This window comes from Carya illinoinensis, chromosome 8, assembly GCF_018687715.1.
Source record: "Carya illinoinensis cultivar Pawnee chromosome 8, C.illinoinensisPawnee_v1, whole genome shotgun sequence".
Classification (NCBI taxonomy): Eukaryota; Viridiplantae; Streptophyta; class Magnoliopsida; order Fagales; family Juglandaceae; genus Carya; species Carya illinoinensis.
Window position 1 is genome coordinate 18,338,426 of NC_056759.1, and position 72,089 is coordinate 18,410,514.

Consider the following 72,089-nt stretch of genomic DNA (forward strand, 5'->3'; position numbering starts at 1 on the left):
ACTTCTGTTCTAGGGGTGGAGAATCAGAGCAAAAACCCTAAGGGCCTCCAAGAACTTCTTACCCTCATTTGTTTGATTCTCTCTTGGATAAACATTTCTCCACCACAACACATTCAAAATCAACTCTTACTTGAGTCCATTGAAGTGGACATTTTTGTTGGCCGGAAGAGTCTGGAGCTGCCGTTGATGCAGAGATCGAGAGGTTCTCATGGGAAGCTATAGGAAGGTCGGAGTTCCGACACTACATGCGTGTAAAGATCGAGTGGGTCACTCGTGGTGTTGCAAGCCAAGTTTAGTTACTACAAAGGTTTTGTGAGTGTCTCTAAATTGGTTGTAACAAACTAAAATTTCTATAGTGGATTTGAGGTGGTGCCTTACACCTGGAGTGGTTTTAGATTTTGAAGATGTTCTTTAAATGAGTTTCCACTCCGTGATCAAAATCATGTGTTGATTATTTGTGTTATTTAATTCATTTATTAACTGCTTATTTGTTTAATTTTTCAAAAGGCCATAAAAATTAGATTACACCTATTCACCCCCTCTAGGTGTAGTGTTGGGTAGAACCACTGCTTTTTCATGTGTTTTCACTAATTCTTTAAATTCTTGGTGTTGCCATTCCCATGAATTTGTTATATTCTTCTCTGTTTCTTTTTTTCCTATGATCTGTAATAGATTTATTGTTGCTATTATATATATATATAATATATATATATATATATATATATATATATATATATAGACACGCACAAACAATCAATACACATAATTAAAAAAACATATATCTGCCAAACCTCCTCTCCCTTTGTGACATGATAATCTATATTGCTTTTCTATGACTATATTGATAACTTTTGTGTTGAGGGAAAAAAGAGCATATTGACATATTCTTGTGAAAACCTGTCTACAATAGTGTTGTAACAAGTGTTGCTGGGAAAGGGTTGAAGTGTGCTCGTTATTGGTCAAAATAGATGACTTCGCTCGAGCCTCGCTCAACAGGATTCGTCTTTTGTAGTTTAGATCTACTCTAGTAGACTTCGTAATCAACTATAAAAGTTAGATCTGAATGATCTGATAGTGAAAGAGGCTGCCGAAAGGGGTGATCGGCTTAGGAAGCATCCGGTAATCTGGAGGATTGTAGATCCGTCTTTTCAGTTTGAAAGAAATAAAATAACTTAAGAAAAGAAGAGAAATGAGAGAATGAGAGGAAGAATAGGAGGTAAGGAGGGAGGGAGAGGATGAGGGAAGGAGGGTGTTGAGGAATAATCTCACATTGCCTTGGATAAGGTTTTAGACATGTTTATATGAAATGAGCAACTTTCTCTTGTTGAACCAGTTTTATGAAATGAGTTAGACCCATAAATTTTTTCATGGTATCAAAGTCTCGTGAGATCAAGAAAGTCTTACTCCACCAATGGCTTCCATCTCACTCTCGGTAAGCAACTTCGTAACACTACTTATCCCGTAACAAGAATAAGAAAAAATCATGGCCTCCAAGTGAGAGAGAGTGTTGAGGAATAATCTCACATTGTATGTGGATAAGATCTTGGGCATGTTGATTAGGAATGAACATCCCTCTCTTATTGAATCGGTTTTATGAGATGAGTTAAGTTTATGAATTTCTTCAGAGAGATGGAGAGAGGAGGGAATGAGAGGGGAAAATGAAGAGAAAAATAGATGGAGAAAGAAGAGAATGAGAGAGACGAAGGAGAAAGGAGAAGAAGGCCTCCTCCTTGTCCATCAATTTGGAATATTGAAGCCTTTGGAAATGAGGTGGGTTCAACCGTTGGATTTCTTACCTTTGCCAAAACCTTAATGGAACTATTTGGCACAATTATGGCCATTTAGACTTGCTGACTGCACTAAAGGCAATGTTGCAATTTTGGAAGTGTATATAAAGATATTATCAGAACCATAGGATTCAGTTTCTTATCTTCTCTGTTTGATAAATGTTTGTCCCACTAAAATTTTTTAGAAAATTAAACTTATGAATTGATGTATTTTCACGTGATATGTAAAGATTGTAACGCTATTTTTACTATAAACTAGATTTGATATTTCACATCAAATTACGCCAATTTATAAGTTTACTTTATAAGATCTCTTTGTAGACCTAAAATTCATTTGTTTGTTTTGACCCAAGGGTGCGAATAGGTGTGAAAGACAGCCATACTTAATTTTTAAAAGAATCTAGTATCTAAATAATTTTCGAAGCATTTCTTTAGTCATATTAAGTTTAGTCAATAATTATCCCAATTAATTTTATTATAAACATTTAAACAAATTTTATTTCATACAAGCTTTTTCTTACTCATTTAATTTTTTTAAAATCTTAAATGACATTTTTTCAAAAGGCCATTTGATTTCTACTTATTAACATAAACTGTCATAAATTTAGAATAATCTCAAAAGCCATGGAGTTTAAAAACTTTCTTCTTTTATCATATAGCATTTCGTCTTCTTTCGACTCAGCCATTTTATTTGTTCATGTGTTAAATAGCTATAAATTTAAAATAATTTGGAAGTATAAGACTTTAAAGGCTGGTACCCTTTGTTTTCTTTAATTTATAATATTTTTTCGTCACCAAGGGGTAGTGGCTCAATAGTTACTCCTGTGCATTTTGGTATATTCAAATCTGAATTTGAACGCATCTTAAACTATTAGTATTAGCCGCCCAAAGATTCATTTAATTTCTTAGTGGAGCTGAAGTCTAGAGTATGACTCAAAAGGACGTGCTATGCCCACCGCTGGGGCAACGCTAGGCATTTTCTAATTTTTATTTTTTACATCATTTTTTTTAAATACTTTTAAATATTTTTAAAAATAAAAAATTATAATATTATTAAATAATATTTTCTTAACCACTAAAAATTAAAAAAAATAAAAAAAATAAAAGAGGAGCGGTATACTCCAGCGGGATGCCAACATTTTCCATAACTTAAATTAAATTAACGGGAGCAATTGCAACCTCCAATTGTCTAGACCTCTCTTTATAACAATCCGGCCCAATAGCATCAGGAACTGAATAAAAATAATTTTGTTGGGTTCAAATTAACTTTATTGGTCTATATTGGATGATCCCACGGGCTTTAAATCCATTAAGGTTATCTTAGTATTCGGTCCAAAGTCGTTGAGGTTTACTAAATATTGTGGAAGGTTAATAACTTAGGGAAGATTAGTTGAGTTTATTGATAGGCCTATTAAAAGTATTTAAGGAGGATATTGCTGGGTCCTATAATTCAGTTAAAGTCATTTAATATTTAGAAAACAAATGGGCCCTCATTTATAGAGTAATACGCCTAAGAAATTATTTATAAGCTTGTAAATGTTTATGCGACGTGTTGAGGTTACTTTGTATATAAACCATTACTGCTTGACAAGTGATTCTAGGCCTATGAAAACATAGCCCAAGGGTCCTTGTTAGACCACTACGTAGCCCCAGAGAGTGGCCCAAAGCCCATAAAAAGGCCCAGTAAATTTTACTACCATACCTGAAATTAATAAAATCGAAATTATTTTTTGTTAGATTGGTTGATTTGAAAATAGTTGTATGAGTATCGTAGATATATCAGACAAGTTTTATTGTACTGATCTTTGTTGAATGCTTCCTTTAATGTCTGTTGCCGCAAGTGAAAGCCAACCTTGAAACAAGATTACTTCAGTACTCCACGGGTTACCCTCTATTATCATCGCAGTTGCCAACTTCTAATGGTCAATTTCATTGAAACAGCGAGTTCTGTCATTTCTCTGTAGGCAATCTCAACCTGAAATCGTTCTAATGATCAAGGTTTTTGTAGAATAACAGAACATTGATACTTTCAAATGCCTTTTATCATGTACAACACCACTTGAGAACTTGCAAGATCGACTTGACTGCAATAGCAAGCAGAACACAAATAAAGCCAAGCATTGTGCACAATGTCATGGCCCCAAGCCTTCCAACACCCCACAAAAAAAAAAAAAAAAAAAGCCACCTTCGATACCATCTTTACCTCTTTCCTGGAACTTCATCTGTGTCCTGACTTAAAGGGACCTCTATATAGATTTTGTGTTCAAGCATGAACAATTCAGAAGCTACAGAAGTGCCAGCATTTATTGAATGTCTGTAAGATGGTAGACAGAGCTATCTATGCTGTCTTCTTTTTCCCAAAGAGTAGGCCCAATGAATATGTGTTTCCCTTATGTGCAGCAGCTTCTACTCGATTCGCACCAATCTAGAAATATTTTAAGGAAAAAAAAAAAAAAAAAAAAAAATCGTGGTAAACAGTACTAAAAATAAATATAAATTCAAAAGCAGTTCATAGCATCAATTTTAAGCAGTATTAGATAACAAAGAGTCACTTTGCATTGATTTATTTGGTCCAAGATGCTGTACTAGGAATTTATAGATGGTTAACCCCTTTCGTGTCACAAGAATTTTATGAAATGCGATGACCATTGTTACCTTGTCCATGAGCCAATAGCCAACAGTTGGCATGTACTGCACCATATACATAACAGCAAGCACAGGCTGCATGAAATTATGAAAGCTTCAGATTTTTACCTAACAAGAGTTGTGCAATGATTAAAAAATGTTGAATATCCTGACCAAGAAGAGCGTGCACCCCAACATTTCTCATAAAAATTACAAAGACCAGGAAATGTGGAGTATCAAAAGAAGCCAGCCTTGAGGCTGCAATCGATACAATTTTCTTGCATGCCTTGATCAATTTTCAAAATTTTGAAATCTGCATGATCATATTCAAAATGCAGCCAATCGGCACAATCATATTAAATAAAATCAGGACCTATAGAGAGGGGAAAAAAAAAATTGAAGAAACCGAACCGATAGAAAAAATAAATAAATTTAAGGTGGCATGCTAAGTTATCCGCTAGAATGAATACACTCTAAATTAGCTCCAGCCCCAGTGCAGTTCAGACACTACCTACTGGTCAATACTAACTATACCAAGAAGGTTTTATTTTTTCATTATTTTATAACCCTCCCTAACATTACTCTAAGACATCTTCAATGACCCTTTGCATAGAACTGTCAATGACAGTTGCCTGCTTGGTATCAGCTCAGTCAGAACTTGGTGAATAGCTTAGCTTGGCTAATTTATTAAGAAAAGCAACTTCGTTGAAGCCCACTTTTAAGCTCATTTGAATAAAGGTTAGCTTACAATCTCACAACACGATCATTATGATTTGAACTTCACACAGATCTGGGAGGGCATTGTCTAGTCTCCTCTCAACTACCCCCTTAAAATCCACAAGGAATAAAAGTTAGATCTAAGGAGAGCCATTAGCTGGCAACTGGCAACTGAAACTCCAGCGATTAGATTGTACTAATTTTGGCCTAACTTGCTTCCCAGAAATGTTTTCTGCATTTTCTGGAATTTTGAAGTAGGCAGACAATATTGGTCAAAAGAAAATAGTTCCAGGTCTACAGAAATTTGTAAAAATAATTTCAGAAAATTGCTTATGTTTTTCATTTGCCTCAATAAAACACTCACCGTTTAAGTTTTTTGTTTGCCTTGGTAAAACACTCACCTCCGTCCCCCTTCCCTGCCCCGACCCTGAGCAAAGAAACCACGGGACCTCAATGACCATGGCACACAAGCACTGTCTCTATTGCTGCAGGCTGCTAACCCCCTACCCCTAGCTGACCCACCACAAGCAAAGAAGCCAGCTATGAGACCCTGACACTTGCAGCACCCAGAATGCCACATCACTTCTCACAACTACCTCTTCTTGGCCTCTAGACTGAGCTAGACACACTACATCACTGCCATGATGGCTCCCAGAGCATGCCTTGCCACCTAAAAGTTGCTGTTTTTGAATGTCTAAGATCAACGATCTCTAAAAACGCATCAAAATCAAAAAATTATAAGTATCTTTTGATGTTTTTTCTTATGCTCTTTTTCTTTCTCCCTTGTATTGCCTTATCTTGTAGAATTGGAGCTTGTTATTAAGTATAATTGATACAAGGTGTTACTTGGTTGGAATTAGGTATCTAGATTCTCTAAAAAAAAAAGTATATTCCGTTTTACAAAATTTGAGCCTATGACATCTATGGTTGAAAATCGAGGCTTAAAATTTGTATCATCACCATGTCTCAACCCACCCCCCAGTCACCTGCAGTGCTCAACTGTTCATACTCAGGCTACAGTAGCCAATCCCTATGATAGTCAAGCTCTTCTTTGGGCTTAAGAAAGATGCCATAGAAACGAGAAGTACTTTCACCAGCCATAACCCAGATGAGTGACCAATCCAAAACACAGAGGAAGATCCATATTCTGACGTTGAGGGAATGCATTGACAACTTCAAAATCATGTCTGGTCTCTCTTGACCCAAGCAAGATCAGTTTTTTCATGTATGGTGTGGACCGCAGAACTAGATAACTCTTTGCCCTAGTTGAGAAAACTACTTCAAGAGTTGGCCATGCAGATTTCTTTTTTATGTGGATAAGCTCAGCTGTTCAAGATTATCTTGTTAGCTATTTGCTCTTTTTTCGCCTTTCCTTTTGAAATCAATATCAAAACTGTCATCAATACAAGAATAACCAGCCTGACAATCGGTCACTACAGTAGACTGTAAACAGAAAGATGTTTCCTCAATGTCCACTATTTGTTGATCGCAATTTAAAGCATCACTGGCTAGTCAATGAGCCAAATTAAGTCCTTCTAACGCGATGAATTTCCCATGTACGATCTCTCAACATCATCATTCTTGCTCCTTTAATAAGGTGAACAAAGTAGCTCAAATTCCCCTCATTCTCCTATAACTCCTGCACAGCTAATAGCATCACCCTCCAAGATCATCCACTGGAAACCAAGCTTAGAACCAACCTTTTTTTTTTTTTTATAGGTAAATGGTAATATTAATACGAATAGGCAAAGCCCAAGTATACAAGATGTAATATAAGAGATAAGACCTATCTAGTTCGCTAAAGAAGAAAGAAGAAAATCGTGTACATGTTGGCCATTAAAGTCTAAAGCAATGGCCCAAAGAAATAAAGTAGTGAAAAAGAGAGAGCAAAGCTCCTCTAGTGTCCGCTCCTTATCTTCGAAGGTCATTTCATTGCTCTCTCGCTAAATGCACCACATGATGCGGATAGGAACCATCCTCCACATAGCTTTAATCTGTGGGAGTCCTCCCAGTATCCCCCAACAAGCCAAAACATCAACTACCATAGCAGGCATCACCCAGTTTAACCCAATTCTACTGAACACTTCACACCACAAAGCTCTAGTTGTCTCACAATGTAACAAGAGATGTTCCACTGACTCACCGGCATTCTTACACATACAATACCTGTAACAGCCTGCTAGAAATTCAATGGTGAAATTTCTATTGATTTTAGGAATCTCGTGAAGACTCCATAAGTTTTCACGAATCTATTAATCGAATAGGTTTTAGTCCAACCACATAGTGTTATTACTCATTATAGTATCAGAAGTGTGTTTTTGATTATTAGAGATAGTTAGAAGTGTCAAAATGTGTTATAGTTTGTGCCATTAGACTCAGTGGATTATCTAAGGTCTTATGGCGCAATAACTCTTTTTTATATTTTTGGATGAAACGCCTGTTCGAAACTGTGATTTTTTTTTTTAGGGTCACTTTGGGGCTTTTTTCTTTTTTCTTTTTTATAAACGATTTTCATTGTAATTTCATATGAATATTTAGGATTTTTCGATACCAAGTTTATCATGCACTTTTTCGGAGTGATTAGTAACATCAATAAGCGCATCAAGTGAAATAGTTTCAAAATCACAGTGTGAAATGTCCAAATTAAGTTAGAAAAGTTTTAATTGGACACATGGAAAGATCTTAGCCATACATGCTATATATTAATAGACACTTGGATAAAGAGAAATTGGATTTGCAGTTGATAGCAACCCAAACCCTCTTAAAACTCCGAATTGAGGCCCATTCGGTTTAGGCCCACGAAATTGAGCACCTTAGCAATGATTTTGACTAAGTAATTTCATCCCCTACATCGTTGATCAAATGTCTTCAAGAGGGCTTAGAAGGTTCTAGAAGGGAAAAGTCAAAGAGCCACCTCACTCTTTCAAGTCTACACTCCACCTTTAGAAAATATTTTGAACTGATTTTTGTGGATATTATTGGGTAAGAAAAGCCAACACTCACTTCAGCCTCATTCTCTTCCATATCTTGTGCATAAATATCTCCAGCCCATTCCCCACGAAATCATCTTCCTTTACACTTTTCATTGAAAGAACATCAAACACTCTCTTGGACAGCTTTTAGGTGTCCTTTTGCACGCCCATTTTGAAACTTTTGTAAGTATTTTATCATAAAGTCTCATTTATAAAAGTTGTTCCCTTTTTAGTCTAATTTACATGAATAGCTTATTTGTTCTATTTGAAGATCATTTAGTCAGTAAAATGTTGTTTAAACGCTAGAAAGGTTATTCTGGGAGATAAACTGGAGAATATGTTGTATTTTGGAGTTTTTGACTAAGTTAATGGATAGATCTTGGTCCGAAATTTTTATGATGTATTGTTAACTTGTGTTTATGATTATTTATTGAGAATTTATTGCATGATTAAGGGTTTTGATGAAAGATTTTCTTAGATCTAGAAAATTAGGAACTGGAAGAGAAAAAACAGATTCTGTTTTGAGAAAGTTTAAATCTTTGGTTGTTTAAACCTATTCCAATAGCTTTGATAATTTTATTAGAGGATCCTAAGCCGCTTATATACATGTTAGAATATTATTTTGAAGATATTTGATATTAGTTTCAAAGATATGAAATATTATGCAAAAAGATGTTCGAATAGGCCAAAGTGTAGATGTTCTTGGCTCAATTTATGTTTTGGTTAATGTTTAACCATGTGATCATGAATTAGAAGCTTATATATGTTTTAGGACATCTTTTTAAATCATGTGATGGTTTGTTTTGAAGATCACATCTTTATAAGTTATAGATCAAAAGGTTAATCAAAACAAGTAAGAAACAAAAATCAATGGAAATAGCATATGGGAATTTCAGCGCTATGCAATTTTAATAGTTGTGATTAGTTTTAAAATTTTCTAAATTGATATTTGAGTTTAGGATAAAATTTACATGAGGCATGTAAATTTTGGTGACTTTTGGAGTTAGCATGCAAACTTCTTAAGCTAGGGGTAAAATGGTCATTTTCCCACATGTAGAAAGTAAAATAGAACTTTTACTCTTAAGTTAGTATTTTTTCATATTTCAAATTATTAGTGATTTAGTTCTAACTTTTAGAATCACTAATTACAGTTCCTCGTGATTGCGCTTGAGCTTTCATAAGAAATGCGGAGATCGAGGTAAGTTTGCTTTTAATTTACTAGTAGTTTACTGTGTATGTGTGCTAATTAAAGGAACTACAGTATATGTATGTGTGTTATCATAGATGCCATGCCATGCCAAGTTATCATATATTTGTTTGTTACACAAAATTTATTATGTCATGAGTTTTTATCTGTTACACAAGATATTCTGTCACTTATTAGTATATATTGTAAGTACATCATGTTAACTATGTCATCTATTACATGTATGTCATGTCATGTTCATCGTTACAAGTATGTCATTTTAAGTGTGTTTTCCATTACATGTGATACCATGTTATAAAATATTGTGTTACATGTTTATGTCATGTTACGAAATATTCTATATCAAGTTAGTCATGTCTTTTAAGTTATATTCAAGTCACGTTATGTTACGTCAGGTCTTATTTCCTTTCGTATCCCAGTTACGTCTCGTCTTGAGTAAAATGTTTGTATTTCGAGAACAGTCAAGTTATTCATGTCAATCACGACCCTAAGTACTAGGATGGGATAATATCCTAGTGAAACTCCTTTGTTCACGTTGGAATGTTTAAATCAGTGTAAAATCCCCTGAGTTGACGAAATACTGTCAACGGATAGCGGACCAGGACCTAACTAGTTGGTCACCAGAGCGCACCAGGCACTAACACAGATAGAGACACATTCAGTTTCGTGGGGTCCACAACAACTATGGCACACGAAGTATGGTCACAGGAATTGTGACGCATACACTGCGTGAAACACAACAATTATGACACGTAAAATACAAGGGACCACAATATCTTTGGAGTATGTATTAACACATTTACAGCTAGTTCAGATACCTGTATTGTGATGCGGTAATCGGCAGGGACGCATGGCTCTAGGGGACCCATGTAGCATCCAAAAAGTTGAGTTACATACAGTTTCGTGGGGTCCACAACAATTGTGGCACACAAAGTATGGAGTCACAGCAATTCTTATGTATACACTACGTGAGACAGCAATTGTGACACGTAAAATATATGGGGCCACAACAACTGTGGAGTATGTATTTAAGCAGTTAAAAAATAAGTTTCAGATCACGTTTATGTTAAGTCAAGTTTCAGAGCAAGTTCATGTTAAGTCAAGTTTCAGATCAAGTTCATGTCAAGTCAAATTCAGGTCACGTTTCAATTTAAGTTATGTCAGTTATGCTATGTTGTACGTCAAGTTATGTTTTAATTACTTATGAATTTGATTATGCATTCATGATTTTATTGTCATCCATGCATCATTAGCCTGTGTGGAGATTTTTTGTTAACTTACTGAGATTTGTAATCAAATCTCACTGTGGTAGTCCTAACTACCATTCCCCTCGAATGGTAGATCTTGTTACAGGACCTGAAGGAGAATTAGGAGCTAACCAACTAGACACAGTTGACTGAGCGACGATGCAACATCAATGTTAATATAGTAGTTAACGTAAATTACTACTTGTACGATAAAGTTACATCTCCAGTACTTTTTTGAATCATAACCATTTTGGACTAATGTTGTAATCTTAGTTGTTCAATGGGTCTTTATGTATGAAATATGTTTTAAGCATTTTGGATATTTTCAATTTGGTGCATAGTATTGCTAAATAAAAAAAATTTATCCGCTGCAAATATTGCATAATGTTAGATGCATGTCAGGAACATTGCATCTTATATGTCATGAACGGGGGCAGGCAACCTTGTGTTGCATGTCTCGACGCTTCAAATGTCCGTTCGATCCCAAACGGAATTTTGGGGCATCACAGGTGGTATCAAAACAATACGTCTCTGGATTAAAAATCCACATCTCCTTAGAAAATGTACCAAACATTTGGCTTGAAATTTTAGTCGTCATTAGGCTTAAATTTCTTAACGTATAAAAGGTAGCATGTAGTTGTAATACGTGTACTTGTGTGTTTCAAGAAAGGACACGTGACTCGCAATAGAATACCTCGAAACCCTAAGGGAGATTTCAATCAGGAGAATCAAAATCTCTCAATCGATGGCGAATTAGCTGAAGCTATACGTATGCTGACTGATGTGCTTAGACATTAGCAACAGCAGCAAGTACACGTACCTAGACCCGAAGTTAAGGGTTGTCCATATGAGAAGTTTTTTATTCACTGTTACCCGAATTTTTCTTGTAATGAATGGCCACTAAAAGCTGAAAAATGGATTATGGATCTTGAGAGGACTTACGAGATTTGTGGGTGTACTGAGAACCAGAAGGTCCTATATTGCTGGATACCTATTCCAAGGGGAAGCTGGAATATGGTGGGATACACATAGGCAGCTTCTAGTTAGGGAACTAGGAAGTATGGCCGCATTTTCATGGGAGAGGTTTAAGAAAAAGTTTGACAACAGATTCTTCCCAGACTCTGTCAAACAACTGAAGGCCCAGAAGTTCGCGTCCTTAACACAAGGTAGTTCGACTGTAGAGCAGTATGCCGCTAAGTTCATGGCATTAGGAAGGTTTGCACCCCACTTGATTTCAACTCAAAAGATGCAGGCATAAAAGTTTCAAGCAAGACTTCTGCCTAGGATCCAAAGTCAAGTAGCTTGCCTCAGAATAGAGAATTACCAAGAGTTGGTAAATGTGGCCGCGATAGTAGAGGCTAAGTAGAGGGATTTGGCGATCCAGAACATTACCGATCGAAAGAGGGCCATGCCGTTTGCTGCAAGCGGTAGTGCTGAGAAAAAGAAGTCTTTTTCTAACCTGGAGAAAAGCAAGGGAATAATGACAGGAGGGCAAAAGTCGTCCTTTTATTCATCATGCCCTAAGTGTGGTAAGTGTCATCTTGGAGAATGTCATAGGAGATATGGAGTCTGTTACCGATGCGGGAAACCTGGACATATGATTAGAGATTGTCCCAACGCCATGCAAGGCAAAGAAGCTGGTGATCACAAGCCAAGGTCCCACATCCCGGCACGCGTGTATGCAGTAACACCAGGTGATTTTGATGTTGACACACCTGAAACTTTGATAGCTGACCAGTTAATAACTTAAACTTGAGACTTTCTCACTTATGATTGTCGTAACTCTTCTATCCATCATGAGCTATCACTTATTCAAACTCCAAATAAAAAGATTTGTTCCTACTGTTCACATAACTCCTCAAGACCAAGATTTTACTCCCCATATAATAGTCTTCAAAAGAAGATCGATCTACGTATCCGTAAAGATAGTGCTTCGCCAAAAACCATTTACTGGCGGCATGGTTAAACTAATATTATAAATGAATCCTACTAAGGCCAAAGCTTCTCCTAATCAATTTACTCTTCCAAACACAAATTCTATCATATACTCATAATCAAAACAATTCTCCAAATATGTGGGATTCCCTTCAACAACCTTAAATATCCTTTCTCATATCACTAAAAAGTATTCTATATCTACATTGGTATGAATAATAATACTTCTAATGAGAATTGTTACTTTTACCACTAGGGTAACAATTCAGCTTCCAAACTGAATTCTCATATTCTACCACAATTACTAAAAACAGGGACTCGTTTGAATTAAACAGTGTACAAGTTACAAATCTCAATGACCTAACATTCCCCAAGACAACAATAATGCACTCATACCAACAATCGCAATCCAATCAATCTTAACTAAGCTTAACAATATAGAGGTCTTAGAAATATACCAGGGATGACGCTAGCTCCTTATATTTCTGGGACGTCAGCATCGATATCACCTTGGGTTATAGCATACACTCGCGTTGGAATGTGGGGCATTGGCTTGTGATCACCAGCACCACTGCCTTGCATGGCATTGGGACAATCTCTAATCACATGTCCAGGTTTCCCGCATCGATAACAGACTCCATATCCCCTATGACATTCTCCAAGATGACGCTTACCACACTTAGGGCATGGTGAATAAAAAGACGGCATCTGCCCTCCTGTCATTGTTCCCTTGCCTTTCTCCAGGCTAGAAAAAGACCTCTTCTTCTCGACACTATCGCTTGCAACAAACGGCATGACCCTCTTTAGATCGGTAATGTTCTGGATCCCCAGATCCCTCTGCTCAGCCTTTACTATCGCGGCCACATTTACCAACTCTTGGTAATTCTCAATTCTGAGGTAAGCTACTTGACTTCGGATCCTAAGTAGAAGTCCTGCTTGAAACTTCTGTGCCTGCATCTTTTGAGTTGAAATCAAGTGGGGTGCAAACCTTCCTAATGCCATGAACTTAGCGGCATACTGCTCTACAGTTGAAATGCCTTGTGTTAAGGATGCGAACTCCTGAGCCTTCAGTTGTTTAACAGAGTCTGGGAAGAATCTGTTGTCAAACTCTTTCTTGAACCTCTCTCATGACAATGCAGCCATACTTCCTAGTTCCTTAACTAGAAGCTGCTTACGTGTATTCCACCATATTCCGGCTTCTCCTTGGAATAGGTATCCAGCATATAAGACCTTCTGGTCTTCAGTACACCCACAAATCTCATAAGTGCTCTCAAGATCCATAATCCATTTTTCAGCTTTCAGTGGCCCTTCATTACCAGAAAAATTTGGGTAACAATGAATTAAAAACTTCTCATATGGATAACCCCTAACTTTAGGTCTAGGTACGTGTACTTACTAATGTTGCTGATGTCTAAGCACGTTAGTCATCATACGTACAGTTTCGGCTAATCCTCCATCCATCGGGGGATTTTGATTCTCCTGATTGAAGTCTCTCTCAAGGTTTCGAGGTATTCTACCGCGAGTCATGTGTCCTTTCTTAAAATACACGAGTACACGTATTACAACCACATACCAGCTTTCATACTTTAAGAAATTTAAACCTAATGACAATTAAAATTTCAAGCCTAATATTTGGTACATTTTTTAAGGACATGTGGATTTACAACCCAGAGACATATTGCTTTGATACTATCCTGTGACGCTCCCAAATTCCGTTTGAGATTAAACGGACATTTGAAAAGTTGAAATATACAACACAAGGTTATCTGCTCTCGTTCATGACATATAAGATGCAATATTCCGAACATGCATTTAATATTATACAATATTCGCAGCAGGAATTTTTTTTTATTTAGCAATACTATGCACCAAACTGAAATATCCAAAATGCTTAAAATATACTTCATACATAAATTCTAATTGAACAATTAAGATCACAACACTAATTCAAAATGGCTACGATCAAAAAAAGTATTGGAGATGTAACTCCATAGTATAAGTAATAATTTAAGTTAACTACTATATTAACATTGACGTCGCACCGTCGCTCAGTCGACTGTGTCTAGTTAGTCAGTTCACGATTTTCTTTCAGGTCCTGTAACAAGATCTACCATTCGGAGGGAATGGTAGTTGAGACTATCACAGTGAGATTTGATTACAAATATCAGTAAGTTAACAAAAAACCTCCACACAAGCTAATGATGCATGCATGACAGTAAAAACATGAATGCATAATCAAATTCATAAGTAATTAAAGCATAACTTGACGTACAACATAGCATAACTGACATAACTTAAATTGAAACGTGAACTGAATTTGACTTGACATGAACTTGCTCTGAAACTTGACTTAACATGAACGTGATCTGAAATTTATTTTTTAACAGCTTAAATACATACTTCACAGTTGTTGTAGCCACATGTATTCTACATGTCACAATTGCTGTATCTCAACTAGTGTATGCATCACAATTGCTGTGACCCCATACTTCATGTGCCACAATTGTTGTAGACTCTACGAAACTGAATGTAACTCAACTTCTTGGGTGCTATATGGGTCCCCTAAAACCATGTGTCCCTGCCGATTATCGCATCACAATACAGATATCTGAACCAGCTGTAAGTGCGTTAATACATACTCCATAGTTATTGTGTTCCCATGTATTTTACGTGTCACAATTGTTGTATCTCACGTAGTGTATGCGTCACAATTGTTGTGACCCCATACTTCGTGTGCCACAGTTGTATAGACCCCACAAAACTGAATGTCTCTTTGGCCTATCCAACTATCTTTTTACATAATATTTCATATCTTTGAAACGAACATCAAATATTTTCAAAATAATATTCTAACATGTACATAAGAGACTTACGATCCTCCAATAAAATTATCAAAGTCATTGGAATAGGTTTAAACTACCAAAAATTTAAATTTTCTCAAAACAGAAACTGTTTTTCCTCTTCCTGTTTCTAAGTTTCTAGATCTAAGAAAATGTTTTATCAAAACCTTTTATCGTGCAATAAATTCTCAACAAATAATCATATACACATGTTAACAATACTTCATAAAAACTTTTGGACCAAGATCTATCCATTAGCTTGGCCAAAAACTTCAAAATACAATATATTCTCCAGTTCATCACCCAGAATGACCTTTCTAGAATTTAAACAATATTTGACTGACCAAATGATCTTCAAATTGAACAAATAAGCTATCCACGTAAATTAGACTAAAAAAGGAATAACTTGTATAAAGAAAACTTCATAATAAAACACTTATAAAAGTTTCAAAATGAGCGTGCAAAAAAACACCTAAAAGCTGTCTGAAAGAGTGTTTGGTGTTTCTTTCAATAAAAAGTGTAAAGGAATATCATTTCGTGGGGAGTGGGCTGGAGATATTTTTGCACAAGATATGGAAGAGGATGAGGCTGAAGTGAGGATTATGTGTTGGCCTTTCTTACCCAATAATATCCACAAAAATCAACTCAAGATATTTTCTAAAAGTGGAGTGTAAACTTGGAAGAGTGAGATAGCTCTTTGACTTTTCCCTTATCCTCTTGAAGACATCTGATTAGCCATATAGGAGGATGAAATTATTTGGCCAAAATCAATGCTAAGGTGTCCAATTTCGTGGGCCTTAGTAGACATAAACCGAATGAGCCTCAATTTGGGGTTTTAAGAGAGTTTGGATTGCTATCAAGACCAAATCCAATTTCTCTTTATCCAAGTGTCTAATACTATTGATCTTCCATATGTCCAAATAAAACTTCTCTAACTTAATTTGGACATTTCACATTGTGAATTTTAAAACTATTGCACTTAGTGCGCTTATCGATGTTACTATTCACTCCGAAAAGGTGCATGATAAACTTAGTATCGAAAAATTCTAAATATTCATATGAAGCTATATAGTGAAAATCATTTACCGAAATTCAGCCCCGAAGTGCTCTTAAAAATAAATTCACAGTTTCAAACAAGCGTTTCGTCCGAAAATATGAAATGACTTATTGTACCATAAAATCTTAAATAATCCACCGAGTCTAATGGAACAAACCATAACTCATTTTGACACTTCTAACTATCTCCAATAATTAAAAATACACTTCTGATACCATAATGAGTAATAACATTAACTATGTGGTTAGACTAAAACCTATATGATTAATAGATTCGTGAAAACTTATGGGATCTTCACAAGGTTCCTAAAGCCAATAGAATTTCCACCATTGAATATATAGCGGGCTGTTACAGTTAACATCCTACTCAGAGCCAATCCCAAGGGGTTGGCCCAAGTGGTGAAGGCCTTGGTCTTGGGGTCTCATTCCCTTCAAGGTCCAAGGTTTAACACCTCATGGGTGCAAACAATCCTTTGGGGCTACACCCCCTAGTGAAAAGCCAGCGATTTAACCAATTCCGTGTAGGGAAACTTCTGAGAGTGCGGTGCACGAGACCGGAGTTTATTCTGCAGGGGTGGGTCCAAAGTGCCCTACCTTGGAGAGGTTCCCCAACATAAAAATAAAAAATAAAAAAATAAAAAATAAATAAAAATAAAAAATAAAAAAAATCCTACTTAGAGCCTCCATGAGGATAACAAAAAAAAGTGGGGACAAAGGATCTCCTTGTCTTAAACCTCGGGAACTGTCGAAGAAACCCTCTGGGCAGCCATTGATCAAAACTGAGAATCTTGCCGTTGAAATACACCATCTGATCCACATATACCATTTCTTCCCAAAACCACATCTCCGCAACAAATAAAGGAGGAAGTCCCAATTGACATGATCATAAGTCTTTTCCATATCTAGCTTGCAAATAATCCCGGCCATACTAGATTTCATTTTACCATCCAGGCATTCATTAGCAATTAGCACAGAGTCTAGAATTTGTTGGCCCCTTAACAAAGGCATTTTGGGGCTTTGAAATTATCTTGCTTAAGACTTCTCCTTGTCTATTAGCTAGCACCTTCGACAAGACTTTGTAAATCCCATTAATGAGACTAATCGGCCTAAAGTCCTTCACGTCCGAAGCCCCAATCCTCTTCCATTCCAAAACCAACCTTAGTGCTACCATAGCCTCTACAACCCAGCTCGGTTCAGAATGGTTTTGGGTCTCTCAACGTCATGAGCGATTGTCCCCCTTGACCTTGACTATTACACCAATACCAATCCTCTTCCTTTTCTTGTCAATAGCAGAATCCTAGTTGGCCCTCACATACCCAAATCTTGGAGCTTTCCCTTGTCTACGCTTATTATCCCTCGTCTACACCAGTCTTCTTTACTTCCTTTGCCACCAAAGCTTAGAAATCTCAAAGAAAGTTTAGAGCACAATTAAACACTTTATTAGGGTGTACAAAATGTCCAGCCTAAACCAGAGACTTTCTTTTAAACCACAATCCCCTTGCCAACACTGCAACTTTCTCCAGTTCCTTGTTGCTAAAATGCGGTGCATCTGCTTCAGTATGTTAAGCTATCATGCTCTAAGGACATTTTTTGGACCTTCAGACTACACAAGCCCCATGCATCTCTCACGGCTGGGCAACTTCACACTATGTGTCCTAATGTTTCTAGTGACCTGGAGCATATAGGACAACTCGTATCATTTAATTTTCCACCTCAACAAATTCATTCCATGGGAAGAGCATTGCTGGATGTATTCCATAAGAATAATTTCACTTTATTTAGCACCCTTAGTTTCCATACTCTCACACATTCCTGAACACCCTTGATGATTGCCCATTAAATCTGCCCAATAAGTCCCAAAAATGATATGTGCTTTGAACTAAAATCTTGTCATTTGTTGTACATCTCCAAATTAACTGATCCACATTATCATAGGGAAAAAGTGGACTTCTGCAAGTAATCTCTGCTTCTTCGAGACTGGAATTTTGATTTTCTTATGAACAAGATAACAGTCTGTTACAATATATAAAAGTCGAAGGATCCTTTCATAGAATATTTTGCTGCCTCAACATTTTTCCAGCATTAGAGCACAATAAATGATTTTCCAGCATGGAGTGTTGCATATCATTCATTTTGTTTCTCATGATTCGTGTTGTATCTTTGGGGCAATAGTCAGGGCCTAGAATATTCAAAACAAGTGAGTCGAGCCTCCTTTGAGCCCAAACGAGCACCCTAAGTGCCGAGCTTGAGCCAGAAGCTTGAGGCAGGAATCAAGCTCAAGCGAGCAAGCTCCACTTGTTCCACATTGAGCCAAGCCTGAGCCACAAGAATCTCAGGCTCAAATCTGCTTGTTTTCACTGTACATATGCCATATTCTAAGCTTTTGTATTGATGATGGAAGGGCACTGTTGTTAGGAAGGAACATCTTACCAGCATTGCCAGGTAGCTATGGTTCCTGAGAGAATCTATGTTCAATACTTTAAGGTTCTGCTTGGCCACTGAGAATTCTCAGATGAGAATTTTGAGTTTTAAAATTAAATATTAAAATATTATATTTTAATATTATTATTATTTTGGGATTTGAAAAAGTTAAGAAAAAGTTGAATTGTTTATTATATTTTGTATGGAGATTTGGGAAAGTTGTAATGATGAGATGAGAATTTTGTATTTGAGATGAAAAATTCAAATGGCCAAACAGTACCTAACTCTTTAACAAAAAGAGAGTGCGGACTAAAATTAATGGGGCGTCCAATAGGGTAGGAGGCTGCCAGGTTGTAGGCTCAACCACAGAAAGAGCATGCCTTGAATGCCTCAATGTCCAAATCCCCTGGCATACATTCATTTCTAATCATAATAAACCTGATAGGATTAGTAAATGGGAATGCTCTTCATTCTAGAAACATATACAGAATGGCCGTAAAGCCCAAAGAAACCACCCATTTGGGCTTACAAAACACTGCTGTGCAGCAGGCCTGCACTAGGTTAGGGGCCACTAAACCACTTAAAGATATAAATAATTTGTTGATCAAATGAGTCACTAGATAAAACATAGACATGATCTGACATCCCTAAAGCTAATTTGCACATGATGCACACATTTGGGTGGGAGAACCTTACATTTCCTTGTGGCTGGAGCATATCAGAACAAAGATTTCAACCTCAATAGGAACATGGAAAGTCTTAACAATTTGACTTGCAAAGTTGACAGCTCTTAAAAAAAAAAAAAAAATAAATAATAATAATAATAATAATAATAATAATAATAATAATAAAAGGATTGCAAGTAACTTTGTGATTTTGAAGTTTGGATTTTGATGCCTCAACTCCTACCAGCTGTCAACTTTGCAAGTCAAATTGTTAAGACTTTCCATGTTCCTATTGGGGTTGAAATCTTGTTCTGATATGCTCCAGCCACAAGGAAATGTAAGGTTCTCCCACCCAAATGTGCGCATCATGTGGAAATTAGCTGTAGAGATGTCAGCTCACCTCATTGAAAATCAATTACTGTGCATAATTTGCATGATGATCTGGAAGCCATAAATCATAACTCATAATATCTCCAATTTAGTGAATCAGATAATCACAATATATTTACTTATTTAAAAAAAAAAAAAAGGATAATCACAATATATTTGATCTGTTGTACAAGTCTTTGTTTTTATCTTGATCGGCCTTCTCAGGTAATCAGGTAACAAGTGCATAAACGTTTCATTCATTCTCTTATTTACCTGCTCATTTATTTTTGTATGTCTCTTGCTTTAAGTTTTCCAAGCACTTCTAGATCTTATGACAATCTTCTAAACCTAAACCAACCGACCATCATTGTATGTAAAAGCACATCGCAATATAACTTATGTGTGTTACAAAGTGAGTTGCTAATACCAATGTATATACCTGATATGATATCCAAACTTCCTTTAGACCATGGGTGGCAGCAATGATAGTGAGCTCAGCACATCGTTCTGATGACACACGCTTCTGCATATGAAAAAAAGTAACATAAAATACATCAAGTAATTTGAACCTAAAATTAATTGTTAAAATGCCCATCGCCTTTAAAACCCAATGATAGACAAAACAACAAGAATGAATGCAGAATAGAAATGGTGTCAGAACAAATGCTAAATGTCAGAACAAATACTTCTCAGTTCATGATAGATGAAACATAATGCTTTAAACACATCATTGGCCCAATATAATATAAATTTTGTAAAATAACATTAGAGTCCCAAACACAATTATCATAGATGAAGATCTATTCCAACAAGTCAATTGTAACGAGCTGGCCTTAATTCTAAGGTTGGAATATTGAAAATTTTTATTGGGCCTAAATTATATTTAATGGGTCATATTAGATAAGCCCACGAGTGATACATTATTGAAGTTGATTAGGAATTTTAACTAGGCTCAATAACTAGGTTAAACCCCATTTATTATTGAACAAGTTAGACTTATTTTAGAATTTAAAGATCGGCCACTAGAAATTTATTTCAATTTAAAATCATCACTGATTGAAGTCCCTTATGCAGTTTCGATCACTGCCAATTCTACATTGAATGAACTATTAAATCATATTTTGAAATTCAAACTCTCTTCTTAGATGATCATGATTGAGTGTTTAGAAGATTAGTATCACTACATGTGTCCAACTCAAACTCATCGGCACACTCCCAAATCTCTCTATAAATATCTTCCTTCCATGTGTTATTTGGAAAAAACCATTAACTTTCATAAATGCAATGGCTGAACCCAAGATACCCACTCTAGCATCATGTGTGTCCCACATTCACCACACCAATAGCCGACTACCTCATTCCTCTCAAAACATCCCTAATGTTTTCTCTCTTCTTCTAGTTCATGTGATCTATTTCATGCCGAGAATATTAGATTAACGCTACGGGGTAAGTAGCTTGATCATAAATTAGAATTAGCATACATTAGCTAGTTATCGATATTATTATTAAAGCCAGTTCTTTGAAAGCTAGTATTTATATATCACACATGTCATGATATCTTCAAGCACGACGTCATTCATCACAATTTATGATAATGTTTCATTCAAATATTATAGTTAAGTATATATTATGCATTTCATGCATCTCACGTTGCATAAGACACGTAAGATTTTCTTAAGATCAGGTGTAAGATAGGCTCAGAATAGTTAACCAGATGGCCATTCATATGCACGGTACCAATGCAGTTTCAAGGTGGATGTGCAACCCACGGACTCAAGCATGGTCCACCGTAGAAAACTAAAATACTACTCAACGGCTCTCCTTGTGGCCAAGGGACATGGGGCCGGTGCACAACCTCGCACATAGGGTTACATGTGTTGGTCAGTCAGATCAGTCAGATAAATTAGATCAATCAATTAATTCAGATAAATCAGTCATATATAGCATAGGCATCAATATAATAAGTTATGATTTTAATCTCAACATGAAATATTTTATAAAAATCTTATGTTAAGTATGTTTACGTTATGATGAGTTTCTTATTGAGTTAGTGACTCATTTTAGTTTGTTTTTATGCTTTTAAGCCACCCCAAATCAGAATATTTATAAAGATAGAGCTGTAGGATAGAACTTAGTATAGGGAGGTATGACAATGACTTAGATCATGTACAGAGATTTTAAGTTAGATTTTTATCATACAAACTTTAAGAAATTTTAATAAATGCTTCAACGCAATCTCTTATGATCTTAGTATTTTAATAAAAAATGATTTTAATTATAAAATCTTTGTACCTGGCGCTTCCTTCAGAATAAAAGAAAATATTTTTAAGTCAAAGTCAATAGTAGCACTCTGGCTTCTGAGAATTTTTTAAGTGACTTTATTATAACTGTGGGGAGTGGGGTGTTACATCAACTAATATTAACCAAATATATAAACCTACATTTTATTACTTTGATATGTAAAGAGGACCAACTATCATGGTTTAAGGACCCAGATGCAGTCTGATGCCACACATGATATACCTTATTTTTCAGTAGTATGGAAAACTACACTTGTTTGTATCTTTTAGGAATATGGTACGCTTTTCCCCGTAGTTCAAATGCAAGGGCGGCAATTGTGATATACCTGACAATGTGCAATAAATATCATCGCAAACGAGTTGTGTTTGCTTAACCATTTTATGAAATATAAACTATCTCCCCCCAGGATCAATGACACGATTATGCTGAATATTGTTTGAGCTCAAAACAGACTGAAAGGGATTCCCTTTTTAAAATGGATCAACTCTTGTTGATATCAGAATTAGAAAAAAACATACAGAAAAAAAATGAAACGTAAAGGGAGGGAAAAAGACACTTTCTAAAAATCTTCAAATTTCAAATATTTGAGGAAGGCTTCGTCTGAACTTTTCAAGTTACATATCATATAAGTAAAGTGCTGGAAAGGCAAGATTTAACAGATTTGGAAAATTAGTAAAATGTTTTATGTGATTTTACATATCCTTTATTTAGAGAAATTAAGAATTTCATCATTTTAAATAAATTTGTTGCAGTGGAAAGTTTGTTTCAAATATCCCATAAGGATTATAATGTATTCTTGGTCATTGATGAGGTCTTTGGTCTTACTGTAAACAGGTATTATGCAATGTGTTTTTAGTGTGTGCCAAGGGTTGGAACACCATACAGAGCTACTGTAGAGCCTATTCCCAATTTTCCCAACTCCCTACCTCCCTGCGATCTTCCCTTCTTAATTCTTCTCTAGAGCAATCGTAATCCCATCAGTGTTTGACAAATGAAGTGCTTATATTAAGGGCTCAAAAAAAGTTTCTAATGAAGCTCATGAATTGCTTATAACTGACCTAGGCAGAACAATAATATAAAAACTAGCATACGATAGTGAAAAGGGTGGAAGGAGTTCCCAACTTGAACCTTTCTTTCTTGTTCTTTCATTTTTATTTTTTTTTAATGTTTAAATTTTTATGGTTTTTATTGTTTTGATGTTTTTTGGCTATTCTATTTTTGAACTTTTAATATTTCATTTTTAACTTTTTGGTATAAGTGATTAAAAAGAAATGGCAAATTGTTATATCTTACAAGTTCAATGTTTCGAAAAAGGAATCTAGATGGGAGAAAAATACATTTTGACAAAATTGCATGAACATGCTCATGTATCCATGTTCATGTTTACCTTATACATGCTTATATTATCTCTGTATATGTTTTTTGTTTAACTTGCTTGGATTTCTTGAAATCTCACCATGATAGTTTCCACTACCATTCCTCCCATGAACCGAAGTTAGCAAGTAAGATGGATGAATGGCCTGATATGATTTAAGTATGAGTATACCATAGAAGCCCGCTATAGGATAGCTAATACTTACATAGAGGCTATTTTGCTCTTACTAAAGGATATCCAAAACCTCCTCAACGGAGAATATGTACAGCATAGGACTCCCGAAGGGGAAGAAGCCTTCACCTTTGAGAATCGTTTTGACTATATTGACAACTACGTGGAGATCATCTTAACATGCCTTTCTGAGGTTCACGAGATCCTAGGAGAACATTGGATGTTGTCCTAGTTTGGTCGTTGATGATATGGAAATATGTTGATGATTTTGAAGCGTCAAGGTTTTAGGAGCCTTACTTTTGTATGGATGATTTTAAACAATTATTTTTGTAGTACTTGTTTTGGTACCATATAAAATTGCTCAAACCATTACCAGTCTAATTATTCCACTACGATTATCGCATATTGTCAGAAACATGTTAGGTGCATTGCATGTTAACTATCATGTACGATGGATGTGTAACCTTGTGTTACATGTCCTGACGCTTTAGACACCATCCAATCCCAAGGGGGGTGGGGCATCACATGTTAGCTTTAGGAAAAATACACTTTACAAAAAAAAAAAAAATGACATGTATTTTACAATGTGATCTGTTTATTAAAAAATATTGACACGTGTTAAGATTGAGCATCAAGATTATACCACCTCGCTTATTTTCACCTATTTTTTATCCACCTTAATGAACAATATTGAATGATGGTACTATTTTTTATCGGTAAACAAAATTTTATTTATCATAAGAATAGGCATAAGCCCAAGTATACGGGACATATAAAGGGTTGAACGTTGGCAATAGTTGAAAGGTAGAACATGTCAATCTCGGTAGTTTATGGTAAACCTCGCAAAACACATGTTGGTTAGAGGGTAAAAGGCGTATTTTACCCTTTGTTTGTTATAATTATTACTTCAGGGAAAATTTCTTTCACGTCTAAACCCATTGACTTTTTCAATTTTCTCTAAGAAGATTATGATAATAACTCACCTCAGAGGAACCCTTCTTTACTGAGGCTTCTACGTCAGAATCATTTGATGTATCAATTGGCCCAGGACATACAATAGTCACCTTGATTCCTTTTTGGAAGAGCTGTGATCATGAATGAGTAACATATCAAAAGAACAAAGAATGAGTAAATTTTAAGAACCTATATAATAATAAGAAGCTAAAACCCTGGCAGTAGAAAGTAAAGTAAATGTGAAAGACAAAATAAATTAACAAATTATTGACAGACACTTCCCCTTTTTTTTTTTAATATATATGTACAAGTAAAATTTTATTGGTGGTAAAAGGCATAGCCCAAGTACACAAGTATATGCAGAATTACTTAAAAAAAAAAAAAGTATACATAGAATACACCTAATAACCAATAGGCACTAGTGATGGACAAAGCAAATTATGAAAACTAGCCCCATGCAAACAATGACAGAAGCCCAAGAAAAGAGTGTTGAAAAAGAATCTCCTCAACTCATCCAAGGAAAGATCCCGGCCTTTGAAGCACCTACCATTTGTCTCCATCCACAAACACCACCTAATACAATGAGGAATCATTTTCCACAGTGACGATGTGAACATTACCCCTAAGACCTTTCCAACACTACAAAAATATCCACTACTCTTCCAAGCATAACCCATGCAACATTGGTCGAGTTAAAGATCTCATCCCATATAAACCTAACCGTCTCACAATGTAGCAATAGGTGGTCCACAGTTTCCCAGTTTTTCTGACATAAGAAAAGACATATCCATAATGATGAGACCTCATATCCTCAAATTGTAAATGGTGATAATTTTCCCAAGGGAGGCTGTCCAAACATAGAAAGCAATCTTGGGAGGTACTTTACATTTCCAAATACTCTTCAAGTGAAAGTGGTTACTATGATAACCCAAAAGGGCCTTATAAAAGGATCGCACCGAGAATCTTTTACTCTCACCAGGAGTCCAAATCATCCTATCATAGCATACAATGAACCAAAAAAATCAGCAAAGTTTCCAAGTTCCCAATTCTAAGCCGATCTCAAGAATAAATATTCCACTAGGTAGAGCCATAGGAACAATCCAACAAATCAGCCATCAAAGCCTCTTTGTCACTTGCAATCTAGTAGAGTGTGAAAAACACACTTGAGAGCCCTTAAACCACACCGAAAAGCAATAAAAGAGGATTTAAAGCTTTGGAACGAGCAGACATTTGACAATGTAGAACATTAGATACCGTCTTTTATGGAAGAGCTACAAGCAATTGGAAGTGAGGAAAATGTGTGACATCTATGTGTCAAAGAGAAGATGAGAAGAAATCAAGTGAGAAATGAGCTTGAGCAGGCTACATTTGCAGAAGAGGTGAATGGCGGCAGAAATCTAGAGCTTTGCGGTTGAAAGAGGGAGACTGGTGCAACATTTTTTTTCTCATTGAGTGCCTGACTTATATCAGAGAAATAATTATAATTATGCTCTTGGTTGATGGCTCAATCTCTACAAATCAAAGTGAGATTAGGAGACATATAATGCAGTTCTAGGAGGCCCAAGTTGGATGGCCTAACTTTGACTCCATTGGGAGTAGTCATCTTTGAGGCTTGAAAAGGCCTTTTGAGGTAATGGAGGTTCTTAAACTGGTGAAAAATATGAACAGAGAAGGCATGGGGCTTCAATGATTTCTCCATGGTTTTCTTTTCTGCTGGGATGTGATCGAGGATAATATCATCCAGGTATTTCATGATTTCATGCCCATGTAAGTTTGGAAGAAGTTGTGATGCTACCTTCCTTATACAAAAAAATATCAGGGACTGTGGATCTTAAAGACTATACCTATCAGCTTGGTGAGTGGGGTCCACAAGATCATCTCCAAAGTATAAGCGAATAGGCTACGAGTGGTGATAGACAAGATCATTTCAAAGCCTCGGAATGTATTTGTAAGAGGAAGACAGATGACAGACTCCATTGTAATTGCTAATAAGAGCATGGGTGGTAGACTTAGATCCGGAGAGTCAGGGATGGTCTACAATCATGTCAATTGGGAGTTCCTTTTATATTTATTGAGAAAATATGGTTTTGGGGAGAAATGTGATCGTGGATTGTGCATTGTATCAGTACAATATACATCTTTTCGTCTAAGTGAATGGAACTCCTCCAGTTTCTTCAACAGCTAATGTGGCGGCAATAGAGAGATCCATTGTCTCCTTTGCTTTTTGCCATAATCATGAAGGTGCTCAGCAAAATCTTATTTGCTCAAGTCGATGGAATTTTTTCTCAGGTTTTTCTAGTGAGGTAGGAACCCTGTAACATTAATTAATCACATCTTCTATAGGTTGACGATACTCTATTGTTTTGTAGGGCATGCTTGAATCATCTTCACTGTGTACACGCCCTATTCTTATGCTTCAAAGCAGTTTCACGGTTAAAGGTTAATTTGGCTATGTCTGACTGGTTGCAGTGGATCAAGTTACTCATGTGGATAGTTTAACAAGCATTCTCGGGTGTAAGCTTTCATCTTCACCTATGAAGTGCCTAGGCTTTCCTTTAGGGTGCCACTCCTTTAGGGTGTCACGTTCAAGGCTAATATAATTTAAGATGGGGTTATAGAGAAAACTGAGCAAGAGCTGGCTTGTTGGAAAAGGATGTATCTATCCAAAGGTGAGGTAGGATTACTTTGATCAAGAGTACTCTTTATAATCCGCCTGCATATTTCACGTCCTTATTTCCGCTTCTACCATGTGTAGCTAATTGCTTAAAAAAGCTGCAAAGGGACTTCCTTTAAGGTGAGTTAGGAGAAGAGGTCAAATTTCAACTGATAAGCTGGATCCAAGTATGTTCACCAATCCATGAAGACGAGCAGGTTAGGAGTTCAGAACTTGCTTTTCTATAATCATGCACTCTAGGGGAGATGACTTTGGCGCTATTAGAATGCGAGAAAGGCCTTGTAGGGAACAATGTTAGATGCTAAGTACAGATGTTCACAGCTAGGTGGTGTTCTAATGAGGTCCAAGGGCCTTATGGGATGGGATTATGGAAGAATGACATGAGTGGAGGCGGTTCTCTAAACATTCTAGATTTGAAGTGGGATATCTTGCTAGATTCATATTCTGGCATGATTTGTGTCATGGTGGTAGGACTCTCAAGGGGGCTTGTGACCTTACGGAGATATAAAGTGAATTTCCTCAGTGGTGGTTAGTTTTATTACAGGGTCTCAAATCTAGGAGCTTGAGGCCTTCACCGCATTTCTTAATATGTTACCCTCCGATAGTTTGAGAATCAAAGGTGAAGAGCAGATGGTTTGGGTCCCTTCCAATAAAGGGATCTTCACTGCTGGTGCTTTATATAATGCTCTCATTCCTCATAGTAACAATCCCTTTCCTTGAAAGAGAAGATGATAGACTAAACTACCTTCAAGAGCTGTGTTTTTTGCTCAAGCAGGCCATGGATAAGCTTCAGAAAAAAACACATTGTTGTCATTGAGTGGTGCTCCATATGCAAGAGTGATGAATCTGCAAATCACCTTTTACCACATCGCAAGGTAGCTAGTGCCCCCTATGGAAGGATATTTTCAGCCAGGTTGGGTTGATTTGTATCATGCCTAGAAGCGGGCCCTTTTTTACTATTGGAGAGGATTAGGGTGGATCACCCACAGATTCACTAGAGTGGAAAGTGGCGTCTACATGCCTCATATAGTATATTTGGAGGGAAATGAATGATAGAAATTTTGAGACCGAGAACAAATGATGGAGCTCAAGACTTTTGTTTTCAACATTCTCCTCCTCCAAACATCTTCTATAGACTTCTGATCAAAAACATTGTATAGACTTTAATAGGATTAATTTTAATTTTTAATTTATTTTTTTTTATTTTTTATTTTTTTTTTTTGCATTTTTTCAAATTCAAGCTAAATGACTTTTGTTTTTCACATCTCATTATATTTAGATTGCGCCTTTGCACTTTTCAGTGGCATTCTTTTTACTTATCAAATGAGTTTTGTCTTTCTATAAATGATGAAATAAAATGGCATTTCCTAAAAAAGATTTTCGAAAAAAAGCCTAAACAGTACTGCATTTTTGGATAAAAGAATTTTTCAATAATTTTCACAAAAAGTAAGTTCTAAAACAAATTTTCTATTTCTCCAAAACAAATTTTCCATCCAATCATTTGCCTAAGTTTCCGTGAAAAAAAAAGCATAAGCCAAAAACAACTTTTCCAAAACTCTAAAAAGAAAAATCTAAAAAAGTATATTCAAACAACTTTTCAAATCTCCCTACCCACTTTCATAAACTCCACTACAAAACATATTTCAAAAAACTTTTATCAAGATTTTTCTGGCTACTTTTATGAAAAACAGCAAAAAACAAATCTCAAAACTTTTCACAAACATTCTCAAAATTTTTCTCACCCAAACATATCTAGTGTAATGCAGTCCCAAACAATAACACTTGTTAGAAAGCCTTCACCACATATGGCATTACCCAACTCAACTCGGCCTTACACAAACTTAACTACAAAGTTATGTCTACAGAAAAATGTACTGGAAAATCATTTCGAGTCATTAAATAGTTAAAAGCTTTCAGTTTCATATCTGATTGGCTTATTTTAAATCTTCAATAAATGCTTAACCATTATATTTATGATAAAGGGGTGAGATAATCTCCAACAAGTCCAGCAGGCAAACATATTGACATCAAAATAAACTGTAAAGCGGTGGAAATATTTGCTTTGATAATACCATCCTACATAACTTTTTTATTTTAATTTTACAGGGGAATACAATTCAGAAACTGGTATCTTGCAATCTCATGCCTTGGAGATTGTCCAATTGTTGAGAATTGCTGTAATTCAACATCTAACAAATACATAATTGAAGCACCATGAGTCTAATCCATCAAGAAGAAATAATTACCTCAGAGCGCAAGCTGTGAAAGTATCCATTTAGAGCAAATTTAGAGGCAGAGTACACAGCCTGACCTGGTGCAGGTGTTTTCCCCGCAGCACTGCTCATCTGCACAGTGCACATACAAGAATATATGCAAGAACGAACCAATAACAGAATAAAGAGAAAGGAAAAGGGTAAAAACAAGTAATTGATATTTGGCTCTCAATAGTCATGCAATCTGTGCCTATAAAGAAGCACAACTTGATAAAATGATCACAAATCATGCAACTAATTTATTTCTACAGAGGATCTTAACAATCCATAATGAATGCCAGTAAGTTGATAAATCAAACTAATTAAAGCCAATGTGCAGGCCTCACGGCAATAAATATATATACATAAATTCTAATAATGAAACTGTATCTTAGGACCCAAAATTTGATTTGATAGGACATTAAATCACACATACCACAACAAAATGACCCCTCCCCCGCTTTAGCATGAAAGGCAACAGGAGCCGTGTGAGCGATATTGTCCCCAGAACATTTACAGTGAATGTTGCCTGCTTGCACGAAAGGGTAATATGATAACTTTCAGAATACAAACAAAAATGGTCCACATAATTTTAGTAACCCTGGGTAAACTTCCTGATGATTAGAGTCAAGTTTTGATTCTATAGGCAATAAATGCCCAAGCAACTGATACAAACGGTGTAGTCCAAAGACCGGACATAACCATCAGTACTTCCCAATGACAACCTTGCCATACCTTAAGGCTTTCCTCAGTAGCATCCAATGCGGACGTTTTCTGCCACAACATCATATATAAAAATGCATCATGTATAGGCAGACATAATAAGTGGCATCTACAAAAGGTAAATATATTAGGAAAGTCTGCATGAAGTAAATATATGCAAGCTTTAATGATATTAGAGGTCCCCAGTTGTCATATTTTTCCATTGCAAGTACTGTATACTCAACTTACTGCTTAGAATTCAATATAAAAACATCAAATCTCCCAGAGCATTAACATATAATAAAACAGTTTAACTTCTTCAGTATGATAAAAGGTATATTCATGATTCACAAATCAAATTACTTCAGCACCCTTTCCTAATTAGTAAATCTAGATTTAAGAGGATAATTCAAGATATTGCAGGTTATCATCATGATAATTTTTTTTAAAAGTCATTGTCAAGATAATTCAAAACTCTAAATCTTTGCAGATTCCATCTAGCTTCAAAATGCAACTTTGTAGGAAAGCAATATCTCACATACAGGACGCTCAAAAGCTGCATTATGGATCATATAGTCAACGCCAGTGCCCGGAAAAAGGGAATCAGCTTTCTCTACAACCTCTTTGAGAGAATCTTCCCCAGATGTCAAATCAAATGGTAAAATCTTCACTTCATCTGGTGCATGTTTACCTGCAGGCATGCCAGCCATGTACTAAGAAAGAATATTGAGATGCTTACATCAAGATTTGGTGGAAAGGACATACCCATGAGCTGCTTCTTGACTTGCTCCAATTCAGCCTCATTTCGTGCAGAAAGAATAAGCTTGGCACCTAATCTTGCAAGTTGTTTAGCAAGAGTTTTCCCTTTGTATGTAAAATCAGAAGGGACGCATAAGGTAATATACTCATTATGTGAAAACAACAATCAGTCACAAAAAGACAATATGGTAGCTACAAAATAAACAAGCATGCCACAACCACGACCTCAACATGTCAACTGCATACAAAAGGAACAGAATATGAGTTGAATACAGTCTTCTTGATAATGTAGCGTTCTAATATTTCTCATTCAAGATTTTATCAAAAAAACATATTTTGACTTCTCAAAAAAAAAAAAAAAATAGAATACAAGACATATGCTGATTTCTCCAAGTATACTGCATCATTTACATTAAGAAAATAAAAACACAATGAAAAACAACTTAAAGAAAAACAAAATTTGTATATCATTTTTTATATCTTTTTTTTTTTTTTTTTGCCAGGTAAAAGATTTTATTAATATTAAAAGAAGCAAGGCATTGTCCTGGTACACAGGATGTATACAATAGAAAACTATAAGTTTTAAAATATTTGAACCTCAACAAGAAATGAGGAATAAAGACCACTCCACAAAAAAATAAAATCCAATGCATCTAATATGGGACCTTGTTTTCAGAAATATAGCTACTATTCACTAGGAGACTTTACAATAGCCTCCCTCTATAAAATGAAAAATTGTTCTACTTGGGTAACAAGAGTGGCCGGGCAGTGTCAGAAAAATCACTCTCAAGCCATCGATGTTATGAACACCAAAGCCATAACCACTATAGTTACCACATTTTAAAATGCGCTCTGTAGAGAAACTTTTCTACCAGAAGGAATTTTTCATCACAGATACCCTTTGTACGGTAGTGGATCAATGAAACAATATAAAAATTGACAGTTTCATATGGGTTCTTTTCTACCAAACAAAAAAAAAAATCCAAAAAAATCCATATAAATTGCGCATCAGATTCAACCACTTACTTGGAGTCCGATACCCCACAGTATGGCTATTGCAGTACATATATAGGTGCACCAATTCTCCTACCCAGATTAATAGATGAAAACAAACTCACCTTAAATCCCCATATCGCAGGCCCCTTGTATCTCACCTACTATGACCAGAGCTAAGCCCACACTTGCCATATCTCAACTAGTCTAACATACAAAGCTTTTAAAAGTTACAATATGTGAAAGACTTGTATGTGGGACAAAAGATGATAACCACTGAGTATAATTAACAATTTCTCCACCCCCCCCCCCCCCCAAACCCAAAAAAAAAAACCAAAAAAAAAACACCAAAAGCAAACATTCTTAGCATAACAATGAGAAAATAAACAAAATCCCGCAACTGGATGCTAAACATTGTGAAAATATAAATGGTTAGATAGATGTAAAATATCTGCATGCATCTATGCATGCATGCATGCATGCACTTATTATGCAGCTTTGAAGCTGATCTTGCTGTCAAAGTATATTTAAAATCAGCACTCATTCTCTCACACCACAATCCACTCCTGCACCTGCACTGTAAATTGGTCATCTACATTCAGATCAGGAGTAAACAACATTTACCATTAATCAATTTCTTTTTAATTTGCCGCAGTCAGTTCCAAAAATAAAGCAATTCATTTATCAATTTAAGAGACAACAACCACATCAGCTTCAAGTGAGATTTCTAGTGAACTCAATTGTATAGGATCTCAGATCCTAAGCCAGACTCAATATGCTGCATCCACAGGAAAATGAACCAGGTTCTCTCTTGATTGATAGAGATCAGCCATCAAATGGGGCAGGTTCTCAAAGTCCAAAAGTATAATTGACTAAATGATAATGTTCCCTTAGCCTTTGTACGGTTTATGTTAAATATTGACTGCTCAAATTCCAAGAAACCACTGTTAAACCACCAAATTTGACCCACCCAGAAGACCAAAAAGGCGATATTGTTGTTCTGTGAAGTTCATTACAGCTCCCTGTATATTTTCTCCTCTTTATGTCCCCACACTGATGTATGTATTTATCCCCATGCACATGCAAGCGCGCGCACACAAACCTAAGCACACCCACCTGCAAGCATGCCCACATGCACACTGCACGCATGCACGCACACCCACACAATTAAAACTTGATATGTGTGTGTGCACGCATATATATATACATATATGCATATATATTGTCTTGCTGAAAGTGATCGAAAGAGTCATATCATAACCTTTGTCTAGAAATCCCACATCAATTAAATTAATATTTGATAATGGTTTATGTACTAGTTGGGCTTCTGCATCTACTAAATTAAGTTTAGGTAATACTTCAGCTCAAAATCAGAGCCTGCTTTCTTCATTTGTGTACTCCATGTGATAGACCCATTTCTTTTTGTTTAGATTTTCCTGTGGCCTGGGTCTGTCTCAAAAGGATCTGTACATGAGAAGGGTGTTAAGGAATCCCAAACTGACATGGCTGGTAGTTGATACAGGTTTATGCACTACTTGGATATACCACTTACTAACTGAAGTTAGTCTACATTTTCAGGTTAGATGCAACTTGCTCAACACAACCACCTTTCTTCAAGCTCAAGAGCAGATAATATAAGCAGAAACCATCCCTGTTGCCCATGTTTTTTATTAATGCATCTCATATCTTAAATAAATGACTAGCCATTTAAAACCCTAATAAAACAATAATCTTAACAGGGATAGAAGCCCCACCAGCTGTAAATGTGGATATCGGTATTATTTCCTTCTCCAATGGTTAATAGTCTTCAGCTTTGCAATCAACTCCTCTCCCATAATGGTGAAGTAGTAGATAAGATACAAAAGCTAGAATTGCCACCTTTAATGCCTCCATGTATGGTAGTTTTGCAGTAAGAGGAGACAGAAGAATTTTCTAAAGATACCGTCAAGGTAAATGATTAATGGGACCAACGGTTGAGACACACATCTTTTTCATGTTGTCAACTAATCTCTTCCAGGCATAAAGATGGATGGCATGCCCATAATATCACTTTTAACTTAAATATGGGAAGAGGGGGATGTTTTATCAACTCACAGAGCAGTTCTATCCTCCATCAAATACAGGAAAACACTGCTCAGAGTTCAAAGTTGCAGAAACACAGAAAGGCCCAAAGTATTACCCTTCTTTCTACACAAAACTTGAGTTTGAATTTTAAGGAGGGTAAAATAAAGCATAATATGGGCCAGCAGGGCAACATTAATATATCCTCCCATCCTTGCCAGCAAAATCAGGAATTTACTAGCACATAAAGGTTTCAATCAGAAAAGAATACTGTTTCATTGTTAAAATATGAAACAAACGTAGAAAATGTGGCAATCCGATTATTACAACAATTATCGTCATGACCCCCGATATCCTGATTGTTGTCACCATGATTGTAGTGACAAAACAGTAATCGTTATAACAATGAAAAAAGCAGCTGATGAAAATTTGAAGGCATCTATGGATGTATATACATAACCCACACCAAAAATGCTTTTAGAGGCAGCAAGAAATGTAATGAGTTTGTACATAACTATAATCGGGAAGGTTACAAATTTGATGTACTAAAACCTTTATTGCTCTTTGAAGGAGCATAAATTCAAGAAAGATAAAATATATTGGACATTGATTCACAATATAAAACACTAATATCACATACCGATTCCGCGGCTAGCTCCAGTAATCCAGACAACCTGGAAGAACAATGTAATGGATTGACTAAATGTTTTACTTCAGAAATAGAAACAATAAAATAGCGCGAGAATTAAAAGATTTGATTATGCACTCAAAATTCATGTCGGTTACCTTGTCTTCAATTTCTTCGCGCTTCGCATGTCTTTTCGACATCAAAGTGAAATCCCCTGCCGTAAAACAATTTAAAAAAACGAAAACAAAAACACACGAATTAAACTACATAGGGAGCACAGGACACCAGTCTTCAACAACCAAATTAAATTTATAAATGTGCACACGAAAAAAAAAAAAAATTGCGATGAGATAGGGAGAAGGATTTTGAGCAGTTACCATCCGACGTGACGAGTTTATATAACAGGAAGAGAGAGAGAAAGAGAGAAACGAAGAAGAAGGAAAGCAACATGCCCATGCTTCAGAGGCTCAGTCGAAGACTTGGAAAGAGTACGAATGTTGCGTGGCTAAAGCTCAAGTACCCGGGACCGGCTCTCCTCCCGTGTAATTTCCACCATTTTGCACCGATTTTAAATAGACGACGGACGTATAGCAAATTAACGCCTCGTATATATATATATATACAGTTTATATATATATATATATATATATATGAGCAATGCTACATACAGTCGTAGAATTGCAAATGCCGCGTAATCGCTTTGAAAAAGAGTGGGATCCACGATTAAAAAGTTAGTTTTTGTTCATGTGGATCCCATATTAATTCATTTTTTTCAAAACGAGACACACACGGGGCAAGGCACGCTTATAGAAATGATATTTGCAGTCGTGGTTGTGCAAGCGGCGTGCAGTCGTTTTGAAAAAAATGAATTAATATGGGACCCTCTACCCCTCATGGGCGTGTACACTGCGACTCGCATGGGCGTGAAGCGTCAGGCTGTGCGCGTAAGCAAGCTCTCACTAGCCCCTCTACCCCACATGCTGGGCGACCCGTGTGTGCCACCGCGCGGGCCAAGGCCCGCATGCATGCTAGGCGCCCCGTGTGTGTCGCCCCACGAGCCAAGGCGTGCTTATAGAAATGATATTTGCAGTCGTGGTTGTGCAAGCGGCGTGCAGTCGTTTTGAAAAAAATGAATTAATATGGAACCCACATGAAAAAAAAACTAACGTTTTAATCGTGGACCCCACTCTTTTTCAAAGCGATTGTGCGGCGTTTGCAATTCCACGACTGTATGTAGCATTGCTCTATATATATACAGTTCTTCTACACAAAGTCGGGTAATGTAGTCGGCGTGCAGTCGGTCATGCCACATCAGATGACTTAAAAAAATAAATAAAATAAAAGAAAGAAGATGAAGAAATGCGGGAAGATGAAATACGGCTTTGGCTTCTTCTCCTAGCTTCAGGAAATGGCGATTGTGGTCTGAGCTAGTTGGATCTGTGTGGTCTGAGCTTTGGTTTGCTCACCATTGGTTGTTGATCGTCTTCTTCATGCAGCTGGGAAACATTGTAGCATGAAGTGGAAAAACTTGATCTTTACATCGTCGTCTTCAGCATCGTCGGCTGTATGAAAAACTGGTAAGAGCTACAACCGGGTCTGGGTCTTCTTCTTCTTCTTCTTCATAGAAATGTTCTTCGTTGGGTCTCTAGCATGTGGGTTTATCTATTATATTAATGGAGAAGTGATTTGTACGCCTATGATTTTTGCTAAAAACTCTTACCTTTTTTTTTTTTTGGTTAATTTCTTAGAATCTTTGCATGATAGTCTCAATTTGCCAAGTTGGCAGTCCGACAGAGGTGCCTACAAACTCTTCCTTGCTTTTGTCACGTACCGGTTGCCTCCTTCCTTAATAATGTGACTGAAGCTCTGTTTGAACCTCTATTCATCCCACTGAAACAGAGCCTATGAGCTTTGGACAGATGAGAATAAAGTAACCTTCTCTAGAGATAAATGTTCTGCAATACATGTTGTGGTTACGAAGGAAAATTAAATTTTCTAGTCTCCTAGGTCCAAATCCAACTGAGCCAGGTCCATTATTTCATTCCCTCAAAATGCTATCTGCAAGCGCCTTGGGGAGACAGCGTGCAGTCGGTGCCTGGCATTAATGAAACGAATTGTTTCATTCAAAATTTTCCAAATTAATGAAACAAATCTTTTCATTTTGGGCAGCCAGTTGACATCCCCCTTTTTCCCCCTTTCTTTTTGGTTTTCCCATTCAATCCCTTGCTCCCCTCCCACCCTCTTCGGTTTCCCCCTTCTCCCCTCTTCGATTTCCCCCTTTCTTCTTACTGAGCCTTCGATTCTCCCATCTCCAGACCATGGAAACCCTCGATTCTACCCATTCTCTTTGTATTTTCCCTTCGATTTATAAGGGATCTTTCTCCCATTCGAGCACTGTGAAGTTTCTATCGATCGATTTCGCCATCTCTAGAGCACTAACCATTCAGTTTCCATCTCCCATGTCCAAAAACCCTAACATTGACTCCTCTTCAGGCCGAAAACCATAACCCTAACCCTAAGAGTTTCTATTTCTATTCGGTGCGAAAACCCTAAGCAGTGTTTCTCTCCGATGCGAAAACGGTAACCCTAGAGTTCTGTTTCTCTTCAGTGCGAAAACCCTAACTCAATTAGGTGCATTTCTCTTCAATGCGAAAAACCTAACCCTAAGAGTTCTGTTTCTCTTTAGTGCAAAAACCCTAACTCAATCAGGTGTGTTTCTCTTCGATGCGAAAACCCTAACCCAATCCCCGTGTTTCTCTTCGGTGCGAAAACCCTAACTCCATCAGGTGTGTTTCTCTTCGGTGCGAAAATCCTAACCCTAAGAGTTCTGTTTCTATTTAGTGTGAAAACCCTAACCCTAACCTAGCCACTTTCTATTGATCCCGAAACCCTAACCCTAACCTAGCCACTTTCCATTGATCCCGAAACCCTAACCCTAACCTAGCCACTTTCTATTTATCCCGAAACCCTAACCCTAACCCTAACCATTTAACTTACCCTAACCCTAAACATTTACCTTTCTCTTCGAAACATTGTCTCATTCTCATGAATGGGAATGAGTTAAAGCTTAGTAAGCTCTCTGAACCTAACTTTAAAAACTAATCATTTATAATGTAGTAGTTCTCTGATATTTTACTTGCTGGTGCTTCATTGTTTCATTTGTAGGTTTGAGTGGGCAGGATCGTTGAAGGAAATCAATTCTATTTTTTGGGTTGGATTGCTACATTATTGAGTTATAATTTAATGAATCATTTAATTTTACCATCGACTCAATCCTTTGTCATATTAGCTATTGTTTGTCAACTCTGTTTATACTCCCATGGCAAATAACTTATGTTTTTAGGTTGGATTTGCTACATTATTAAGTTATAATTTAGCATGTCAATTCTGTTTTTTGGGTTTGATTTATACATTATTTAGTTATACTTTCATGAATCATTCAATTTTCCCAATTAATCAAATATGTTCATATTACCTATTATTAGTTAACTCTGTTTATACTCCCATGGCAAATAACCCTTGCTTTTTAGGTTGGATTTGCTACATTATTAAGTTATAATTTAGCATGTCAATTATGTAGTTTGGGTTGGATTTCTACATTATTGAGTTATAATTTCATGAATTATTCAATTTTCCTAGTGAATCAAATCTGTTCATGTTAGCTACTGTTTGTTAACTCTGTTTATACTCCCATGGCAAATAACTTATGCTTTTTAGGTTGGATTTGTTACATTAGTAAGTTATAATTTAGCATGTCAATTCTGTTTTTTGGGTTGGATTTCTACATTATTGAGTTATAATTTAATGAATCATTTAATTTTACCATCGAATCAATCATTTGTCATGTTAGCTATTGTTTGTCAACTCTATTTATACTCCCATGGCAAATAACTTATGTTTTTTAGGTTGGATTTGCTACATTATTAAGTTATAATTTAGCATGTCAATTCTGTTTTTTGGGTTGGATTGCTACATTATTGAGTTATAATTTAATGAATCATTTAATTTTACCATCGAATCAATCCTTTGTCATGTTAGCTATTGTTTGTCAACTCTGTTTATACTCCCATGGCAAATAACTTATGTTTTTTAGGTTGGATTTGCTACATTATTAAGTTATAATTTAGCATGTCAATTCTGTTTTTTGGGTTGGATTTCTACATTATTGAGTTATACTTTCATGAATCATTCAATTTTCCCAATTAATCAAATATGTTCATGTTACCTATTGTTAGTTAACTCTGTTTATACTCTCATGGCAAATAACCCTTGCTTTTTAGGTTGGATTTGCTACATTATTAAGTTATAATTTAGCATGTCAATTCTGTAGTTTGGGTTGGATTTCTATATTATTGAGTTATAATTTCATGAATCATTCAATTTTCCTAGTGAATCAAATATGTCATGTTAGCTACTGTTAGTTAACTCTGTTTATACTCCCATGGCAAATAACTTATGCTTTTTAGGTTGGATTTGCTACATTAGTAAGTTATAATTTAGCATGTCAATTCTGTTTTTTGGGTTGGATTTCTACATTATTGAGTTATAATTTAATGAATCATGTAATTTTCACAATGAATCAATCCTTTGTCATGTTAACTATTGTTTGTCAACTCTGTTTATACTCCCATGGCAAATAACCCTTGCTTTTTAGGTTGGATTTGCTACATTATTAAGTTATAATTTAGCATGTCAATTCTGTTTTTTAGGTTGGATTTCTACATTATTAAGTTATAATTTCATAAATCATTCAATTTTCCTGCAGAATCAAATCTGTTCATGTTAGCTATTGTTAGCTAACTCTGTTTATACTCCCATGGCAAATAACTTATGCTTTTTAGGTTGGATTTACTACATTATTAAGTTATAATGAAAGCAAATCAATTCTGTTGATGTTAGCTATTATAAAATGTTTTTTTTACAGCTGTTTAGATTATCGTAGTGTCAATCTGGTTTTGGTTAGAATGTCGTCATCATCATCAATGTGTTCTGCATCTGTTGTAAATCCTACTTTGAGTACACTTGTGTGCTTCTTTGATGTTGAAGCCATAGTGAGATACTCAAATACTTTCAAAAATCCTAGCCGAGCCTTCCTAGGATGTTGAAAGTACAACACTGAGGTAACTATTGCTGCATCTCAAGGCATTTGCACAATGTGTTTATAGTCCTACATTTTCTTGTTCATGTTATCTAGTCTTTTCCTTTATCATGATTAGGGATTGCCATACTGCAAGTACTTCAAATGGGCAGATAGTCAAGACATACATCAAGACCTTCTAAAAAGGAAGAATGATTTGCTAAGGAAAGAGGCATACCTGGATAAGATACTCAACGATATTCAAAAAAGAGAAATTCAGCTCCGAAAGATGGCGGATGAGATAAAGAAGAGAGAGATAGAGCTATCCAATATAAATGAGGAGATTGTAAAGAATATATCGTTCCTTCTTCAGCAACAAGCTGAAATAAGGTGCTCCCGCACACTATCTTCGCTATTTTGGTCTTTTGTCATTGTTCTCCTTTGTTACTTGCTAGTAAGTAAGTGAATCTGGGATTGTAATACTGACTGTTAGCTGATAGTGTTAATTGTATATTTGTAACTTAATACTCTTTAAGTTGGTCAGAACTGTTGACGAGTGATGGTGAAAATATATGTTTTGTCATTTTGGTCAATTAGGTTGGAGTTGATGTAATTGTGTCATATGTAGAAGCACTTAAGCAAATCTGTACATGTATTTGCTTTTTTGAACCCACTGCACTTGTACAAGTATATGCCCAAATTGTAATTACAGTTCCATCACTTAATGAAATTTGTGTATTTGTTTGTTTACAATTGGAAATTGTTAATTGCACAGGTGGTTGGATTGAGTGCTTTTATTGACCTATAATCATTTGGAAAGATCACAATGATTCTCGGTCTGGGCAGGGCTTAACTACCAATCTGCTATACCTGAAATCTTACACAAAGAATTAACAATCAAGTACTAGTTACTGAACTTTATTTTTGCAAACACTTGCAAATGATTCTCACCACAGTTTCTCCATAGTAAGTTGCTGGAATATTACACGCACAACTCAAGTTTGCTCCACACCATTTGAAACTTAACTTAACACCAGAAAATTGGAAGAAAACAAAAAGAATAATGAAACGAAGACCACCATGCATTCTTCCCACATGTACTATAATTACAACAACGAAGACATGCATAAAAGTCTTCTTACAACAACCAAGACTTGCATAAAACTTACTACGACACCAGAATTTTAACTTCTTACAAAAAGAATTAAAGAATCTATCACCACCATACTTTCTTCCCACTTGTACAAACTTTGCATCAATATGGGCTTGCATAAAAGTCTTCTTACAAAAATACCAAGACCTTCACCAACACTTGCGCAAGCCTTCTTCCCACATTAATGGGAGGTTCAACAACTGCAACTCTAAACATTCTTCTTGCATCAAGAATTACAAAATATGTTCACTTGCAACCCTTCTTCCCACATTACACCAAATCAAAAGAGTTAGCCAAGCATCAAAATATGGTCATGTTACAAAAACAGCAACTCCAATATTCACCCACCAATCTTTCTTCCAAGAAGATTTACAAAAACCGGGTGTTACCCAAAATATATTCTTCCACATAATATAACAAACTGGTCAGCACAACCTAATATGGCCAATACTCCTGCATCACAATAATCCAGCATCACAATAATCCAGTTCAATATGAGCCTGAATTCATATCTAATAGACTATTTTCTACACATACCAAGAAGAAAATCTGAACAAAGTTATAACAAATCCAAAAAGAAACTTTGCTCCACATACCTCTTTAAGTTTAACCATATATCATTGCATGGCTTGTGATCCATCCACAGGTTGTGATCCATTCACTCCAAGTGATATTTGTAAAGAATAAACAGGTTATATTAATATGACACATTATTGAGTATTAAAATAATCCAAGTTTAGGAATATTACACTTTCTTGACTCCCAACCATTATTTGCAAGTTCAGGTTGATTTCATAAGTTGAGCTGACTGGCACAGTTATAAGACTTTAATATTACGGAGATTAATTTTTCAAAAATATAATTAGTTACTAAGATGGCTAGAAATTTTATACCTGGACATTTTCAACTTCATTAATAGCTATCTCTGATAGCCCAAATAAATTTCTACACGTGTTTTGGGTTGGCAGTGGGCTTCCATCTCGCTAATAAGCATATAACAAAAATGGTCGCAGGATGTCATCACAATATTTGCATAAGAATCAACCCAAATAACATGTATTTACCCAATATAACTCAATCACTTGCAAATAACATATCCAAACATACCTCTTTACATTTTCCCTTTACAGTTGCTTTATTAGTCCTTTGTTTAAATTTGCGCATGTCTTGCTCCATCTTGGACGCTCTTCTCAGAGATGGGGGTCTGCCTTTTTTGCGCACAACTCGTGGACTGAGTACTTTTTTTTCACTTGCTACGTCAGTTTTGTTCTTTGATGTACCACCAACATTAAAAGCCGGTTTGGGAATTGAAGGGGGTTCTTGGGTGTCACCATATAACTCAATCATTGAATACAACTTTGCTGTTGCATTTTCAGTATGTTCTTTTGAACCCGCTGCACGTGTAATGATCCGGTAACAGATATTCAATAGGCTTGAATATCTATTACTATCTTCCCGCTGAGACCCTGTGTCATATGTACTGCTGATTAACGTGTATCTTCGTTTGATGTCCTTTCTCCATCGATCTAAAATGTATCTATCTTGCAAAGTTTTTATCTCATTACATTTGAATGTGCCCAAGATATGCCTACACAGTATCCCCCTCATCTAGAATAACCCACAAGAACACTTAACATCGCAGTCTTCCTCATTAAAGTCCACGTAATATGTAACATGTTTAGTGAACTCCTCAACTAGAACTTCATCTTCTACCAGATAGGTCTTCTTCACACCATCTCGTCTAAGTAGAGATGGGTCCATATCGACTAGACCCATAACTTGCTCCTGCACTTCTCTAAATTTTGCGTTCGTGTACAACTGTTGGAATCTCTTTTCGATTGGAGATCTAGATATGCATGGAATTGTAACGCTAAAAGATTGGAACTCCGAGCTGATTTCATTCTCGATTTTCTTTCTCAAGGCATTGTCAAATTGGTTGACAAACTCTTTCAAGTTTGTCTTCGCATGAACATATCCGTAAAAAAATACATTCATGCTCTCGCTCCATTGTGTTGTACTCATGCCAACCCAAAAATAGTCCTTTAGAAATACCGGTACCCAATGCGTGCGCTCAGCGTACAAACTTTACAACCAGACATTCTCTTCCAAGTTGTACGCGCCAATTAACTATTCCCAAGATTTCTCAAACTCTTCAATGGTTTGACTGTCATACACACATTTCATCAGCTGAGTTTTCAAGCCACTTTTGTAGACACGATGGGAACCAAGCTTTTCGGAGACTTTTTTCAGAATATGCCACAGGCAAAATCTATGTCTGCCTTTTGGAAATACAATAGAAATTGCATTTTTCATTGCTCTATCCTGGTCAGTAATAATAGCTGGCGAGGCTATGCCATCCATACACTCTAGCCAGGTCTGAAATAACCATGTAAAAGTCTCTGTGTCCTCACTAGAAATTAACCCTGCTCTGAAGAGAATCGATTGCCCATAATGGTTTACACCAACAAAGGGTGCAAAGGGCATTCCATATATGTTTGTTAGGTACGTGGTGTCAAATGTTACCATATCACCAAAATCTTGATAAGTTACCCTACTGTGTGGATCTACCCAAAATACATTCTTCAACCTCCCATCATCATCTAAATCCATCAAGGCAAAGAATCTAGGATTCTTGTATTGCATCCTGGAAAAATAGTCTTGAAGTGCTCCAGCATCACCTACTCCAATTCGTAAATGTCTTGCCTTGCCGATGTAGTTACGACAATCTTTTTCCAAAAATGGGAGGTTCTGAAATCCTCCCGCACCAACAACAAGAGATCTGAAGCTCTTGTTCATTCGAATGCCAGCCAGGTTGTTAGTATCTAGTATTCTTTTTATGGCCTCACTAACTTCGCGATTACATCGGAAGAACTGGGATTTCTGTGGACTCAACCCATGATTGTGGGTATTATGGATTGTGGTCAACCGCATCTTTCCCTGGACTTTTAAGGCATTAATCACAGCCTTACAGTCAGTTTTTCGTGTCGGGCATGGTTTGGCAACATTCATTGTCCTATTCCGAGCTTTTCCCCCACGAGTACAACCAATGGTGATATATCTGACATTTCCTCATCATCTCTCTCACTCCGTTGTGTCATGGATCCAAAACCGCATTTCTTAGCATATAGCCTATAATATTCATTAATTCCTCAAAAGAATCAAACTCCATCCCCGATTTTGGCTCCATAATCATATCACCACCCTCCATTTGCCCTAACGGAGGCGAGCCACCATCCATTTGGTCTAATGGAGGTGAACCAATAGTGCCATACTCGGTTTCATGTAGGTTTGGCCTCTCCTCTTCACCCTGTTCATGCACTCTAGAGGAGGAACTAGGTGCTTCAGTTTCTTCACGCCTAGGTGTATCCTCTTTACCAATCGGCACCTCTATTCCAGAGCTTGTAGCCATGAGAGGAGTCGGATGTCCCATCCCATATTGAAATGGGTAACCAGCATTCTACAAAAAATTAAAGCAATTAAACTTCCAATAAATTCATAAAATAAATAAATAAACAAAGTAATGGGGTATTACCATCTGAATGTAGCTTGTATATTGGTATGCATCTGGATATGACATAAAAGCAGATGACCACGCAGGCCGTGGTAGATAGTAAGTATATTTCGTCATGTTTGGAGCAGTTGTTGGGATGTCCTAACATAAAAATAACAATGATAATTAGCAAGGTCGAGGTTGATGAATGCATACAAATATTAAAAATCATAGCAAATCATACAGCAGCTGGGGGATTTGAGCTAGATGGCATTGGGAGCTGTGGGTTTTCTTCCCCTTTTCCCATGCTGAAATCTGTATACCAGAAAATTGTACAACCACCTTTATAATGGAATAAAGGTGTTCGTAGAAATCAAGACGTTTGTTAAATAGCAACTTCTGTTAAAATTTATGCTACAATTAAAACATGTAATTGCACATCAATATATTAGTGAGCTTGTGCAACTTTTAACCCAATAAGTTGCTAAGCAAGAAAAGAAAAAGAACATGGAAAATTAGCCCACTAGGATCTAGATATTTTCTTGTTTGGCCAGTGAGAATGGTTCCGGGTGCGTATTTTCTAGACCATTGTCTCCTAAACCATTTTGTAATCTTTTTATTTTCCTTCTAACTATGAATGGAGGTTGATGAATAATTAGATACATTAAATATTAAGTAGTATATATTGTACAAAATACAGAAAGAGGAATGAGGCCCAACAGTCATGAATCATTCCATAGCCATCAAAATAGTGCAAAGACAATGGACCAAGTACCATGTAATTGTGACAGTGACTCTATCTTTCCCAGTTTATGTAGAATTTTTCAAAATAATTCTTACAAAAATTAAATATCATCATACTCCCATTATCATCAAATACAAGTAGTAGGTTATTCAAAAAGAAAGAAAGAAGTGATGATAATGCCATTTAAAACAAGCAAAACGCTGTGGGCATGTTAGTTGGATTTGGGCTTTATTTTATTCATGAAAACAACAGGGGATATATTTTTGTAATTCAAGCAAATCTTCTAACACAAAATCTAGAGCTAATAGCGGTTTAGGATCAATTTCTTTTTTTAATCTTCTAACACAAAATTAATCCCTTCGATTTTCTTAGAAGTTCAATTGGTGGTTGAGGTTATTTTCATTGAATATATATATTTTTTCTTTTATGAAATTGATTCATCCATAATAATTTCGTTAATAAATTGTAAAAAAACATAAATGTTGGTGCTAATATCACTCATGGCAAACCACTGCCATGTCAGACGTTCATCATTAATGTTATTTACACCAACACTCAATGTAGCCAGTGGGCTCGAGAAGAGAGACCATACCCTCCCAAATATCTAGAAAAAAACAAGAAAAGAAAAGAAGGAGATTTCTGTACAAGTTTTTTTTTACACTTTTCCAATAAATTTTGGTCCCCTCATATATTACATAGTATCCAGTTTACCATTGAGTTTTATTTCCTACAAATAAACAAGTCATGGGATGAGATAAGTAAGTGCAGTAAATACGAGGCTTGTTGTTAGCCAACGATACTAGAAACAACACACTTTCAAGACATTAGCTTCTGAAAATGACTTTGTAATGTCAACAACATAAATAATTTCCATTCCATTCAGATGGCATCAAAAAGCCTCTTTCACCACCAAGAAAAGTTAGAACAAAAATTGAAAAAAAAAACATGCACTTTCTTCACGTGCCATTTCATCATTCAAGCTAACACACTCAAGCTAATACACTCCACCACAACATCATCTTGAATATGGCAATTGATGATTCATTTAGCAAACCAAGTTTGCATCCGAATATAACTTAATGATTCATTAACCAAACTGCTCATTAAAATTAATATTTATCATTAGTTTCTTCCATAAAAATGGTTCAAAATATAAAATCACCAAAGCACAATTTCATCATGCTTGTTAGTGCCATTTCTCGTTAGTCCCACACCAAAAAATGCTGTGGGCATCCGATTGGATTTAGCCTTCAATTTATTAACCAAAACAACAGGGAATATGGCATTAAGGGAATGAAATAATGGACCTGGCTTGGTTGGATTTGCACCTAGGAGACTAGAAAATTTAATTTTCCTTCGTAACCACAACATGTATTGCAGAGCATTTACCTCTAGAGAAGGTTACTTTCTTCTCATCTGTCCAAAGCTCATAGGCTCTGTTTCAGTGGGAGGAATAGAGGTTCAAACAGAGTTTCAGTCACATTATTGAGGAAGGAGGCAACCGGTACGTGACAAAAGCAAGGAAGAGTTTGTAGGTGCCTCTGTCGAACTGCCAACTTGGTAAACTGAGACTATCATGCAAAGATCCTAAGAAATTAACAAAAAAAAAAAGGTAAGAGTTTTTAGCAAAAATCATAGGCGTACAAATCACTTCTCCATTAATATAACAGATAAACCCACATGCTAGAGACCCACACGAAGAACATTTCTACGAAGAAGAAGAAGACCCAGACCCAGTTGTAGCTCTTACCAGTTTTTCATACAGCCGACGACGTCGAAGACGACGATGCAAAGATCAAGTTTTTCTACTTCATACTACAATGTTTCCCAGTTGCATGAAGAAGACGATCAGAACCAATGGAGAACAAACCAAAGCTCAGACCACGCGGATGCAACTAGCTCAGACCACAATCGCCATTTCCTGAAGCTTGGAGAAGAAGCCAAAGCCGTATTTCATCTTCCCGCATTTCTTCATCTTCTTTCTTTCATTTTTTTAAACCAGCTGACATGGCATGACTGACTGCAAGCCGACTACATTACCCGACTGTGTGTAGAAGAACTGTACATATATACACCAGTAGTTGAACGTCGCAACGTCCAAGGACGTTTGCTCAGGGTATAGAAATAATAGTTTTAAGAATCAATATTGTTTTTGTTAAGAAAAAGAAATAGATTAATAATGTAATGCTCTTGGGATAAAAAAATATAATTTTTAATATCAAATAATAAGATAGATTTAAATCAATTTTAAAATATTTAGAATTAAAATCATATTATTTATTATTGCATGTGTTCCTAGGTACAATTGGAAACAACAAATACGTGAAAAAAAAAAGAATCTTGAACTAAAACTATGCAGCGCAGGAGATAAACCGTTAACAGTAAAGCAATGTACAGAGCACGTTTTCTTAGTTTAATAAAGTGATTATTTTTAAAAAATGATATAATTTTTATAAAGAAATAAAATACTAAGGTTTTTATAAAATATTATTATTTGATTTTAATGTTTTGTAATGAATTTAAATTGATAAATAAATAATATTTTATTAGAATAATTGTATTCGTAAATGTAGTTGGTAAATAGATATTTTACATTTTTCTTTGTTTATATAAGGAATGAATAGAAATTTTAAATCACATATATAAATTTATATATAATATCATATATAGATACATATAATAAAATATATACATATATATATCGAATATACCTCCTAAATAAATGATCATCAATGCATGGTTTTAGCATCAATGCATGTTGCATGAACTTTGATAAATATGAATTTATTCATAACTGATTAGGAGAGAGAGATTAAAAAAGTAAGAACTTTTAAGAAAAGAGAGGGGTGGGTCTGTGATTACCGAAATCACGCAGGAAAACAATTAACTTTATTATGATTCATGCAACTAATGGCGTTTGTTGCCCAGATGACTAACACAAGAGGGGGTGACTTGAGTTGTATTAAAAAAATAATAATTATAAATCAAATATACAATATAAAATATAAACAAAATATGAAATAACAATAAATATAAAGATTAAGGGTAAGAGAGAAGCAAACTCAGTATGTTAACGAGATTCAGTTCCACTGCCTACGTCCCCGCCTCAAGCTACCCCTTGAGGATCCCCAAATTTACTATTCAACCTCTTTCAGGTAGAGATAGAAACTTATTACACATTTGAACAACACCGCTACAAAGGATCCGTGTAGAACACCCTCTACACTTGCAATCACCTTACACGTGGTGATTCAACTATTCCCTGTGTAGAACATTTTTTACATGCACAAGGGTTATACACACCCTTTTACTGATACAAGAGCTGATAGTGGGTAGGTTATCAGAAAACACTCCTCAATGAGTGAAATAAGAACAATACAATGCAAACTATATATTTCAAAATGAAAAATGGTTAAGGCTCAATACTTAGAAAAGAGAGAATGAAAGTTTTGAATGAATGTTGTATGCTCTTGGTGTTGTAAATGTGAAGCTCTCAAATGATCTATTTATAGGCATATGAGACTTCATATTCAAATTTAAAAAGATTCACATGTTAAAGACAACATCATTCACTTTTCAAAAAATTCAAACCTAATCTTTTTACTTTTTGCATTTGACAAAAGGAGCACATTTTACTTTTCAAAAAATTCAAACCTAATATTTTTACTTTTTGTATATGTCAAAAGGAGCTCACTTTACTTTTCAAATTTTTCAAACCTAATCTTTTTACGTTTTGCATATGCCAAAAAGAGCACAATCTTTTTACTTTTAATTTTGAGTCTTAATCCTAATTTCAAATTTTTAAGAGATTTACAACATTAATCTATCACTTTAATGTGAACTTGTTTCCTTTTTGCTCATACTTGGTTCCTTGATGTACTTGACCCCATTGTGTAAACAATTTGAGCTTAAGATTTGAATTCATTTGTTATCATCAAAATTCATGTGTACATATATAATTACACAAAACTTGAAACTTTAGGTTCAACAGCGATAATTTTAACAGTAAACAACAAAAACCGTTTAACCAACAAAAATTTCGTTAGATAGTCACTTTATATATATAAAGATATATAAAATAAATCTAACTTTTATTCCAAAAAAACAACATTACATCAAAGACTTAGCCCAAATGGTTTGGGTAATAAAATTAGGACATGAATTCTACCATATAACTAAGTCTTCAAGATGTCATGCATATCTAGCCAACTTATGAACTGCGTCATTGGCACTTCTTCCCACATGCTTAATTTCACAATTTAGAAAATACTTCATCAACATTTGAACTTCAAATACCAGATTGCCAAACTGTGTCATAATTTCTCAGGCACTCATCACTTCATTTACTAGCAAGAGGGAATCAAATTCAATAATTAAAAATGCAATGCCAAGAGGAATGCAAAACTGCAGACCATGTACCACAGCCAGCAGCTCAATTTCAATTAGGTCATTATTTCTCTTTCTTTCATACTAGCTGATAGTAATACCTCACCTCTGTCATTTCTTAGAATCATGCCAACACCAATACTACATTGATCTGCAAAAGTAGCCCCATCCACATTTAGCTTCACATCTCCATCCGTAGGTGGTCTCTATCAACACTGTTGCCGCATACTCTGATCTGTTAAGTCAAAAACATCTTGATATTCCATAGCCAAGGACAAAGCATATTCTACTGTTATACTAGGACTGTTTACTTGATTCTCATACAGTTATTTGTTCCTTTTGTACCATAAGCCCCAAGCAATAAAAGAGAACTTTTCAAGCTCAACTTTTGGTCCCAACAGTTGGACTTTCCTCACTATTTGTAAAAAATCAATTTGCTTTTCCTCCACCCTTAAACCATGAAAATACTACTTCCAACAATCTTTTATAGAGCGGCATAATAATAAAACATGATTAACATCCTCCTCTGCCCCATTATACCATGAACAAAAAGCTTCCACAATAACCTTCTTATTCCTCAGACTCTTTTTTGTTGGTAGCCCCTCCTTGCAAGCCCTCAAAGCAAACACTCTAATTCTATTTAGCATCTTCAACTTCCAAATACGCTTCCATATCTTCCTTTGTGCCTCAGCATTTGAGCACTCCCCCCTTGGTCTAATTGTGCACTAGACTTGAAAAGTCTGTAGGCACTTCTCACATTAAAAAGGCCACTCCTCTCATGTTCCTATACTATACAATCAGGTCTGCCTTCTACACTTGGCATGATCTTGAATTAGATGAGATAAAATTAGATGTTTTGTTAAAAGTTAAATATAATATTATTATAATATAATTTTTTAATATTAATTTTATTTTGAGATTTAAACAATTTGAATTGTTTATTATATTTTATGTAGAAATTTGCAAAAATTTTTATGATTAGATGAGATGTGATGAAATGAGATAATTTGAGTTTAGGTATCCAAATTAGCCATAAATATGAAGGTTAACTGTTGCCACATCTCTCTAGTAGTTATACAGATGAGATGAGATAAAATGAAATGATATGAAATAACATAAAAAGACATGAGAAATGAAATAATAGTAAAATAATTTGAGTTAAATATTTTCCAAAATTTTAAAAAATAAAAGAGAAAATTTTGAATAAAAAAATTATAATTTCTTTTTAGAGCATTCCCAGCCAGCAAAGGAAAATTTTAGCTAAATTTAACTAAAACTTGCACATTTTTCTGATTTAACTATTCAGGTATTTCACATGTCTACATCTCACTCTCTATATTAGCCATTCATGTGATGACCCGCTTTTACGCGTATTTTCACTGAAGGGTTGTTTTTAATTTAATTAATATATTAATTTATTTATTTTAAATTATTGTGTTTTAAATTGATTTTAATTTATTTGATATTGTGTTTAATTTATTTAGTCGTTTTACGGTTTTTAATATAATTTTCGGCATATCAGTTTTGGTTTCCGGAGTGAGGACTGGACCTCATTTCTTTCCTCCATCTTTTCTTTTCCCTTTTTTCTCTTTTTTTCTCTTTTCTTTCTTTTTCTTTTTCTTTCTTTTTTTTTCCCTCCCTTTCTTCCCGTGCGTCAACCCCCCCGTGCATTTTCTTTCTCTTTCTCTCCTCTCCTTCACGCTGAAGCAACCAGCCACCTAGTACCGCCGCTCGCTGGCGCTGTGAGCCACACCACCACCACCAATCTCTTCCCCTCCCTCCGGTGAACCACCCCACAAATTTCCACCGCCAACGGAGCCGCCGTTTAGCCGGAATACCTCCTCCAAGCCGAACGGCTTTTGCTCCGATTTGCCGTCGTCGCTCCACCTCTGGCCACCACCTCTTCACCACTTAATCACCGACTCCTTTCTGTCTTAACCTACCCATTTCCGGTCTCGATCCATCGCCAGAACAGTCCCCATGAGCTAACTCTCCGATTTGGGTATTTTGGCCTCCTACCGCTATTTTCGCCGCCACCCACGACCAAACTCCACTTCCCTTAGCTTCATAAACATCCCTAGGCTATTACCTATCAATCCCGAGCATTGGTTTGTCCCCGTTCGAAAGTGGGTAATTTATTACCCACGGCCACAGTGTAAATTACACTGTTACGTTGCTTTTCTTCCGCCGTTTACAACGCCGCGAGCTTTTAAAAAATATTATATAGCGCTATAAGTATTTTCCAAACTCTATTTTTAGATTTAAATGTATTATGCTCTTACAAAAAATATTTATTTGCTGGTTGGTTGATTCCGGACTGAATCCGAAGAGTTTGTGGGTCGGATGGATTGAGGACAGAGTGCTTAGTTTTGGTTGTTTGTAATTGCTTGGTTATTTGTGCCATGAGGCATGCGTTACATATTGCATACATGTGCATTTTATTTAAATTGAAAAAATCATGTTTTATTGGCGTAATTGGATTTTCGAGTGCGTGTGTCTCACAAGCCCAAGCCGGGATGGGTTATTATCTTGGTGAAACTTCTCTGGTCACTCGGGAGCGTAATATACTGAGTGATGTCCCTTGAGTTGTCGCTAGGTGACGACGGAAGCAGGGGCTAGAGGATGCTTGGCTACGAACGCGCTGGGCACGAAACTGGGCATCGCTCTACGCACCAACTCCGTGGCTCTTCGCTGGCGAAGGCTAGAGGATGCTTGGCTACGAACGCGCGGGGCGCGGAACTGGGCATCGCTCGTTTAAGTGTCACACGCGTGGTCGTTACCTGCAGTGTGGCGCAGGAGCCAGGGTGTGCGGATGACCCCTAGGGGAGGTCATGGTGCATACGGATTAATTGGTTAATGGATATGAGTTGGATATGGACCAAATGTGACTTTTGGCGAGATATTTGGAAAGGTTATGTTTTTTTGGGCCAAATGGGATTTTTGGCGTGTGTGGAAAAATTATGGTTTTATGGGACATGTGCATTGCATTCTTTCATGCATGTTATTTGAGTTAATATGTTTTTATCTAGTGGTGTTTGGATTTTACTTACCTGCGGCACCATTTTTGATACCGTAGATTTTGGTGCAGAGTTCGAGGAAGAGGAGGAGGCTGAACCCGAGGATGTGGCTCCGCCGAGGTACTAAAGTTAAAGTCTATGCTTTGTAGTTAGTTTTTAAAACAATATTTGTGATTTGTAATATTTTATTATGTATGTTTTGAATAGCTTTGTATTAAACTAAGAAAAATTCTGGTACTTAGTTATATGACCTTCATTATTCTCTGCATTTTCTTTTGCACATTCATTGCTTATGCACACATCTGGCACTCGTCGATAGGGTGGTGACCCGTGATGTCATCATTCGGACGTCTCGATTTTCCCGTATCCGTGCGTGGGGATTTGAGGGCGTCACAATTCATTTATATTATTTTAATTAAAATACTAATTTTTTATTATTTTCCATACAATTATAATTTTCAAATTCTAATTATTCCAACTGTTATATTTTTCAAAATCAATATTTTTTAAATATTTTGAACTTTTGTTTTCACATTTTTCTAACAGTCATATTTACGATTATTTATTATTTTGAAATTTTTTCCCTAATGATATTTTTTGAAAATCGTTAACTTTTTCTAACAACCATTTGTTTCAAAATTTATCTTTTTCCAATGGTAAGAATTCTTAAAATTTGAAAACCTTCTTATAATCGTTATTATTCAAAATCTATCCTTATATAATGGTCATATTCTTGCAAAACATATATGGCGCCCCCAAATCCCCATGCACGGACACGAGGAAATCGAGACGTCCGGATGATGACATCACGGGTCATCACCCTATCGATGTGTGCCAAGTGTGTGTATAAGCGACGAATGTGCACGAGAAATGCGCAGCAAAAAGCCAGACAATAACTAAGTACCAGAATTTTTCTTGTTTAATACAAAACTATTCAAAACATACATAAATAAATATTACAAGACACAAATATAATTTTTAAACCAAATACAAAACATAACATCAGCAACCCGGCAGAGCCGCATCCTCGGGCTCAGCCTCCTCCTCCTCATCCTCGATCTCTGCACCAAAATCTACGGTACAAAAAATGGTGCCGTAGGTAAGTAAACTCCAAACACCACTAGATAAAAACATATAAAACTTAAACAACATGGATGTAAGAAAAGCCAATGCACATGTCCCGCAAAACCACATTTTTACCACGCACGCCAAAAACCCATTTGGCCCACAAAAACATATCCTTAAAACTAAGCCTCGATAATGGCCCAATCCACTATTTTCCCAGAAAATGGATCAAAAACCTCGGAAACCAAGCATCGCCATTTTCCCAGAAAATGACTCACATCCAAAAACCATAAAAACAATCCGGTTATGCATGCACCATGATCTCCCCTAGGGATCACCCGCATACCCTAGCTCTGTGCCACACCGCAGGTAACGACTACGCATGTGACACCTAAACGAGAGATGCCCAGACTCGCCCCTCGCGCGTACCTGGCCAGGCCATCCTCTAGTCCCCGCCACTCTAGGGACCACGGAGTCGACACGATAGCGTTACCGTATTGTGCGATCCGGTCGTCGCCCTGTGACAACCTAGGGGATGTCACTCAGTATTATCCACTCCCGAGTGACCAAAGGAGCTCCACCGAGATAATAACCCATCCCGGCTTGGGCTCGTGTAACACACGCACCCAAAAACCATTTACGCCAATAAAACGGGATTTTCTCAAATAAAATAAAATGCACATATACACAAAATGCAACTCACGCCTCATGGCTCAAATAAATCAAGCAATCACAAACAACCAAAACCAAGCACTCCGTCCTCAATCCATCCAACCCCCGAACTCCTCAGACTCAGTCCGGAATCAACCAACCAGCATCAATAATTTATTGTAAGAGCAAAATATATTTAAATCTAAAAGTAGAGTTTGGAAAATACTTACAGCGCTATATGGTATTTTTGGAAAGCTTGCGGCGTTGCAAACGGCGGAAGGAAAGCAACGTAACAGTGCAAATTCACTGTGGCCGTGGGTTGTAAAATACCCACTTTTGAACGGGGACAAACCAAGGCTCGGGATTGATAGGGAATGGCCTTGAGATATTTATGAAGTAAGGAAAATGAGTTTTGGTCGTGGGTGGTGGTGGAAATAGTTGTCGAAGGCCAAAAAGGGGCTGAATGGAGTTGAGCTCGTGGGAGCTGCTCCGGCAACGGATCGAGGCCGGAAATGGGTGCTTTAGGTCGGCAAGAGGTAGGGGAAGAAGCTGTGAAAGGATGGTGGCCAGAGGTGGTGCGACGGCGCCGAAAACGGTGAAAAACCGTATGGCTTGGAGGAGCTCGTGGCGGCTAACGGTGGCTCGGATGGAGGTAAAACTTGGTGGGGATGTTCATCGGTGAGAGGGAAAGAAAACTGGGTGGGTGGTGTAGGCCACGCCGCCGGCGAGCGGCGGTTCTGGGCTGCGAAAGCAATCGGCGATAGGGGCAAAAACAAAGCAGGTTCAGCGACTTCCGGCGGCTCTCGAAGGCTAACCGCTGGTTCGATGGCTTTGAAAATTGGTGGGGATGATCTCTGGTGGAAGGGGAAGAGAATGGTGGTGGCGGTGCACTAAACAGTGGCCGGACGGCGGAGAACTGGGCTGACAAACAGGCGGCGACGGAAGGAGAAAAAGGGGCTGATGTGCGTAAGCGGGAGAGGAGGAAGAAGAAAGAAAAAGAAAAGGAAGAAAAAGAAGGAAAAAGAAAGAAAAAGAAAAAAGAAAAAGAAAGAAAAGAAAAGAAAAGAAAAGATAAGGGAAAAGAAATGAGATCTAGTCCTCACTCTGGAAACCAAAACAGATCCACCGAAAACGATATTAAAAACCGTAAGACGACTAAAATAAATTAAACACAACATCAAATAAATAAAAAACCAATTAAAATACATTAATTTAAAATAAATAAACTATTATATTAATTAAATTAAAAACAACAATTCAGTGAAAATACACGTAAAAGCGGGTCATCACATCCTCCCCCCTTAAAAACAAATTTCGTCCTCGAAATTTGCAAGATCAACCATCAACGCCAAAAAGATACAAGATACAACTCTGAACCTAATTGAGAGATGCATATCATCGACAACTCCCAACAAATCCAAAGGTTATTATCTTCACACCATAAATTGCTAATATCAGCGACGCCTCTGCTTTACCTTCCGAATTTTCATCCTATTCCAACCTTGGTAACCTAATAGCCACTTCCTAAAATTAACCATCAATAAATAAAATTTGCACGACCAAAAGATTAATCTCACATTAAAACTCCGAATCACTACTAATTCCTCAAATCAATACAAAATTTGAACTTCTAAAAATCTCCAAAAATCATGCTTTCGCACGCACTCTGATAACTCACCAACATACATAAAGGCTATATCCTCAAAAATTATTATCATGAAGAACAAGCTCAATCCACACCTAATCACAAGAAAACTTTTACCACATTTCCATAGAAAATCATATACTTCCAGAAATCACAAATCTCCACTCATTCCTCAGTTGGCCATCGCTGCCTTAACGAAAACCAACATTCCGCAAAAATACATCCAATGATTGATGACGGAAACCAGTACGAATCAACCTCCAGGCCCTAATTTGCATAACATCATCCCAAAATACACGTCTCTTCTAAAGATAAGGAACATCTCCAAAAGGCCCAAGTCCTTCCCGGCCAACCAACGAGAGCACTTATAACTTCTATCCGATATCTCATACTTCAAACTCATTACCTATATTTTGAATAACATATAATCTTGCAATAACTCACTCACTATAAACTACCACTGCCTTCACCTAGACATAATCAAAACGCTCTTGGTAACTCACCCACTTACTTGTACTCTCAAAAACTCTAGTTTTGGCACAACTAATTCCTTCAATAGCACTTCACAAAAAAAAAACATCTCAAGACAGGTCATACTGTTTAAATCTTCAATCCATAAAAAACTATCAAACAACATTCAAGGATCCTACTGCTTTATTACTTCATACATATGATCATGCTACCCACCTTTGATGCATAAGTTTCAACTTCCAAGATTTATTACTTGATACACCCCACATGGTGACCTAACGATCTCCTTTCAAGTTAAATAACCATATCCCCAATTCTCCCAACTGGATACTTGATCTCCAAAGAAAAGTATAGCCTCACCAATATAAATTCATATGACTTCAAGTCGCAATTAATTTTCAAGATAAACACAACAGTCGTTTCAAACCATCATCACAATGGGTAACCCGCTTCAACTGCACATTCCATTCAATTTACCAAACAACTCAGAGCCAAAATCTCTTAAATTTAATATTACCACACAGATTCCTCTTCAACTCCTACCAAGCCAAAAATAGATGAGACTAGGACCAGCACTCTCCGACATCCATACGCACGTACCATTACTACTCACCGATCTCATGCACTCTTAGCCAACACTAAAAATCATTCAAACGTACAAGTGATCCATTATCACATTTCCATCACCTAGACTTATATCCTCAACTCAACAAGAATCGTTCCTGAATCTACTAAACTTATATCCTTAAATCAGCAACTAGTCATTGCTTAAAGTTTGGTACCGAGAATGACCTTAAACTTGCTAAGAATCCATTCCCAAAAGTCTATGGATCGTATAGCCTCAAATTCAATCGTATTCAACACCAACACAAAATCTACTATTTCCAACACCCTGATGGACCTATATCTTTCGAATCGATAGAATCATTTCCTAAAATCTGCCACTACAACCTCGGGTTAACAATAAATATTTTTCTAAACTAGCTCGATATATTCAATCCTCAAAGAAAAACACGAACTAGATCATTACCTCCAATTCTCAAAGGAATCTACTCTAGAAAAATTTTCATATCAATAACTCAACTCTAATCAACCCCATTTTAATGGTTACAAACTAAATACTCACTAGAGTAGATTAAGCTATAGCACTAAGTCTGTAAAACTAAGAACTCAATTCCAATTATAAATCAGTCCTTCAATTTTGCAATTCTAAAACCTTAAATCAAACAAGAATCATCTTCCGGAATCTTTAAGATCAAAGAACTTACATCCCATAATAGAAAAAAATCGACTTCTCAAATCTTTCAAATTCTAAAACATTAATAGATAATAAATCTTTTTCTAAAATTCTAAAGATTGGTAGCTTTAATCCAAAACATTCACCTTAAAAGCTTGCAAAATCTAAAGCCCTATTTGCCACCAAATTACTCATCCGAATCACGAAATCTAAAACTCAAAACTTAATTATTTCCCCCCCAAAGCTTGTCGAACCTAACACCTTAATTACCATAAACTTATTTTCCTAAAATCTATAAGGCCCCAAACTTTAAAACTTTAATGAAATTTCATAAAATCTATCCTTGAAATTTGTTGAACTTACAATCTACTACGCTATAGACCATTTCATAAACTCCATGGAACTAAAGAATTCAATTATTTTACTTCCTTAAAAGATCACCCAGATCATGCCACTCTCTCTAAGCCTCTATAATATAAGAAAAACAAACCACACAAGGCGTTCATCACTAAAGATTAGATTAGACCCCTACCTGCCATGACTCCAACATTCTGAATCTCCATAACCTCACCTCCAACAGTACCAAGAGTCATTGCACACATGAGCCCGAGCTAATTGCCTATGGTTAGTTCTACCACTGCGACGAGCTCCACGGCTTTCTTGAACATGACTAGGGCACTCACGAGCAGGATGTCCCATCTGGCCGCATTCAAAACATTGGTTACTACCCAGACGACACTCACCCTCATGAACTCTATTACATTTGCCACAAACTGGAACTCGGCCTCCCATACGCACTCCCGAGGCTGCTTATGGTCAAGTCCCGGCTCGCTGAACAAACTTCTGAGGCGAACCCGAACTACTTCCTTCACCAGTAAAACTCTGCCTCTTTTGTCTTGAAGGGGAGCCCATATTCAGATTATTCTCTCACTCTACAAGAGTGACCACATCCACTAAATCCTGAAAAGTGGATATTCGGTGGCAAACTACCATCTTGCATATATCTGGTCGCAAACCTTCCTGAAAACACTCAGCCTGCATCTCCCCTGTGCCAATGAGGTGGGGAGCAAATCGCCCAAGCTCTATGAATTTTCGGGCGTACTGTTCTACGGTCATGCTCCCTTGGACTAAGCTTGAGAACTCTCTTGCTTTTTGCCACCTCACGGAAGCGGGAAAGAAGCGATCATTAAATTCTTTCTTAAAGCGCTGCCAGGTCACAGCGGCAATAGACCCCAAACCTTAAACAAAATTCCCTTAAACATATCCTTAAAGTTCGTTGAACCTACACTCTCCTATACTATAGCCCCGTTACATAAATTCCACAAAACCTTGACCTCAATCATCCTAAGCGACTTAAAGCTAATTCCTCTCCTCATTGCTACGTGAGTTCCCACCTTACAAAGATTGCCTAAACCATGACATTCCCTTCAGACCTTAACATCATACAAGCAAACCACATCGCTAAAAATTCAAGCCTACTACACTAAATGTTCATGCCTAATAATAGTATCCTCGATTATACCACCTTCCTACCACAACACAACCTTTGACCCCCTTTAAGAAAACAAATAAAACTAACAACATAAAACCAAAAACCCAAACCAAACCACATAACAACAAATCAAAAAAAAGAAACCAGCATGCAACAACACAACTAAATAAATACATACAAGCAAACAAGCTCAAACAAATAAAACAATTAAAACATATTCAAAAGCAACTTTACTTAAAATAAATTTTAAAACACAACTTTAAAAGCATTCTGGTACTACCTACGGGACATGTGGTTTTACCCAGAGCCAAACCGCTCTGATACCACCTGTGGCACCCCCAAATCCCCATGCACGGACACGGGGAAATTGAGACATCCGGATGATGACATCACGGGTCATCACCCTATCGACGTGTGCCAAGTGTGTGTATAAGCGATGAATGTGCACGAGAAATGCGTAGCGAAAAGCCAGACAATAACTAAGTACCAGAATTTTTCTTGTTTAATACAAAACTATTCAAAACATACATAAATAAATATTACAAGACACAAATATAATTTTTAAACCAAATACAAAACATAACATCAGCAACCCGGCGGAGCCGCATCCTCGGGCTCAGCCTCCTCCTCCTCATCCTCGATCTCTGCACCAAAATCTACGGTACCAAAAATGGTGCCGCAAGTAAGTAAACTCCAAACACCACGAGATAAAAACATATAAAACTCAAACAAATGGATGTAAGAAAAGCCAATGCACATGTCCCGTGTGATGACCCGCTTTTGGGTGTATTTTCGCTGAAATGGTTGTTTTTATTTTAATTAATATATTAGTTATTTATTTTAATTTATTTGCATTTTAAAATTGTTTTTTTTATTTAATTGATGTTGTGTTTTATTTCTTTTAGTTGTTTACAGTTTTTAATATCTTCGCGGCGGTTTAGTGTTGTTTTTCCCGGACTGAGGATTAGACCTCGTCTTTTCCCTACATCTCTTTTCCTTTTTCATTTTCTTTTTCCTTTTTCTCTTTTTCCTTCTTTCTTTTTTTTCCTTTCTTTTTCTTTTTTTTCTTTCTTTTTTTTTTTCTTTTCCCTCTCTCTCCCCGCGTCGACCCCCCCGGCCTCTCTCTCTCTTCTCTCTCCCTCACGTCGGAAGCCTCTCACCCCCGTTATACCGCCGTCCAGCCACCGTGCGGTTCACCGCTGGTACCGTTCGGTTCGTCTCCCTCAGGCGCACCTCCCCACCGAAACTCACCCCCAATCGGCCGGCCGTTTAGCCGAAAAATCCCTTTAAAGCCCGCACGGCTTTGGCTCCGATCCGCCGCCGTCGCTCCACCTCCGGCCACCATTTCTTCACCATTTCATCACCGGTCCCTTGCCGTCCTAACCCACCTATTTCTGGCCTCCAACGACCACCGGAACAACTCCTACGAGCTAGCTTTCCTTTTTGGGAAATCCGGCCTCCCACCGCCGTTTCTGCCGCCACCCACAGCCAACCACCACTTCCAATAGCTTCACAATCATCCCTAGACCGTTCCCTATCAATCCCAAGCCCTAGTTTGTCCCCGTTCAAAAGTGGGTTTTTCACAACCCACGGCCACAGTGAATTTTCACTGTGACGTTGCTTTTTCGCCGCCGTTTGCAACGCCTCGTGTTTTCTAAAATTGCCTTATAGCGTTGTAAGTATTTTCCAAACTCTATTTTCAGATTTAAATATATATTGCTCGTTCAATTATTTTATCTGTTGGTTGGCTGATTCCAGACTGAGTTCGAGGAGTTCGGAGGTCGGATGGATGGAGGACGGAGTTGCCTGTTTATTTGATTTATGTTGTTGGATTATTTTATTTTGCATTGTTATGGCATTGCATGGTACATGCACGTGTGTTTGTGAAATAGTGTGAAAAGCCTGTGTATTGGCGTAAGTGGTCTTACGGGTGCGTGTGTATCACGACCCCAAGCTGGGATGGGGTATTATCTCGGTGGAGCTCCTCTGGTCACTCTGGAGCGGAATAAGCTGAGTGATGTCCCCTGGGTTGTCGCTAGACGACGGGAGCGGGGGCTAGGGGTTGCTTGGCTACGAACGCGCCGGGCGCAGAACCGGACATCGCTCTACGCACCGACTCCGTGGCCCTTCGCTGGTGAGGGCTAGACGATGCTTGGCTACAAACGCGCGGGACGCGGAACTGGGCATCGCTCGTTAGGTGTTGCATGCGTAGTGGTACTCTGCGGTGTGGCACTGGAGCCAGGGTGTGCGGATGACCCCTAGGGGAGGTCATGGTGCATACGGATAAAATGGATTTTGGTTTGAGTCGGATAAGGCCAAATGTGACTTTTGGCGCGTTTTTAGGAAAGGATGTGTTTATGGGCCAAATGGGTTTTTGGCGTGTGTGGAAAAATTATGTTTTATGGGCTTTGTGCATTGGGCATGTTTCATGCATATTGTTTGAGTTCTATGTGTTTTCATCTAGTAGTGTTTGGGTTTTACTTACCTGCGGTACCATTTTTGGTTCCGTAGCTTTTGGTGCAGAGTTGGAGGACGAAGAGGAGGAGGCTGAGCCCGAGGATGCGGCTCCGCCGGGTTGCTGATGCTATGCTTTATATTTGGTTTAAAACTGTATTTGTGTTTTTGTAATACTTTATTTATGTATGTTTTAAACAGCTTGTATTACGTTAAGAAAAATTCTGGTACTTAGTTATGACTTTCGTTATCTACTGTGTGTTTCTTTGTGCACATATGTTGCCTCTGCACACACTTGGCACCCGTTGTTAGGATGGCGACCCGGGTTGTCACCATCCAGACGTCTCGATTTCCCCGTGTTCGGGCGTGGGGATTTGGGGGCGTCACAGGTGGTATCAGAGCGGTTTGGCTCTGGGTAAAACCACATGTCCCGCAGGCAGTACCAGAATGCTTTTTAAAGTTGTGTTTTGAAAATTATGTTAAGTACAGTTGTTTTATTTGTTTTATTTGTTTGAGCTTGTTTGTTTATTTGTTTTTATTTAGTTATGTTTTTGCAAGCTGGTTTCTTTTGTTTCTTGCTGTGTGGTATTGGTTTTGTTTTTGTTGGTTTTATGATGGTTTTATTTGTTTTCTTAAAGGAGGGTCAAGAGTGGTGTTGTGGCAGGAAAATGGGGAGACCAAGGAAATCTACTCAGGAACCACGGGACAATACCTCCAGGGATGACTCCATAGCCGAAGCAATACGGCAGATGACAGAATTTATGCAGCAGAGTGCGAGGTCTCAATAGACAGGGCCTTGGCCACAACAAGGACCTTGGCCACAACAAGGGGGTCCCTGGCCACCATCAGGAGGGCCTTGTCCACCATCAGGAGGGCCTTGTCCACAACAAGGAGGTTTTGGCCACAACCGGGAGGTCCTTGGCCATATCAGGGAGGGCCTTGGATGTATCCAGGAGGGTCCAGTAGCATGGTGCAAGCCGGATGCACCTATGAGCGCTTCCTGGCGCATAGGACTCCACACTTCACTGGAAATGAGGATCCGCTTCAGGCTGGAAAATGGATCAAAGATCTGGAGAAAACCTTTGAGGTGTGTGGATGCACTGAGGCACAACAAGTACTCTACGCCAGCTATCTCTTGCAAGGTACTGCTTCTGATTGGTGGGATACCAAGAGGGTGATGCTGGAATCTGAATTGGGATCTTTCGCTGTGGTGACCTGGCAGCGTTTCAAGAAGGAGTTCAATGACCGCTTCTTTCTCGCATCGGTAAGGAAGCAAAAGGCAAGAGAGTTCTCAAATCTGGTCCAAGGGGGCGCGACAGTGGAACAATACGCCCGGAGGTTCATAGAACTTGAGTGATTTGCTCCTCACCTTGTCGCCACTGAGGAGATGCGAGCAGATCGTTTTCAGGAGGGCTACGCCATGACATACGCCGTATGGTGGTCAGCCATCGGATATCCACTTTGCAGGAATTAGTGGATGTGGCCACCCTTGTGGAGCGGGAAAATAATCTGAGTGTGGGCTCCCCTTCAGGGCATAAGAGGCGGAGTTTTTCTGGTGAAGGAAGTAGCTCGGGTTCGCCCCAGAAGTTTGTTCAGCGGACCAGAACTCGACCTCAAACGTCCTCAGGTGTTCGTATGGGAGGACGGGTGCCTATTTGTGGAGCTTGTAATAGAGCTCATGAGGGCGAGTGTCGGATGAGTAGCGGACCCCAGTGTTACCGGTGCGGCCAAGTGGGACATATCGCTCGGGATTGCCCCGTCAGAGTTCAAGGAAGCCGTGGAGGTAGACACGGTGGAAGAACCAACCCGAGACAAGCAGTGTAAGCCCGAGTTTATGCTGTCACACCCGGAGAGGTGGATGATGAGGCGCCAGCGACCCATGATGCTGGAGTAATTACATGTATGGATTAATTTAATTTTAAGTTGGATTTAATTTTTGGTGTATGTGGTTTATTCTTTGTTTTTTGGATTTCATGGGTTGATGTGTTTGGTTCAGGAAGAGTCCGTTTGTATGAGTTTTATGCTTGTACTTTGTTTGATTCCGGTGCTTCATAGTCGTTTGTATCTTCCACGTTCGCTCGGGTGTGTAATTTGGTCACGGAACCATTGCCGAAGTCTATGGTAGTGGCTCTACCCGATGGTGAGATGGTGTGGTGTTCCAAGGTTGCTTTGGGATGCCCGTTAAATTTTGAGGGAAGGTTCTTGGATGCTGATTTGGTGGTGTTCAAGCTGTTGGGCTTTGATATCATCCTCGGGATGGATTGGCTATACAGATATTCTGCGAGTATTAATTGCAGAAGTCGGATAATTAGCTTTCAGCTTCCAGATGGTGATTGTCTGGAATTTGTGGGGAGTAAATTAAAAGAAAAGCTGATAATTATATCGGCGATTCAGGCAAGAAGAGAGATTACATGGGGAGCGGATGCATTCTTAGTGCAGATGGTGTCCACGCCGTCTGAGAAGAAGTCTTTGGCAGACATTCCAGTTGTAGAAGAATTCCCAGATGTGTTTGTGGATGACTTGCCCGGACTACCCCCTGTTCGGGAGATGGAGTTTGTTATAGACTTGGAACCTGGAGCGGCTCCTGTGCATAAAGCTCCTTATCGCATGGCACCGGCTGAATTGAAAGAGTTGAAGACTCAATTGCAAGAACTGGTAGAGAATGGATTTATTCAGCCTAGTACATCGCCATGGGGTGCACCAGTTTTATTTGTTAAAAAGAAAGATGGAACCCTCCATATGTGCATTGATTATCGGGAATTGAACAAGGTGACCATCAAAAATAAATATCTTCTCCCGCGGATAGATGATTTATTTGATCAGCTTCAAGGAGCAGCTGTGTTTTCTAAAATTGATCTGAGGTCGGGATACTACCAGCTGAGAATCAGAGACCAGGATGTGCCTAAAACTGCTTTCAGGTCGAGGTATGGGCATTATGAATTTAAGGTGATGCCGTTTGGATTAGCTAATGCCCCTGCAGCTTTCATGGATTTGATGAATCGAGTATTTCGACCTTATCTGGATTCTTTTGTGGTGGTATTTATTGATGATATACTGATTTATTCCCGAGATGTTGAAGAGCATGTGTATCATCTTAGTATGGTACTTGAGAGATTGAGAGAACACCAACTATACGCCAAGCTCAGCAAGTGTGAATTCTGGTTAGAAGAAGTTAAATTTCTTGGGCACGTAATTTCCCGGGGCGGAGTGGCTGTTGATCCTAGTAAGATAGAAGCCATTTTGTCATGGCAGCGCCCGACTACAGTGCGCGAGATCAGGAGTTTCTTGGGGCTCGCCGGATACTACCGAAGATTTGTAGAGGGTTTTGCTCGCCTATCCGGACCTCTCACAGCTTTGACTCGGAAGAATGCAGAATTTGTTTGGTCAGAGAAATGTGATAGAAGCTTCCAGGAATTAAAGAACAGGTTGACGACGACACCAGTGTTAGCGCTCCCAGAACCGCATAAGCCATTTGTAGTCTTCAGTGATGCGTCTAAGTTTGGGTTGGGTTGTGTCCTTATGCAGGAAGGACGAGTTGTAGCCTATGCATCTCGTTAGCTAAAGGACCATGAAAAGAATTATCCAACGCACGATCTAGAATTGGCTGCGATTGTTTTTGCCCTTAAGATCTGGCGGCACTTCTTGTATGGGGAAGCTTGCGAGGTTTTTACCAATCACAAGAGCTTGAAGCATTTGTTTTCCCAGAAAAATCTGAATATGAGGCAGAGGCGATGGCTGGAGCTAATCAGTGACTATCAGTGTGAGATCAAGTACCACCCGGGGAAGGCTAATATAGTTGCTGATGCTTTGAGCCGGAAGTCACACTTGGAAGATGAAGCCGAGCCGTCAGAATTGGATTCGTTGCTTTGTGGGATGAGAAGGCTCCTTATAGAGAGTTCGCAGCAAGTGGAGATTTTGTCTTCAGTTCTTGATATTCGGGTAACTGATTTTGAAGAATTGAAAACTCTCCAAAGAAAGGATCCGAAGCTGCTGAACATCAGGAAAAGAGTCAGAAAATCTCGAGGGCCGTTGCATTATAGCATGGATAACGATGGGATACTTCGGTTCCGAGATCGCAGAGTGGTCCCAAAGGACTCAGATTGCAAAGAACGGATCATGGCGGAAGCTCATGCGGCCCCTTATTCAGTTCATCCCGGCAGTACAAAGATGTATCAGGACTTGAAGAAAAATTACTGGTGGGATGGAATGAAGAATGACGTTGCCTTATATGTTGAGAAATGCCACACATGCCGTCAGGTAAAGGCCGAGCATCAGAGACCAGCAGGTATGCTCCAACCCCTCCCTATTCCTGAGTGGAAATGGGATGACATCACGATGGACTTTGTAGTGGGTTTGCCGAGAACGCCTAGTGGGAAGAATTCTGTTTGGGTGATTGTAGACCGGTTAACGAAGAGTGCTCATTTTTTGCCTGTTAATAACACCGACTCTTTGGGTAAGTTGACCCGTTTGTATGTCAAAGAGATAGTACGGCTACACGGCATACCAAAGAGTATAGTGTCGGATCGAGACCCGAGGTTTACGTCACAGTTCTGGAAGAGTTTGCAGGCAGCTTTGGGTACTAAGTTGAAGTTCAGTACTGCTTATCACCCGCAGACAGACGGCCAATCAGAGCGCACCATTCAGACCCTGGAAGACATGTTGCGAGCATGTGTCATGGAATTCCAAGGGAGTTGGCAAAACCATTTGCCGCTCATCGAGTTTGCATACAATAACATCTTCCATGCGATCATTCAGATGGCTCCCTGTGAAGCTCTTTATGGGAGAAAGTGCAGGTTGCCCTTGTGTTGGGATGAAGTTGGGGAGAGTAGGATAATTGGACCCGAAATAATTCAAGAGATGCAAAGCCAAGTCCGGATCATCAGAGATAAAATGGCAGCAGCTCAGAGTCGCCAGAAGAGTTACGCTGATACTAGGAGGAGAGAGTTGTCGTTTGAAGTTGGTGATTGGGTTTACCTTAAAGTCTCTCCCATGAGAGGTGTTAAGCGTTTTGGGAAGAAGAGGAAGCTAGATCCGAGGTACGTCGGCCCTTTTCAGATTCTGGAGAGAGTAGGGTCCGTCGCCTATAGAGTTGCTTTGCCAGATTATTTTGGGGATGTTCATGATGTCTTCCACGTATCATCCCTGAAGAAGAGTTTTGGACAGCAAGAGCCACGCTTCGTCGACCTAGCGGGTATTCAGTTGCAACCGGATCTCACTTATGAAGTTGTTCCGTCGTAGATCTTGGATTGGAAGGAGCAACAGTTGAGGTCCAAGACAATACCTTTGGTTAAAGTGGCTTGGGGAGATCCGTTAGCTCAAGACTTCTCTTGGGAGCGAGCAGCGGATATGAGGGAGCAGTACCCGTATTTGTTTGAATAGAGAAGGTATGTATCTTAATCTTGGTCACAGGTGGTTTATGTGCTTTCTTGTGGCTTGCTTTAAGTTGGTGGTTGATCTGCAAATTTCGAGGACGAAATTTGTTTTTAAGGAGGGGAGGATGTGATGACCCGCTTTTGGGTGTATTTTCGCTGAAATGGTTGTTTTTATTTTAATTAATATATTAGTTATTTATTTTAATTTATTTGCGTTTTAAAATTGTTTTTTTTTATTTAATTGATGTTGTGTTTTATTTCTTTTAGTTGTTTACAGTTTTTAATATCTTCGCGGCTGTTTAGTGTTGTTTTTCCCGGACTGAGGATTAGACCTCGTCTTTTCCCTACATCTCTTTTCCTTTTTCCTTTTCTTTTTCCTTTTTCTCTTTTTCCTTGTTTCTTTTTTTTCCTTTCTTTTTCTTTTTTTTCTTTCTTTTTTTTCTTTTCCCTCTCTCTCCCCGCGTCGACCCCCCCGGCCTCTCTCTCTCTTCTCTCTCCCTCACGTCGGAAGCCTCTCACCCCCGTTATACCGCCGTCCGGCCACCGTGCGGTTCACCGCCGGTACCGTTCGGTTCGTCTCCCTCCGGCGCACCTCCCCACCGAAACTCATCCCCAACCGGCCGGCCGTTTGGCCGGAAAATCCCTTTAAAGCCCGCACGACTTTGGCTCCAATCTGCCGCCGTCGCACCATCTCCGGCCACCATTTCTTCACCACTTCATCACCGGTCCCTTGCCGTCCTAACCCACCTATTTCTGGCCTCCAACGACCACCGGAACAGCTCCTACGAGCTAGCTTTCCTTTTTGGAAAATCCGGCCTCCCACCACCGTTTCTGCCGCCACCCACGGCCAACCACCACTTCCAATAGTTTCACAATCATCCCTAGACCATTCCCTATCAATCCCAAGCCCTAGTTTGTCCCCGTTCAAAAGTGGGTTTTTCACAACCCACGACCACAGTGAATTTTCACTGTGACGTTGCTTTTTCGCCGCCGCTTGCAACGCCTCGTGTTTTCTAAAATTGCCTTATAGCGCTGTAAGTATTTTCCAAACTCTATTTTCAGATTTAATATATATTGCTCGTTCAATTATTTTATCTGTTGGTTGGCTGATTCCGGACTGAGTCCGAGGAGTTCGGGGGTCGGATGGATGGAGGACGGAGTTGCCTGTTTATTTGATTTATGTTGTTGGATTATTTTATTTTGCATTGTTATGGCATTGCATGGTGCATGCACGTGTGTTTGTGAAATAGTGTGAAAAGCCTGTCTATTGGCGTAAGTGGTCTTACGGGTGCGTGTGTATCACGACCCCAAGCCGGGATGAGGTATTATCCTGGTGGAGCTCCTCTGGTCACTCGGGAGCGGAATAAGCTGAGTGATGTCCCCTGGGTTGTCGCTAGACGACGGGAGCGGGGGCTAGGGGTTGCTTGGCTACGAACGCGCCAGGCGCGGAACCGGGCATCGCTCTACGCACCGACTCCGTGGCCCTTCGCTGGTGAGGGCTAGAGGATGCTTGGCTACAAACGCGCGGGGCGCGGAACTGGGCATCGCTCGTTAGGTGTCGCATGCGTAGTGGTACTCTGCGGTGTGGCACTGGAGCCAGGGTGTGCGGATGACCCCTAGGGGAGGTCATGGTGCATACGGATAAAATGGATTCTGGTTTGAGTCGGATAAGGCCAAATGTGACTTTTAGCGCATTTTTAGGAAAGGATGTGTTTATGGGCCAAATGGGTTTTTGGCGTGTGTGGAAAAATTATGTTTTATGGGCTTTGTGCATTGGGCATGTTTCATGCATATTGTTTGAGTTCTATGTGTTTTCATCTAGTAGTGTTTGGGTTTTACTTACTTGCGGTACCATTTTTGGTTCCGTAGCTTTTGGTGCAGAGTTGGAGGACGAAGAGGAGGAGGCTGAGCCCGAGGATGCGGCTCTGCCGGGTTGCTGATGCTATGCTTTATATTTGGTTTAAAACTGTATTTGTGTTTTTGTAATACTTTATTTATGTATGTTTTAAACAGCTTGTATTACGTTAAGAAAAATTCTGGTACTTAGTTATGACTTTCGTTATCCGCTGCGTGTTTCTTTGTGCACATATGTTGCCTTTGCACACACTTCGCACTCGTTGTTAGGATGGCGACCCGGGTTGTCACCATCCGGACGTCTCAATTTCCCCGTGTTCGGGCGTGGGGATTTGGGGGCGTCACATCCCGCAAAACCACATTTTTACCACGCATGCCAAAAACCCATTTGGCCCACAAAAACATATCCTTAAAACCAAGCCTCGCCATTATCCCAGATAATGGCCCAATCCACCATTTTCCCAAAAAATGGATCAAAAACCTCGGAAACCAAGCATCGCCATTTTCCCAAAAAATGGCCCACATCCGAAAACCATAAAAACAATCCGGTTATGCATGCACCATGATCTCCCCTAGGGATCACCCACATACCCTGGCTTTGTGCCACACCGCAGGTAACGACTACGCATGTGACACCTAAACGAGCGATGCCCAGACTCGCACCTCGCGCGTACCTGGCCAGGCCATCCTCTAGTCCCCGCCACTCTAGGGACCACGGAGTCGACACGACAGCGTTACCGTATCGTGCGATCCGATCGTCGCCCTGCGACAACCCAAGGGACGTCACTCAGTATTATCCACTCCCGAGTGACCAGAGGAGCTCTACCGAGATAATAACCCATCCCGGCTTGGGCTCGTGTAACACACGCACCCAAAAACCATTTACACCAATAAAACGGGATTTTCTCAAATAAAATAAAATGCACATATACACAAAATGCAACTCACGCCTCATGGCTCAAATAAATCAAGCAATCACAAACAACCAAAACCAAGCACTCCGTCCTCAATCCATTCGACCCCCAAACTCCTCGGACTCAGTCCGGAATCAACCAACCAGCAGCAATAATTTATTGTAAGAGAAAAATATATTTAAATCTAAAAGTAGAGTTTGGAAAATACTTACAGCGCTATATGGTATTTTTAGAAAGCTTGAGGCGTTGCAAACGGCGGAAGGAAAGCAACGTAACAGTGCAAATTCACTGTGGCTGTGGGTTGTAAAATACCCACTTTTGAACGGGGACAAACCAAGGCTCGGGATTGATAGGGAATGGCCTTGAGATATTTATGAAGTTAAGGGAATTGATTTTTGGTCGTGGGTGGTGGTGGAAATGGCGGTCGAAGGCCAAAAAGGGGCTGAACGGAGTTGAGCTCGTGGGTGCTTTAGGTCTGCAAGAGGTAGGGGAAGAAGCTGTGAAAGGATGGTGGCTGGAGGTGGTGCGACGGCGTTGAAAACGGTGAAAAACCGTATGGCTTGGAGGAGCTCGTGGCGGCTAACGGTGGCTCGGATGGAGGTGAAACTTGGTGGGGATGTTCACCGGTGAGAGGGAAAGAAAATTGGGTGGGTGGTATAGGCCACGCCACTGGCGAGCGGCGGTTCTGGGTTGCGAAAGCAACCGGCGACAGGGGCAAAAACAGAGCAGGTGCAGCGACTTCCGGCGGCTCTCGAAGGCTAACCGCTGGTCCGATGGCTCTGAAAATTGGTTGGGATGATCTCTAGTGGAAGGGGAAGAGAATGGTGGTGGCGGTGCACTAAACAGTGGCCGGACGGCGGAGAACTGGGCTGACAAACAGGCGGCGACGGAAGGAGAAAAAGGGGCTGATGTGCGTACGCGGGAGAGGAGGAAGAAGAAAGAAAAAGAAAAGGAAGAAAAAGAAGGAAAAAGAAAGAAAAAGAAAAAAGAAAAAGAAAGAAAAGAAAAGAAAAGAAAAGATAAGGGAAAAGAAATGAGGTCCAGTCCTCACTCCGGAAACCAAAACAAATCCGCCGAAAACGATATTAAAAACCGTAAAACGACTAAAATAAATTAAACACAACATCAAATAAATAAAAAACCAATTAAAATACATTAATTTAAAATAAATAAACTATTATATTAATTAAATTAAAAACAACCATTCAGTGAAAATACACGTAAAAGTGGGTCATCACAACATATTCTTCCAACGTCATTAGTCTTCTTTCAAAATAAATAATTTCATTTTTTTTCCAGTTTTCATTCACTACATTTTAAGTTTCTTTTCTATTGAATCGCAATTCTTACTCTTACAGCTTGTCATTTTTTAAAAGGTCATTCTTTCCTTTGCAATATACTTGTTAATGATTCTGATGATGAGTTAGAGATTAATGATGTTATGGAAGAAGAAGAATTACCGACACTACCTTATGAATACATTTGCTATAATCCTTTGCAAGGTCATGAAAGGATTTTTCATGATTATTTCGCTGAAATACCAGTATGTCCCCCCAATATATTTCATAAGAGATTCAGGATGAGGAGATCTATTTTTCTTCAAATTGAGTCTAAGGTTGAAGCTGAGGGCAATTTGTATCCAAACTAAAAATGAATATTAAAAATAAAGTTAGAAATTTACATTTGATTGGAGACTAGAAGAGATTGAGGTTAAAACAGTTTTCTTCCTTGCCGTTCTTTGCTTGGTTGTATGCAAGTCCTAGAAAAAGTCGATGCCTTTAAGTGAAAACGAAGAACATATGTAGAAATGAAGAGAAAAATGGGTTTCGATAGTCTTTATTCATTGACTTTGTTTTAATAAAAAATCTGAATATTTTAATAATATATGACTTATTTGTTGAGTAAGCAGTGCTAGCAATCTCTTGCTAGTACTATAATAGCTAGCCAATTGATAGCCGATTACTGCTAGTCGACTGGAGTCCATTTTAACTTACTTTTTGACATTTTATCAGCTAAATTAGCGTTGTGCTAGTGATCTATAATTGCTCTTAAGTGGGTTGAAGGAGGAGATTTTTCTTTCTATATGAATGCCCAATCTTATCAATCTTAGTGCAACTTTTGGGTTAGCTAAAATTCAAAATGAATATATATTGACTTCTCAAAAGGCATTAAGACAAGTAGGGAGTAATGGTCAAAAAGGGTTCCAAGATACTGTTCAAAAAGGGGGAAACAAGTTTCAGAAGAATAATTTCTAATCCAGAAAGATCTCTTCTTCACAGATGGATGAGAGGAGAAGGAAGGGCCTATGCTACAATTGTGAGGAGAAATGGAACCCATCACATGTGTGTAAAAATC

At 38.0% G+C, this 72,089-nt stretch overlaps 3 protein-coding genes across 4 annotated transcripts; all 3 read right to left on the reverse strand.

Moving 5' to 3' along the window:
• Positions 1-3,714: 3,714 nt before the first annotated feature.
• On the reverse strand, positions 3,715-35,297 carry LOC122318796 (dehydrogenase/reductase SDR family member 7). 2 transcript variants are annotated; one of them, XM_043136428.1, is made up of 12 exons: positions 35,089-35,295; positions 34,870-34,925; positions 34,724-34,757; positions 31,036-31,134; positions 30,813-30,961; positions 30,304-30,342; positions 30,005-30,097; positions 29,563-29,661; positions 24,672-24,773; positions 20,281-20,364; positions 4,443-4,508; positions 3,715-4,212 (listed from the first exon to the last, which is right to left on the reverse strand). In XM_043136428.1, exons 1-12 carry the CDS (start codon positions 35,165-35,167, stop codon positions 4,126-4,128), a joined length of 987 nt encoding a protein of 328 aa, XP_042992362.1. In that variant the 5' UTR covers positions 35,168-35,295; the 3' UTR covers positions 3,715-4,125. The 2 variants fall into 2 exon arrangements, with proteins under 2 accessions (XP_042992362.1, XP_042992363.1); XM_043136429.1 differs by lacking the exon at positions 4,443-4,508 and having other exon boundaries at positions 35,089-35,297.
• Positions 35,298-41,376: 6,079 nt separating this feature from the next.
• On the reverse strand, positions 41,377-42,936 carry LOC122274484 (protein FAR1-RELATED SEQUENCE 12-like). Its single transcript, XM_043083522.1, has 4 exons — positions 42,564-42,936; positions 42,049-42,335; positions 41,835-41,924; positions 41,377-41,394 (listed from the first exon to the last, which is right to left on the reverse strand). The coding sequence occupies exons 1-4, from the start codon at positions 42,934-42,936 to the stop codon at positions 41,377-41,379; spliced, it is 768 nt and encodes a 255-aa protein (XP_042939456.1).
• Positions 42,937-43,068: 132 nt separating this feature from the next.
• Positions 43,069-43,950, reverse strand: LOC122274485 (protein FAR1-RELATED SEQUENCE 5-like). The gene has a single exon (XM_043083523.1). The coding sequence runs from the start codon at positions 43,948-43,950 to the stop codon at positions 43,069-43,071; it is 882 nt and encodes a 293-aa protein (XP_042939457.1).
• Positions 43,951-72,089: the final 28,139 nt, after the last annotated feature.

Bases quoted from the DNA above. Each gene is read 5' to 3' on its own strand.
- LOC122318796 (XM_043136428.1), bottom strand. From the start codon at position 35,167: ATGGGCATGTTGCTTTCCTTCTTCTTCGTTTCTCTCTTTCTCTCTCTC. The intron at 30,962-31,035 runs GTATGTCCTTTC...GCATGCCTGCAG, and splicing joins AGTCAAGAAGCAGCTCATGG to GTAAACATGCACCAGATGAA. The intron at 4,213-4,442 runs GTAACAATGGTC...AAATATTTCTAG, and splicing joins GCTATTGGCTCATGGACAAG to ATTGGTGCGAATCGAGTAGA.
- LOC122274484 (XM_043083522.1), bottom strand. From the start codon at position 42,936: ATGAATGTATTTTTTTACGGATATGTTCATGCGAAGACAAACTTGAAA. The intron at 42,336-42,563 runs GTGGGTTATTCT...TTACACGTGCAG, and splicing joins CTGCGATGTTAAGTGTTCTT to CGGGTTCAAAAGAACATACT. The intron at 41,925-42,048 runs GTATGTTTGGAT...TATGCTTATTAG, and splicing joins TAAAGGGAAAATGTAAAGAG to CGAGATGGAAGCCCACTGCC.
- LOC122274485 (XM_043083523.1), bottom strand. From the start codon at position 43,950: ATGAATGTTGCCAAACCATGCCCGACACGAAAAACTGACTGTAAGGCT.